Source organism: Podarcis melisellensis, assembly GCF_964234715.1.
Source record: "Podarcis melisellensis genome assembly, chromosome: 8".
In the NCBI taxonomy this organism is placed as follows: domain Eukaryota; kingdom Metazoa; phylum Chordata; class Lepidosauria; order Squamata; family Lacertidae; genus Podarcis; species Podarcis melisellensis.
Window position 1 is genome coordinate 85,827,131 of NC_138540.1, and position 65,874 is coordinate 85,893,004.

General features: G+C 42.8%; 2 protein-coding genes across 13 annotated transcripts in view; one reads left to right on the forward strand and one right to left on the reverse strand.

Annotated features, from left to right (window-relative positions):
* Positions 1 to 6,704: 6,704 nt before the first annotated feature.
* Positions 6,705 to 48,982, reverse strand: ZNF541 (zinc finger protein 541). Of its 7 annotated transcripts, none has more exons than XM_081921906.1 (18): positions 48,870 to 48,982; positions 46,775 to 46,928; positions 44,817 to 45,160; positions 33,323 to 33,566; positions 28,894 to 30,655; positions 27,252 to 27,310; positions 25,328 to 25,484; positions 23,293 to 23,460; positions 19,451 to 19,781; positions 19,204 to 19,267; positions 15,269 to 15,411; positions 15,016 to 15,119; positions 13,158 to 13,233; positions 11,951 to 12,039; positions 11,428 to 11,568; positions 8,687 to 8,868; positions 8,203 to 8,383; positions 6,705 to 6,900 (listed from the first exon to the last, which is right to left on the reverse strand). In XM_081921906.1, exons 3-17 carry the CDS (start codon positions 45,118 to 45,120, stop codon positions 8,224 to 8,226), a joined length of 3,984 nt encoding a protein of 1,327 aa, XP_081778032.1. In that variant the 5' UTR covers positions 45,121 to 45,160; positions 46,775 to 46,928; positions 48,870 to 48,982; the 3' UTR covers positions 6,705 to 6,900; positions 8,203 to 8,223. The 7 variants fall into 7 exon arrangements, with proteins under 7 accessions (XP_081778032.1, XP_081778035.1, XP_081778034.1 ...); XM_081921909.1 differs by having other exon boundaries at positions 25,328 to 25,481; positions 48,660 to 48,977; XM_081921908.1 differs by having other exon boundaries at positions 46,788 to 46,928; positions 48,660 to 48,976.
* Positions 48,983 to 55,531: 6,549 nt separating this feature from the next.
* The window catches only part of BICRA (BRD4 interacting chromatin remodeling complex associated protein), a 101,025-nt gene continuing 90,682 nt past the window's right edge, over positions 55,532 to 65,874 (forward strand). For 2 of the 6 annotated variants that reach the window (XM_081921888.1, XM_081921885.1), the window contains exons 1-2: positions 55,532 to 55,730; positions 59,607 to 59,735. The gene's annotated coding sequence lies outside the window, so the exon portion shown is untranslated. The remainder of the gene's footprint in view (positions 55,731 to 59,606; positions 59,736 to 65,874) is intronic. The other 4 variants (XM_081921882.1, XM_081921886.1, XM_081921884.1 and 1 more) reach the window with 2 other exon arrangements.

The following is a 65,874-nucleotide window of genomic DNA, read 5'->3' on the forward strand; positions in this document are numbered from 1 at the left end:
ACACATAGACAGATTTGTCTATTTACAGCTCTTTATTAAAACATTACAGCTTCAAAGACCAGGGCTTCTTTCAGCCATGTCTCTCTCACAGATACACAGAGAGAACATCTTTCTCCCCTCAGGAACACAGGGGAACTGAACAATACAGGGATTGTCTCTCCTTAGCTCCTCCCTAGCTTCGAAAGCTTCTGTCTCCGCCCAGCTGTAAGCTGACGTCAGCAGGTGACACACACCAGGGAATTTAACCAGATAAATTCTGAACCATCACACCCCCCTTGTGTCCCTGCGTGATACCTGTGCAACATCTTCAGTAACACCTTGTGAGATCGATCCCTTCCCCAATGCCTTGTGCCCTCCCTTGGCAAACCTGTTTGGCATTTGTGGAACCACCTCACAACTCTCAGAATCGCACTGTGCGAAACTTACCCACGCACCTGTGGCCTGATACCTCTCTGGTGGGATACCTTTTGTTGTGTGACTGGACCTCCTAGGCACAAACTCAGGTGTTCCCTCTGACTCACTTTGATCAGCAGGTGTGTCCTCTGCATCATGGAATTCTCCTTCTGACTTAAAGCGTCTTCGAATCCTCTCCATTACACTCACAGGAGAACTAGGCTCACTTTTGGGCAGTCTCTTAACAGCTTGTGGAGATGCCCTATCCTGCTCCTGACCCTGGTCAGTGACCTGGTCGTCATCAACAGCCTCAGCCTCTTCTTCCGCCTCATCAGAACTGTCTTCTAGATCAGAGAGACAATCTGAGAGAACATCACGCCTGACAGGAGTCTTTGACTTTACACCCTCCTCTAAGAACTCAGCGTGTTTACTGATCAGCACCTTACTCTGATCACCTGACGGGTAAGCAAACCGCCATGCACGGGCTTCTGGCTCATACCCACAGAAGATCATTTTCTGGACTTTGGCTCCATCTGGCCCTTGCAAAGCCTTAGGCAAAGCGACAAGCGCAGGAGTTCCAAAAGTGCGCAGAAAGTGAACCTGGGGTTTGCGGCCATTTAACAAAGAGAACGGTGTGTCACCTACCAGTGAGTTGTAGACACGATTCCAGGTAAATGACACAGCCCTCGTAGCCTCCACCCAAAACTCAGGAGGTAACCTGGCTTCTTTCAGCATCACCTGTGCAGCCTTAACCAGAGCTCCACTCCTCAGCTCTGCCACCCCCCCTTGCTGGGGTGAAATAACAGTGTGTCGTATCCCTCTCTTCTGAAAGAACTTCTGCAAAGCAGAACCAGTGTACTCAGCATTTCTGTCACTGATGATCGCTTGAACCCTGATGGAGAACCTCTGTTCCACCCCCTCAATCCAGCTCTTGATCAGCTGTGCTGCATCCTCCCTGGATTTGAGACCGTGAGCCCAGGAATTCTGCGAGAAATCATCCAGAAAAGTTAGCAGAAACCTGGCCCCCCCTAGACTTGGTTCCTTGACAGGACCGGCCAAATCTATGTGTACCAGCTCAAAAGGTTTAGTGGCCACACGTTCCACCTTTGGGTAACTGCACCCTCTCACCTTTGCCTGCTTGCAAGTGTCACAATTAATGGCACTTTGACAATTTCTAATTTTACAACCTGTAACAACCTCAGGTAACACCTGCAAATCCTCTAAAGGATTGTGAATCGTTCTCTGATGCCATATGCAAGCACATGTAACATTATGAGCGGGAATTGTAGCACGCTGGTTGGGAACTGTAGCACGCAACGCTTGTGCTTTCTCAACCTTCCCCTCACCTCCAAGAGACGTTTTAAGAATGAAAAGATCATTCTGTCCCTTCCGCACTTTGGCCAGTAACCTCCCCCCTTTGGAGATTGTGCAGACATCATTTTCAAAACAAACTTTGAACCCCTTATTTAACAAATAAGGCACAGATAGCAAACAGTGATGAACCTCTGGAAAAATACAAAAATCCACCGTCTCCTGTAAAACAGAAAGAAAGGCATTAGTACATTTGAGAACTCTAGTTTTCTGTCCATTCGCGAACTTAATAGTCTGTCCCTTCGGAACTGCCGTGCAATTCCACCTCTCGACTGCAGGGGTCTCTGGAACCATGTTGCGGTTAGCTGCAGAGTCTATTACAAAGGCCATCTCGGAATTTTCCACTCGGCCGTCTTCAAACACTGCCATACTCGCTGAGACTTGATAAGACTCTTCCTGTTGTTTACCACTACCACCTGGCTCAGTTCCACGCCTGCCTGTCTTCCCAGGCCTGTTGCCATGGAAACCCGCCTGATTCCCATGGGAAAAGTCTTTGCAAACATCCTGCATCGGCTCTCTGCTCCGGTGGGGGCAACTGCCACGCCGACGTTGAACTCCAGTGGAAAAACACTGCCCGGGGCTCCTCCCAGCTGGCCTGGCCTTCCTCCTTCCACCAGCCTGGCCCCCCCTGAAGCTCCTCTCTGCTTCAGCACAAAGCGAAAGTTCTTTAAACTTGCCTTTGGAACTCTTCGCCCCCCCCGATCCGCTCACTAGCGCTCCTAGAGGCTAAGACATCGGGACCAGGGCCTGCCAGTCCAGCTTCTCCAGGACTCAGTCCATCACACAGACGTGTAGAAGCATTACAACAGCTCCCCAACACTGTCCCAGCCCCCATTGGGCTTTCTGGGCATCCTTCTGCCTCTCCAGGGCTTCCTCCAGGACTCTGGCCTTTCGCCGACGCCTCACACAAGCCCTTCAGCAAATTCCAGGCAGCCCACGCTGTTGTTACGCCCTCCAAATGAGGCCTCAGTGATGCATCAACGCATGCTTTGAGCATCTCTAGCTCTTGATGCAGCCTCTGGCTATCTTCAGCCAACACAGCCCCACAGCTTGCATCGCCTGCTCCAGCTGCTGGCCGGCTAAGGGGTGATTTTGGCTCCCATTGGTTTGCTTCCCAAAGCCCTTCAACCAAGAACAATCCCCTTATTCTTCTGGACCACGTTGCCCAACTCTTTAGAGTGAGCTTTTCCAGAGGTATATTCTGGCTTTCAGCCATCTTCTCCCGTTCTCCCGTTCTCCCAAGGTGCCCCAAGCTGTACTTACTCAGTACCAGCTGACTCCGGCCTTCCTTTGCGTGGAGAAACGTCTTGAGTTGCGTCTCAGCTTCCAGCTCTTAGCTGCTTTTCAGCTCCAGCTCTCTGTGTATCAGAAGCTCTCACTGCCTCTCGGAAGCAGGCAATTAATCATTCTTGCTCTCCGGCACCCAGTCAGCTCCCGTTGGCCTCCGACGGCCCCTCAGCCGCAGAACGCTAACTTCAAAGCATTCCTGAGGCTCACACCGACTGCTTTACGAGCGTTGGCTGACCTTCCATAACCTGTGGCAATATATCGATCCTCCCTGATCGATAGAGCCGCGACTTCAGACAGCTTTACGATCCCAATCAATCACTTACAGCGGTCCGGCACGCTTCCTCCCAAGCTGCGCAATAACTCCTGCTGTCTCTTCTCAGTCACGGCTTTTAGCAGAGTAGAACACAGCGTGTAAAGCAGTCTTGCTTCTTGTAAGCACACATAGACAGATTTGTCTATTTACAGCTCTTTATTAAAACATTACAGCTTCAAAGACCAGGGCTTCTTTCAGCCATGTCTCTCTCACAGATACACAGAGAGAACGTCTTTCTCCCCTCAGGAACACAGGGGAACTGAACAATACAGGGATTGTCTTTCCTTAGCTCCTCCCTAGCTTCGAAAGCTTCTGTCTCCGCCCAGCTGTAAGCTGACGTCAGCAGGTGACACACACCAGGGAATTTAACCAGATAAATTCTGAACCATCACATCATCCACAAGCAAGTTTGATGTTGATTTGAAGCTGCTTCTGTTTTTGTTGTGTCCACTCGACAGCCGCCTCTTTCAAGTGCAATCCTGGCAGCCTGCACTTTCCCACCACTAAATTCAGATTTCTCTGAGCTGCAGATAATCCAATAAGGGAAGAAAATCCCATATAAAAAGGCACATTACCTGACTTGAGGATGCACTGAACATCATTGCATGGGTGTGGGGTTTTTTTGTTTTAGAACATGTGTGGTGAAACTTCACTGGCTGCTGTCTGTTGCACCACCCCTTCCTTCCATAAGCCCAAAGCAAAAGACGTAGGCTTGCCCTTTTCCACAGCTTACAAAAATGCAAACTCAACATGCTGGCTAATAACTGTTAGTAAATATATAATCGGTACGTCATTCAAAATATACGAATAAGCCATATTATCCAGTGAGCACTGATCCACTAGTATGTATATTTCATTGATAATGATTCGGTATGTACCTCTTTATATATTTTGTTCCACTGTATATCTTACATACAGGTTGCTCAGTTTTGTTGTCATTCATTGCTTGCAACTCCATTTCTAGCTGATGAAGACTTTATTCTGGAACAGTTGAACTATTCCAGATGCACTGTCCTTTTGAGACTTTTGTGAGGCGTCTTCCTTTGAGAGAAGGTTTGGCGTTCCTCGCTATTCATTGGTTGTTTGAACCTTTGTTTGACTCTTGATACATATAACAACTTGCAGTTACTTGCATATTTTGTGAGATGTGTTGTATGATATACGGTATATATTATTTTGAAGTGGCTTATTCGTATATTTTGAATGACATCATACTAATTATATATTTCCTAATAGTTATTAGCCAGCGTGTTGTGTTCGCATTTTTGTTGATTGTCACATTTTGCAACACGGGTGTTTGTTCTTTTCACAGGTTGGCATTGTACTTATTTTTCAAAACGACTCTTTTGCACAGAACTGCTATTCCACGAATTGGCTGCAGTAAAAATAAGTTTGCCCTTGCAGGTACAGAAGGTGGGAAAGGAAAATGAATGCATAAGCCTTTCAACTTTTTGAGATTCCTGCATTGCTCCAACTCCAAATCCTTAGAACAAGCACATATAAATATTGATTTATTTGAACTGCTCTTTGGTGCAAATCTGGTATCTCAGAAAACTTGTATTTCAAAAAATATCTCTTTTTTAAAGAATATCTATTTTTTTTAAGTGCATGTGCTACAGGTAAAAAATACATATACAAATGCCACAACGGACCTCAGATTTCCAAAACTTAGGGTGGGTGGGGAAGTCCTAACTGTGGGGAGGGGACAATGCACAGTGGAACTATTATCACAGGAAACATTTAGATTCAGAAGTATAAAATTGGAAAGTGCTCATGTGTAGATTCACGCCCACATATGCATGAATACACTAGTGTGGATATAGGCACACTAAACCGCTTTGTGGTTTCTTTCTACAATCAAGCGGTATATAAAATAAAGAAATCTCGAGTGTGGGGAACCTTTGACCCTCCAGATGCTGTTGAACTAAGGCTCATCTGTCCCAGAAAGCAGTCAATGGCCAGGCATGAAGGGAACTGTAGCGCCAACATCATTTGGAAGCAAAAGGTTTCCCACACCTGGTCCTAAGTGACTACAACTCTTGACTTAAGTTATCTTCTAGCTGCTAAGTTTTAACACAAGTATGTCAAGTACCTGATAACTGCAGCATCAAGTTAGTCTCTTCAGCTGCATATTTCTACCACTGCTGAAACCCTGTGGGTGAGTTTACAGCAGTTGATGCAAAACAACTCCTTGCATGTTTAACTATAACTTGTATTGAACGCAGATCTGGATTCACCTCTGCCCAGCTCGTTTCCTACCGCAGCACAGGATGTGTGTGAGGGGAACTAGCAAGGAAACAACCTGCCTTTCCTATAGTGGTTTGGATTTTTTGAGGGAATCTCCCATGAAGGAATTTGTTTTCTGCCGGACAGTACAGTGGTACCTCTGGTTACATATGCTTCAGGTTACAGACTCCGCTAACCCAGAAATAGTACCTCGGGTTAAGAACTTTGCTTCAGGATGAGAACAGAAATCGTGCTCCAGGAGCAGGAGGCCCCATTAACTAAAGTGGTGCTTCAGGTTAAGAATAGTTTCAGGTTAAGAACGGACCTCCGGAACGAATTATGGACTTAACCTGAGGTACCACTGTACACCCTCTCTCTTCCTCATTTGGACTGTGTAGCTGGGGGTCGGTGGTGGTGATGATGGATGTATTGCCTCACCGTGCAGTCTGAGGTTAAACTCGATGGCAATTTAGTCTCTTCAGACTCCATAAAAGGCAGGTTGCACCTTCTCTAGGGAAGAAGCAACATGGACGTTGGCCCTGTGTGGACCCCCATCGCAAGAAAGTGCTTTTCATGTAACACGAATCGGGCCCGATAGGCAGTGATTAGCTACACTGGTCATTGCCCAAACTGACTGCTGCTCACTGAAGGGGTACTGTGTCTTATTGCAGAGACTGGCTGAAGCATGAAACTTGCAAGGGCTGGGCAAAATGTTTCTGGACTACAACTCCCATTATCCCTAGCTAGCAGGACCAGTGGTCAGGGATGATGGGAATTGTAGTTCAAAAACGGCTGGAGACCCAAGCTAGATGCACAAATTCTTTCTTGAACACACTGTTACTTACTGACAAAAGGGAAATACACACAGAAACCCTAACCCAGCCAGTTTTCCTGCAGTTGAATAAGGGAAAGTGCTATTCTAATTACTGGGCCCAGGTAAATCTATGGTTTCCAAAGAGCTGGAGTGGCTCAGTATACCGCAGTCCAGCACAGCTCCTAGAAGGCCTGTAGTTTGAGTCCCACCTGCAACTGTGATGGCTGTTGCCCCCTTCACTCCACACATGTCTGGATGTTTATCCTCTGGTGTAAGAATCCAGGACGACTTTACAACTTCAGTTGTGGAACCCAATTTAATTAAGCAACACTGTGAGTGCATACAAAATAACAATAACGCAGATCAATGTGGTACTACAGCGTGAATCAAAAAGCAGTTGTGTGAACATCAATCACAAAAAAGATCCTAAATACAATGGTGATTTCTCATTGATTGGCCTACTCCGTCCGTCCTCCAAAAAAATAACAGAACCCTGGAAGAGAGGGAGCGGGAGAACGGGGGTTACTCATAACATTTCAGCAGAACCACGAGGGCTTTCATTCTGTAATTGAACAAAAGCACGAACAAGCATCCCTGTAATTGAGCAAAAGCTATTTTACAGTTATTGGCAGCTGTATAGGATCCTTACAACTGTGGATAATTGGAATTTAATGCAGACTCAATTAACTCACACACCTCCTTTTCTATGGTAAATTCAAGCATGAGCCAACTGAATGCCATAATCCTGCCTTTTATTTTCGTCAAACCCGACCCCAGCTGAAGTTTTAATGGTGCTTAAGTCAACACCTAGCACACCCTGCCTTTCACTAGATGTCCTGGCTGGCACAGGGCTGCTCCCGAAAATGGAATCGCGGGTGGTATCCTACGATCCCATCCTACACAAGGATTACCATTGCCGCAACAAGGCTTCCCCCGCGTGTTCTCCTCATCCTCTGCCCCATCTTGTGAAACGCATCACGTGATGTGATACCAACACTCAGGATTCCCCTGCTCCCTCTCTCGTCACTGGCTGCCTCCACGGGTGTTGAGACACAGTGCGATGTCCAATCACATGCTGAATTTCGCTACTAGACATTATGGAAGGTCAGAAAAGCAGATCGGCTGTTTTTGGATAGCAGCCCTGTGCCATCCATACCATCAAATTCTGCCCCGCAATAGCCACAAATGGATGCCCATTTGAAAGTGCAACGGAGCACTTATTTGCTGCTTCTAGTCCAGCCGAGTTCAAGCTAGAAGCTATTTATTTTTATTTATTTTTTTTAAAAATCAGTTCCTATGCTCCCAGTAGCATAAAGAGGCTATTCTGTAGAGCGCACGAACCTAATTTCAACCCGCTCAAGTGAATGAACAGGTAAAGGTAAAGGTACCCCTGCCTGTACGGGCCAGTCTTGACAGACTCTGGGGTTGTGCGCCCATCTCACTTAAGAGGCCAGGGGCCAGCGCTGTCCGGAGACACTTCCGGGTCACGTGGCCAGCGTGACATCGCTGCTCTGGCGAGCCAGAGGCGCACACGGAAACGCCGTTTACCTTCCCGCTGGTAAGCGGTCCCTATTTATCTACTTGCACCCGGAGGTGCTTTCGAACTGCTAGGTTGGCAGGCGCTGGGACCGAGCAGCGGGAGCGCACCCCGCCGCAGTCCTAGGCGCTGAGGCTTTAACCCACAGCGCCACCTGCGTCCCTGCGAATGAACAGGTGCTATAGGGTTAAGACACACACCAAAAACTCAAATCCTGGCTGGTTTCACTGGCACTTTCTAGTTGACCAGCAATCTCACCCTGAAACTGCGCCTTCCCAGTTACCACTGGAGGAAATCAACATCCGAGTTCCTTTCTTGCTTCTCTGGCTCATTTTTCAGATGCTTCATGGGCCACTTAATCTTTATCATCGGTTCCATCTGGTCCTGCAGCCGATGGCGCTTCATGTGAGCATTCCGGCTTTTTATCTTGTCAAACACTCTAGATGTAAACGGGAGATAAAGGCCAGGGTTTTTCAGTACTCAGGTGAGATGCTACAGCAATGCAAGAGTGACGCACGCATAATCCCAGTTTCGGTGCAACAGGAAGAATATGATCTCCCCCCTGACAAAGGGTGGGGTTTTCTTTCTCGCTTAGCGATGGGCACAAATTGTGAACCCTGCCCAAAGTGCCATAGTAAGCCAACTATAAAAAGGGAAGGGGGCTGGGGACAAATTTATGGCTAAGCACCAAGTGGACTTATTTTTTAAAATGGCACGAGAAACCAAAACGTTGAATTGTTACCTTGTACATTCTTTACACGGGAACACACCCTGACTGCCTGTGCTTCTGGGCCTATCTAAAGTTTCTTTCTGGCTGCTGGCTGGACTGAAAGTGCTCTGTGCTGATTTTTTGTAATTCCTGGGTTTTAGCTTATTCTCCTGTTTAGGCAGGTGGCAGTGCCGTTTCTTTGGGCTGCACGCTATCTGCAAGTCATGAAACATTGGTCTTTTACACAGAAGTAATTTTCCTTCCCACACTATTATTAAGCCTCTGGCAAAGCCCAATAAAGAATCCGAAGATAAATTCATTATCTTTCCAATGTGGCTGGCGATGCTTGGTGGCACCTTAGCATTTTGAGATGGTATCAAATCTGAACCACACTGAAAGGAATGTAAGTATTCAAGAGATGCGGAAGATTCAGAGGCAAGATGTGGACCAGAACTCCATTCACTCCCATAGCAAACTAGATGAAGGGTTAAAGGGAGGGGGCATGATGTTAATCACATAATGGCTGCAAAGTGCTTGTTTTTATTGGAACAAATAGCAGCAGCATGGGGATGGAGATCTTTAACTCTTTGCCCTGGGTTAAGGTCCTCATCTGAATCAGTTCCAGCTCCTCCCGCTCAGACACGGACCACAGCCAAGGGCAAAATATTAAAGGCCACACTCCCACAACACTGCTGATATTTACTAAAGAAAATGAATGATGTAAACAACATCATGTCTGCTTTGCCCCTTCATCCAGTTTATTTTGGGGCGAGGATTCAAATGTGCTTCATTTTTTATCAAAAGTTGTTAAGTATCGTTTTTTACATATCCAGTGGTACAATGAATTCTCACCAGGGCTTGGAGCAGGCACCTTTCATAATTTCGCTTGTACCCAATTCTATATGGAATGTGGAACTGGCGCAAGATTTGGATTCCTGAGAACCTCAGCTGCTGTTTTAAGGATAAAATCAAATACTCAGCCCTTCTGAGAAAATGCACAAGCTGCATCTACGAAGAGGCAGTTTAAACCAACAGAACAGTTCTTACACTCCTTCCGGAATGGATGGGTCAGCCTAGAGCGGCCTCCAGAGTGGGTGGCTCCTAGCGATATTCAATTGCTGCTTTTCCGATGAAAGCTACAAGTAGAATTGCAATGCACCTCCCACACTATTGGGGATACTACACCTTCTTCTGTATGTACATCCCATTTTGTTCTGTCCACAACAGGGGGCACGACATAAATGCAATGGGCAGGAAATGAGAAGGTGCAATTTAACCCAGCAGTCGCTTGAAGCTCAGTGCACCTTCACCATTAATTAACCTTTACAATAGGTGCCATTTTAATTAGTCTTTTCCAGCAATATTTTGAAATATATATATATTAGTGAAATACCACTTAAATGAAAGAGCGTTATTTATTTTCAGGTATTTCTAACTTGCCTTTCTTCACAAAGGGATCTCAGGGCGGGACACAAAAATAAGAAACTGAAATGAAAGGGGGGGGGATGAATTCTAACTCCCCTATAGGGCACTGGTATTTCCAAGTTAGAAGTAACCTGATTTAAACATCACAGAGAAGGAAACTATCAATATGGACTTCACAGTATTTGAAAAACTTAACGTCAAGGAAGTAATATTTCAAAATCAGTGTCAAAAATATCAGATATTGCTCTCTTAAGAAGGTAGCAAAGGTAATGAATTTAAAATGAAATGTCAAAGTGATCCTTCAAGTGGAGATTACAGACGTCCTAACTTATCTGTATCTCCATCAATAAGTATAAAGGAAAAATTATTGCAAGATTGTTTACTGATGATACCAAACTCCAAAGTGTTTAGCTAAAATATTGCCTAATCTGGCAGAGATGGTGTTAATTTTATTGATTTGTAAACCGCTCTGGGAGCTTTTCCATCTGAAGAGCAAAGTATAAATGTTTGAATGAATGCACAATGATGCATTTTATTTTAATGGGGAAAGAAAAAGAACCCTTTCTAGTCATTGCCATGTTAACAAGGTAGTTAAAGTTAGCTGGAAAAGTTTCCGTTTTCCATTTTGTTAAAGTGTTTTCTTTTAAAAAAGGTTATTTGTGCTGTAATGCAAAGCTGCTAATAAAATAGTGATTCAAAACAAAACACCTTTCTGGTCACTCCTGTGACAATGGCAGTGACCAGAAAAGAGATTTTGGTTTTTCAGCACTGTTTTAAACATAGCGTTATAATGCTAAAATGCTATTTCATTTAAGAGGCATTTCACTTCTTTTTTTTAATTAGAGCAAAAAGAGTGTGATTGTGCTGATCAAAAGACCGATTTTAAAAGAGACACAAGATGATCCAACGGCAGCCATTGCAAAGGGTGCAGCGATTCTGTGATAGGTTCACCTGCCCGATATATGTCACTGCCCCCATCAGAACCCCACCCCCACCATTTAAAAAAAAGGAAAGGGCACATGAATGATACGGAGGGCATCTACAGCTATGGTAACCGAGCTTCTCCTCCATGCCCTAAAAAAGAGCCAGACACTTTAGTCTTTCGTAGTAAAAACAACAGAGTCCCAGGACACCTTAAATACCAATACATTTATTGCCGCATGAGCTTTCGTAGACAAGCATCTATTTCAACAGATGCGTGAGGAAGCTGGTAAGGAAAAGCCGTTGTCCCCAGGAGAGTTTGCTGCGGTGAATGTTACCTTTCCTAAAGCAGGGAGGGAAAGGTAAAGGGCACAGCTTTAAATCAGTCAGTCAAACCTCTGCCAGATCCCCATCAATCTCTTATATACCTTTTCTTCATCCATTTCTACCTCATCCTGCTCTCTCTTGGGCCTCTTTTCTACTAACTGTGCTCGACTGGTGTCAAATTTTAGTATTTTTTTCCAGCTATAGTAGTATTCAACACACTGGGAAACACTCTTAGTTTGTATCTATTGAAAAGGATGGGGGGAAGGGGGGGGAAAGGGAGAAAAATTCAAAGTGAACAAAGGAGCAACTGATGCAATATTAAATGTACAGCATATATGTTGTTTTCATTTTCTCTTCATTCTGTTCCTGTGGATCTGGGATTAGATTCAGACTCAGGCAATTTGTGAGCAGGGAACCTCTTTGCGCAAAATAATCCCAAGATGCTATAATACACATGACCACATAATCAGGGGCTTTAAACGCCAACAAAAGATTCTAAAATAGGGTTTAAAAAACCCCAAACACTATTGGATAACCTTCAGATTAAATATTGGAGGGGAGACACTTTATTTTGTGAGATGAAGCAGCCCGAATGATGGCTCCACGGCCAACTGAAGGCCCTACCTTCTTCTGTATGAGGTAAAAATCCTTTTTGTGCAAGCCAAAAGCCTTCTTGAACAACTGCTTCTCTGCAGGAGTCCACAGATGTGAACCTGGAGGTGCAACAAGAAACAGGAGACAGGCAGTCTGCTTAATGGTCCATTGCTCTCACAAAACTAAAATCTTTATTGCCCCTCTTCTGCCTACTCTCCCTGAACTGGAAACCTGCATAATGAGTTTATCAATGTGTTTGGAAATTTCTTCAGGACCTCTGGTTTGTTTATAATTAGCATTTAAAATCCATTGCCAAGATTAATACAGCTCACATTATTTTCATAGTATTAAAAACCAAGGGTGAGAGCATGTTAACGATATTTCTCATCCAGCAATGGACAAATAATGCTCAATTCTCTAATTCCGATGTTAGCTTCAACATTTCTGCTATTTTTGAAACCTAAACGATGAAATCATAAAGCTTTGGAGGGGATGTATTTGGCTGTACTTAATTTTGCTGCATGCTTACAGTTAATCTTAAGGTCACAACCTTCAATTTCCCCCCTTCATTAAAAAAAAAAAATACTAGAAATTTTAGCAGTACAGAACCTCTGGTGTCCTTAATTAACATCTGTTTTCTACGAAGTTTCAATATGGGGCCCATCACCATCACACAAAAGCTATTTTAATAATGGGCTGACACAATGTGAACTGCTCAGAGAGAATGGTGCTCCAACACTGGGAGGCAGAATGCACACATTAGTGAGCATTATTTTCTTCCACATGCTAGAATGCTTCTCCCACTGCATGCCGCTATGTGGCCCCACATGCTAAGAGTCACTGTGAGGAGAGGTCAGCCAATAGCACTTGAACGATGTTCTGCACCATTTTGGGGGCAATGAACGTGCATTTGCATTTCATTAGACACTTATATTCTCCTTTCCCAAAGGACAATTGGAGCAGGACTCTGCTTGAGAACTACGAGGTTCAGAATTGCATTAAACGCAATCCAAGTGTTTTAAAATCCTCTGTGCAGAATTCTGAGGCAATGCTAAGCCAGGGATCGTGGTTTGTTTCCCACCAGCGCTGCTGGAGAGAAGCAAAGTTGGCGCGATCAACTCGTGCATGGTAAGCCACAAACCGTGCAGCGCGAATGTAGCCGCTATGGCAACTTGTTAATACTTATGGGTTTCATGGAAGCAATGGTTATATCCTAATGTAGGCAATTTGCTTTTACCTGAGTAATGATAGTTAGCAAGAGGGTGAAAGGGAGGCTTCTGTGGTCCTTGGAGTAACAGCATCTCCAGTGCGTCCTGTAATTGTTTTAGAGAAAGCTGTCATAACTCCCTCCAAGTAGAAACAAGTAAGGGAACTTGTCCACAAGGGAGAGAAAGAGACCGACTCCTATTAACTGCAATTAGTGAGTCCAGTCTCCCTATCAGTTGACATCTGGCAGCTGCCCAAGGCGGTACTGTTTCTGCACAAACACTTGGAAAATATTTCTTCTTAGTGTTGCCTTAGTGCATCTGTTTCCACTGCTACAAGGCTGCATAATACGTATGGGGCGAGCCATACTGCACTGACTTTCTCTGCCACCCCCCAATGTCAAAGAGACTACAGTATGGATTCTGCAGTTTGTGCAGCAATATACAGCGGATGTGTGTTGGCCAGTAGTATGCTGCGCATGGCATCAAGTGGCCGCGCACTGGCTCATCACCAATATGAAACCAACGGAGGCAAAGCAAACTAGGCCTGACAATGGACTATGCATATATGGTCCATATGCTTCAGGTTACAGACGCTTCAGGTTACACACTCCGCTAACCCAGAAATAGTACCTCGGGATAAGAACTTTGCTTCAGGATGAGAACAGAAATCGCGTGGCAGCGGCGCGGTGGCAGTGGGAAGCCCCATTAGCTAAAGTGGTGCTTCAGATTAGAACAGTTTCAGGATAAGTACAGACCTCTGGAACGAATGAAGTACTTAACCCGAGGTACCACTGTACTTTAGTCCATTAACAGATTACTCCACTGAAGTGTATTTGCATGCAACTGAGCCACTGCTCTCCCCGCACCCAAAAAAACCCAGATTTAATAAACTCTGTCAATATTCCTTAACATCGGAAGCTGCTTTTACCAGGTCCAGCTATTTGTTTATCCACCCAGGTTAGAGTCTTGCCTATGATGACTAGCACTGTCTCTCTGAGGTCTTTCATGACATTAGCTACTTGAAACTTTTAACTGGAGACACTAGGCATTGAGCATGGAACCTTCCGCACACAAAACATGCATCGTGCCATTCAGCTATGGGCACTCCCAAAATAAATTAAACCGATACTTTGGCTCAAGCCTAGGTAAAGGGACCCGTGACCATTAGGTCCAGTCGTGACAGACTCTGGGGTTGCGACACTCATCTCGCTTTATTGGCCGAGGGAGCCAGCGTACAGCTTCCGGGTCATGTGGCCAGCAGGACTAAGCCGCTTCTGGCGAACCAGAGCAGCGCATGGAAATGCCGTTTACCTTCCCGCCAGAGCGGTACCTATTTATCTACTTGCACTTGGACGTGCTTTTGAACTGCTAGGTGGGCAGGAGCAGGGACCGAGCTACGGGAGCTCACCCCGTTGCGGGGATTCGAACCGCCAACCTCCTGATCAGCAAGTCCTAGACTCTGTGGTTTAACCCACAGCGCCACCCGCCTACAACCCCGAAATTACGAAAGCCTTCAAAACAACGAACCTGAGATTCTCAACAGTCCAACAAAGCAGCTCTCACAAGATGTAGCGGCGGCCACATGCTTAGATTGCTTTAAAAAATTAGACCAAGTTATGGAGAATAAGGCTATCAATGGCCATGTTCTACCTCCGCTGCTGGAGGTAGTATGTTAATGATTTTATGAATGAACTGAACGTTGGCTGCTGGGAATCAGATGCGGGCAGTTGTGCTCAGGTCCTTCTTGTGGGCTTTCCATAGGGACACCTGGTTGGCCACTGTGAGAACAGGACTAGATGAGCCACTGGCCTAAACCAGCAGGGTAATTTATGCTTACGTTCTTAAGACCCAGTGCGTTTTGCCCAGTGTGAATTTATTGCATCTTACCAGAATGTTTCCTTGGGCTTCATGCAGGCAATGCACAGCTAGTTCTAGGTTGGTCCCTCCCCCTGGCATCGCACTGGAGCAGGCCAATTTTAACAGATCTGTTACTGCAAGTGAGATTTTTTTAAAAAGCATGAACAAATGTCTGCACAAGAGTAATTAAAATGCAACGGAACAGAAGAAAAGAAAAATGGAGTATGATTGGGGAGGGTTAGCCTCAGGTGGGAAAACTCCCCCCCCCCCCATTTCTGCACACCTCTTTTCTGTGTTTCTTTGTTGGTTGTGATATCTCCCCACGGCTTCCACACTAGTGAGGCTGGATGCTCACAATTTTCTAAGGAGGATCTGTCTTGAAGATCAGGTATCTCTGCCTGGAAACGACTTCCAATGTTGATGTGCCTGAAATGACGGATGAGGTAAAGAAAAAAAAAGGGGGGGGAGAAAGAGAATGTGAAGGCTTATGAGGGATGAGAAACAATAAACAAGCAAGAGATGGTAAAATTAAAATTAAGCCAAACATGGAAGATAAAGAGGGGAAGTTTCCAAGTTGCTATTTCCACACGAATAGATGGTCCATAAGGCTTGAAAGTACACAATCTCTCGGGAACAGAAACAGAAACAAAAGCACTTCTGCACTTACCCCAAGTTTGTTGGGACAATTTTATTCAACACTTTACAAGTGATGGACAGAAGGGACAAATGTCTTACAGTTTAGACCCTAGGGGAGGACAAGGCAAAGGTGAAGAGTGGGTGATTAAAAGAGTCAGAGGGATAGTGGAACCTTACCTGGACACATAAAAGAAATGAAGAAGAAGAAGAGTTTGGATTTGATATCCGGCTTTATCACTACCCGAAGGAGTCTCAAAGCGGCTAGCATTCTCCTTTCCCTTCCTCCCCCACAACAAACACTCTGTGAGGTGAGTGGGGCTGAGAGACTTCAGAGAAGTGTGACTGGCCCAAGGTCACCCAGCAGCTGCAGGTGGAGGAGCGAAGACGCGAACCCGGTTCCCCAGATAACGAATCCACCGCTCTTAGCCACTACACCACACTGTGTTAAGTTTGGCACATAAACAGTTTTGTAGGGAGGAGTGGGGTTGAATGGAGGGGAAAGAAGGGAAGGGAGGCAATAGGAATCTAGAACAGCTGGAACAAGGACTGGAAGGGAACTAAGGAGATGAATTTGCAGAAGTGAAAAGTGTAAGGGAAGAAATAACAAGAACCACAAATGATGAGGCAGAGCAGTTTCTTAAGGGTCCCCTCCCCCTGCTTTTCAAAAATGTAGTATGTTAAAAGGGAAGGTACCCCATTATCTACACAAGCATTCGTTGAGACAGCTGCCTCTGATGCCAGGCAGAGGGAACCTGCCATTTTCCATACTTGCTCCAGCAAGACCTACACAAAACTCACTTTGACTAATCAGAGGCTAATCCTGTTACGGATTTATCTTGTTACTGGGTACATTTAACCCACAGGCACGTTAACCCAATCTTGTTAACAGTACTCCAGCATGGCAAGCTACTTGGCATTCAGGCTCATCTACTGCTGAGCTTTCCTTTGCTCCCCTTCCTCCACGTTGCTTCTTGTGCCAGAAACGGCCTCCCTGTTCCCTCTACCACCCCATTCACCTCCTCCGCCTTTAATCCAAAAACCTGCTGCTATTTCTGACAAAGCCACTCTTGCTACATAAGCCTTACCTCTTCTGTGCTATCAGCTTACCAGTTAACCTCATCCAATCCCGCCCTAGGTTCTCTGAGAGGAATCCTGTCTCATGACCATATTCTATACAGCATTTTGCAAGGTGAATGTGGCAACCAAAACAAACATGAACCAGTAAACCTTGCTGTGCTGTAGTAAAACAACCCTGGGGTGTAATGAGAGTCAAGTGTTGTGGGGGGCCAGGGTGCAGCAGAAACGTACCACCTGGTGTGGGTGCTTTGAGACATGATTATTACGAAAAATACTGAACAACATATACGGTAATAAATAAAAGACTACATGCATCCAAACACCAAGTAAACCTGCTAAAGGACTGAAAGGAACATCAGGATGAAAGACAAAGGTAAATGGAAGAACTAATGATGAAAAGGCCAAAACCCATTTAAAAAAAACAACACAGAATTAATGATTAGGGCTTTGTTAACCTCAGTCTCTATATGCATGAAGAGGCAGGCGTATTAAAGTTTACCTTCCAGCAGAGACACTGTTGGAACAAAAACCTACATCCTTTCCACCCTGAGAAGTTACAAGCAGTTGTTTAAAGTATTTTTATTTGCTCAAGACCTTTGTTTGAGAAGCTTCTCTAGGTTCATAAAACTGAACCTTGGTCTTAGGGCACTAGCAAAACACGAACCATTGGATTACTTGGGGGGCAGGGGGGGGTTGGGTTTTGCTTTTTTTTTTTTGCTGCACGGCTGAAAGGTCATTCCAACCGACTTTACTCAGAAGATGCTCCATGTTCAAAAGTTATTCTACTTCAGTTCTATATTTAAACCACACTTCTCACCTCTCTCAGTTTATTGCAAAGCAACCAACTCAAGGGGAACCCTAGCCAATCTTAACAGAATTACCTCTTTGCCCTTGGACCTGCAATAAATTGTATGTCTCAATGGCTAAAGCCGCTGGTGGGTCCCCTTTCTAAAGCATTTCAAATAAAGGAGTGGTCTTTTTAAAAGTCTGCAGAACACACCTGTGCGGGACATCAAATGCACACATAGCTGGAGAGAGAGAAGGGTTGTTTACAAGTCTGGCCTTATACAGAACGAAGCCAGCAAAAGGGTACCTGCACTTTGGCCTACACCTGCCATTATCCGGCAAAATCATGATATGCATCCAAACAGTAGTGCAAAATGACTAAAATGCTTAATCTCCTAAAGGTTAAGCCTAAAAATACTAACAGAAAATAAACAATTATCATACTGGATTTCACCAAGGACCAAGCTAGATGAGTCATTAAGTATATGTATGCATGCATATTTACTTTACAAAAAAATACAGAGGTAGGGCCTGATCAGAATTGGGATCATAGCATACGGGTAGGGTTAAACCCATTTTTTCTGTGTCATGATCCTGGTAAAAATCTGTACCCCCACTTCCACCAAGTTGTTATCCCACCACCAGATACTTCCACTGAGCCCAATAGCCTCCTCCACAGGGCTATTTTAAAAGTAAAAACAAGACACTTGATATACAGACACAAATTTAACAATTGTCTAGTTTGGTCCTGAACAGAGAGGAGAGGTAAAGTTTAAAGAAAACAGTGAATATCCTGGTTTCAATCTGTTCTGATTCTAATTCTGTCGAAGACGTTGGCAGTGTTCTTCCCATCCTGTCTATTTAATTATAACTAAAGGATTTGGTTCATGTGAGCCTTATGAGACTTCAGCGGATGAAATATTTGTTTTGTCATACAGATGAAGTAGCACTGAACTACTACAGAAAAACCTGACAGCGCCACAATTTTAAAGGCCTGATTAACTTTTAAACAAAGTGGAAGTCTTCCTAAATTTAAAATGGATCTCAAGGATGTTCTCATGACTTTGTGCCTGTACTGCAAAACAACCTGGCCAGTATTTCATTACTCTGCTTTAAAGGTCAGTTCAAATCTTAAGGTTTTTAAGATTTGGAATGGCTTCTGTGAGGGATCCCTGCACTTGGGTTCTCCTGGAACTGCAGCTGTTTATAGATAGATTGCTTTTTTTTTTGGCAAATCTAACACTCCTCTTAATATCCATGTGTTTTACAGGCTGCAGTGACTTAATTCTGGACATTATCTGCTGGAGGTTTTTGTGGTTTTCCTCCCGAGGGTATTAATTGCTTGTTTGGAACAGGCCAAGAGATAACCAGAGTGCTGATTACTTTAATGACACAAGAATAGCCTCCTCCATCCTGTAAGGGAGTAATTGCTTTTCAGTGTCAAAATGTAAACAAAGCACAAGTAATGAAAGCAGATGGTAATCACCTAACAGCTGCACAAAAAGCAGTCTGGAACGCAGGGAGTGTTTGTTCTTAAATTAAAGCGAATGAGATCTGAAATGGCCAAGCAGCGATGATGTGGTTAGAAAACATAGGGTGTAAGAATCTTGGAATGACTCACAACATTCTTACATGTGCCCAGCTACAAATCTGTGAGAAAGAACATAGCACAAGATATTACTGGATTTGTTTACCATTGTCATTATTTCCCTTACTTACGGTTCTATGCTGATTTTGGTGGTATCTTTCACAAGAGAGAACAAAAGGGCTCCGTCCATTCCACCTAAAATTACAAAATAGTAATAATGATAATCATAATCATAATGATGTTAACAATAAACAGTGAAGATTGCAGGAAGCTGCTGCCAGTCAGATTAAATAGCATTAGGCCGTATGAATGAGCGGCCTCACTCAGTACAATACTCCTTTGTATATTCAGTCATAGAAAGATGGTTGTTTTAAATACCTAGAACAGAGGTGTACATCTTGGTAGAAGCAGCATTTGTAGAGGAAGAGCAGAGTGTGTTGAAATACAGCCCTGACCCCTCACGAATGGGAGAGAGCATCGGAGGTGGTGTATAAGGGGAGCACTGGACTAAGCCTTGGATGAGGTGGTCCATGAGGAAGACAGGCGAACGGAGGTTACTCTGAAAGCATCCCCCAGTGCCAGGCTGTATCTCAATGAGGACAGGTGGAGGAGGTGGGATGAAGAGAGATTTCGGACGAGATCGCCTCTTCCTCTTCTTTTGCATGCCTTCTTGGAAATCCTTATCATCCTGGCTTTCCTTCTCCTCAACCTAAGACGAAATATACAGCCCATGTGATTTGATATTACTACCTGGGGGGAAAACCTCATGACCTGCATGGCCCTGGATCCTTAAGTGTGCAGTACCGGGTGTTTCCCACAAGAACCCTGTCCTAATAAGCTGCCTATGGCTAACTAATTTGAGACCACCCGCTTGAGGTTATCCTACCAAGTAAAGTATCTACACTACAGACTCATATTAGCTTTTATAACATTGTTATGATGTCCCCCAGAGAATCCTGGGAATTGTAGTTTCTAGTGGGAATTTAAAATATCTGTAGCCCCCCCCCCAACCACCACACTGGGGATTTCCCCAAAATGTCACATATCTGCATGTATGTTATTTGGTCAATAGCTATACAGAAAAGAACCACTGCTGTAGCTGTTAATAGTTCCCATTACTTTTAAGTATTTTTAAGGCAGCTCAAAACTGCAATCCTGGAGCCTGAAAATGCAGCCTTGTTGGTGGATAATAAGGATTATGACATCACTGTTGCTCCTCCCGTTTCTGATTATGAGTCTTAGCTAGTGAGCTGGGTTTTCATTCTCATTCCAGGTGATAATGGCAAGTCCCAAAATCTTGTCAGGCCTAGGAAACTGCAGTCTTTACATGGATGGAAGATGAGGGGCTCATCCTTTTAAGTGTACCTATGTGGGAGAGGAAATATGAAACCACCTTCTTCCCCTACCTCCATTCATCAGGACTTCTTGGGTTGGAGGTGAACTGGACAGCAGGACTGCGGAATCTGAGTGACCATTTACTGTGTGCAGTCTGCTGTCTTTTGGGCCTTAATGGTCTCTTGTTGCAGCTGGAGAGGGGATCAGGAGTGTTGTTTCTGAACAGTGGGGTGGAGGGTGGTGGTAAGTGAACGGAACCTCCTTTTACTTGCTGGCTCAATCCCAACATAGATGGCAGCGGGCAATGCTCATCCTAGGGTGCTTCAGTTAGGCACAGAAGAGGCAAGAAACAGACTTGGGTGGTGCCTGAATTTTGGAGGAGGGCCATTTCTGTGTTGGGAGTATACATTAAAAGTCCCAAATTTCCAGGCATTTCCAGGTAGAGCTTGGAATGTTCTAGGTCTGAAACCCTGCCAGATGGACCAATGGCCTGAGTCTGTAGGAGGCGGACTCCCATGGTCGTAGATAATAATTTCTACCTCTCTCCAGCTTTTGTATAGGAGGCATCATCTGCCTTGGAATCCTTGAATGGTACAAGTTGCAGTTGTCTGGAGATGACCTCCCATCAGTGTGCAGCTAGCGAAGCTGCCTGACTTTCTCTTCCTTTCCCACCCCCACGCTTCTCCCTCCACCTTCTTCCTTTCCTTCCAGTTGGCCTGGAAGCAGAGGAAGAGGTAGACCATGCTCTAGTGGCACACGCAGTTGATAGTTCGCATCTGCCGGCCTCGGGAGACAATGGAGGAGCGCCTGACAAGTTTTTGGGGTCTGCCAGGATTCAAGACTTGAGAACCCAGCTCGGGATGAATAAGTAATCGTTGAGGGAACAGTGATGTCACAATCATGTTGGCCAAATGGCAGCATTTTCAGCCTCGACTGTTGCCAGGCAAACTTTCAAGTACATTTTCTTGAACAGCCACACCAACCTTTTCTTCCCCCTACCTATTGCTGCCAATTACAGGACTAATATTGAGAATGGAGCGTTAGGAGAGATCTCAGTTTTCAGAGTCCCGGTGTGGTACAGGTGCAGAAAGATTGAACTATGAATCAGCACGTTGCTGGCAACTCTGTTTTGGGCATGCCACACGCTTTCAGCCTCAGCCCCAACACACAAAATCTTCAAATACAGGGATGGTAATAATACTGACCTGCCTTGCAGGTGGCGTTAAGGGCTTGTGCCAAGGTACTTTCCAGTTACGCAATAGAAACAAACAAGTCTTGTGGCACCTTAAAGACTATTATTGCACACACTTTTGTGAACTACTGTCTACTTCACCAGATCCATGGAGTATTATCCCGAGTTCAAAACTGGGGCAAAGTATCTCTTTTTTTTAATTGCAACATGTTTTTTAATGCCAGGATGTATGCATTATCAACAACTTTTTTTGTGAATGGCCACTGTTCATCATGTAATATTCTCTGTACTTTTCTGCATTTCACTTCATTGTGGCCTCACTGTTTATAATTCTCCCCTCAAGCCATCTGTACATGAAACACTTTGTGTATCTGATGAAATGGACTATGATCCATGAAAGCATATGCCTTAATAAGTGAGTTAAGTCTTTATGGTGCCATAACTCTTTGTTGTCTTAACAAAGTAATTACCAAAGTAATGTTAGTAAATAGCTTTAAAAACTCTAAAAGCACTATATAAATGGTTCCAGGGCTATGGTCTGAAGGTGCATGGGTACCATGACCGAGTGAAGAAATGCCTAAAAACACTACTGGTGCTGTCTTGAGTTTCCTCATGGAAGAAATATGGAATATAAACAAAATAAGTATTAGAAGGAAATGGCTATTAAGATGGTTTAAGATATGCTCAAAGAAAGATGCCTGTGATGCCATCTAAAACATCAGCATATTCACCCAGTGCTTTTCAAGCTACACTGGCTCCCGGTGGAGTACAGGGTCAGATTTAAAGTGCTGCTTTTGACCTTTAAAGCCCTTCACAACCTAGGACCCTCATACCTACGGGACCGCCTCTCCTGGTATGCCCCACGGAGAGCCTCAAGGTCCATAAATAACAACACCCTAGTAGTCCCAGGCTCTAAGGAAGTTAGATTGGCTTCAACCAGAGCCAGGGCCTTTTCAACATTGGCTCCGGCCTGGTGGAATGCTCTGCCTCATGAGACCAGGGCCCTACAGGATCTGATTTCTTTCCGCAGGGCCTGTAAAACAGAGTTGTTCCGCCTGGCCTTTGGCTTGGAGCCAATTTGATTCCCTCCCTCCCTCTCTTTTTTCTTTTCCTTCTCCTCCTACGATGAGGCTACATTTTAATATTTTAATGTTGTATTTTATTTTTGTTTTTAAGTTGTAATCATTCATCTTGTTTTTATTATTGCTTGTAAGCCGCTCTGAGCCCGGCCTTGGCTGGGGAAGGCGGGGTATAAATAAAAAATTATTATTATTATTAAAACTATGGAGCTCTGCAGGGAACCTGGTGCCTTCAAGTTCTAGTGGACTCCCATGAGGCCCAGCCACCAACTGTCAAGGATGATGTGAGCTATAATCCAACAACATCTGGAGGGCAACAGATTCCCCATCCCTGCCCTGAAGAGTCATGGAAGTCCAAACGCCCATCGCAGACACTGGAAAATATTTAAAATGATTTTGGCTAGCTATGAAATAAAAAAAAATATTTTAAATTTCTTGTTCTAGGTTTCCAGCAGTGCAGATTCCTTTTCTGTCACCCTGCATAGGGTGGATCTTTGCACAAATTGCTGGGCTAAGTATGAAACCCCACCGGAACTCTCTATCAGTTAGATCCCAAACAGTTGGCACGTCTTCTCTGTATTGATCTGAAGTTAACACTGCAAATCACCACCCACTTTGCTCTCTTGCTGAAGGTTTGCAGCCGTTACAGGTACCGAAACAGGGATTACAAGAGGTGCTACTGCTACATCTTCCGAAGGCCTTTTGGTTTCAGGAGGAGTATCTCCATCCCCTGATGCCTTGAAGGACAGTTTCTGAGGTGGTAAATGCTCTGCCTCATATGCCTTAAGGGAAAGGAAATATAAAAAGAAATGTGCATTCTAGCAACAAGTATACAGAAGACAATACTGCGGCTAGCTTTTGGTTTAGTTTTATTTCAGTTTCTACCCTTTGGAAAGCACTTGCAGCATTTGAAAAATGATATACAGTGGTGCCTCGGATGACGAAATTAATTCGTTCCGCGAGTTGTGTCATCTTGCAATTTTTTCGTCTGGCGGGGCGCGGATTCGCTGAGTATTAGCGGCTTTAAGAAAAAGGAAGCAAACTCGCAAGATGAAGCAAGCCCATAGGGAAAATCGTCTTGCGAAGCAACTCAAAAAAGGACAAACCCTTGCGTCTTGCGCGTTTTTCGTCTAGTGAGGCATTCGTCTTGCGAGGCACCACTGTAGAAACGAGAGTACCTAATGAAATATATAATATGTATTTTTTTGCATTCCTTTTTTTAAGCTTCTAAAGCTGCAAACCTTTACCTATTACTAGGGTAGTGATATCCTATGAAAGTCAGGGAGACTTCTTTTCTGAGGAGACATGTACAGGATTGGACTAAAATGATACAATCCTATGCACGCTTTCCTGAGTAAACATGCACAGAATTGTGCTGTGTATTAACAAAGAATGGTTGCTAGCATTTATGTAGTGCTTTTCAGCATTCGAAACATTACACATACATTATTTTGGTAATCCTTATAACTGCCCTTTAAGGTAAGTCAGCATTATTATCACGACTAGCAAAATCCCCATCATTATTAATGTTATGGATTGCCGTTTTCATTTATATTGTTAAGCACCTTGGACACCCATAGGTGGAACAGTGGGGTGTACATTTTCTAAATAAATGCAAAATTATGATGGGTAGACAATGCAAGACCTATATATTCCAGGGATCAGGGGCGCAGATGTTTATGCAGAGACACTTTGCATCCCTTCGGTACATCTGTCGAGACACACAAACTCCAAAGTGGAGCTGAGAATTATCTTATTACCGAATGGAAAAAGGAAAACCAGAAACCAAATAACATCAGAAGACCACTGCATATATATATACAGCTGGTTTAATGAACAAAAAGCACGTATTTGGAGATGGGAAAGGAATTCAAATGCACCTAGATGCTGCCAGCTGGACCATCTATTATATCACAACAACCTCTGTGGTTGTGGGAACGTTCTCATTCATCAGCCCAGACCTACATTAAACCATGATTTCTAATCCTAATGAAACAAAAACCTTATTCGTTATCACAGTTAAAGTTGGTGCCAATGGCCATTAAATCTAAATTTGGTAAGTCAGCATATGAACAGTCTCTGTGCACCAACACATAACCTGTTAGTTTCCAATTCACACCTCGTTAGGAAGCTATGGATAGCTGCAGCTTCGTTGTTTGCTTTCCCAGTCACAAAAAATGGGTGTGTGTGCATGAGCACACATAAAGATCATGAATGTTCTGGCTTATTAAGTCAACATTTCAACATGGCAAGTGGTCCACTATGTCCCTTAACTGCAGTAAAGCCAGGGGGCACAATATTTATTAACTTGAAACCCCTGTTATTGTTTTGTAATTTTTGAAAAAATAAAAGCCTTTAAAAATTGGGAGGGGTGTGTGAAGATGCAATGTGCAACCATTTCCCAGTCATACAACTATGCTATTCCTTCCCGCACAGCTACTAGTAAGCTAGGATTACATTTACAATGGCCCCTTGTAAAATGGGTTAGGCTTAAAGATGAGAAATTGCCCAAGGCCACCTCATGAGCTTTATGGCTACTGCCAAAAATTCAAACAATTCATCCACAGTATTAAACTTTTGCTTGTTTTTTAAGTGACTAATATTAATAGTGACAAATATTCATTCACCAGAGTTCAATTTCTCTTTTACCTGTTGTTTTTCCTTCCCTGGAGACTGCCATTGTTCACTATAGAAACACATATGGCTGTTCAGGCCCCTCTCAGTATAAAACAGCTGATTGCAGGTTGTACAAACAAAGCCATTTCCATGCTCACTCCTGTCTCCAGGAGCTCCCCCAGTTTTACTACTGATGGCAGAAATTGAAGCAAAAAGGGATGGGAAAAAAAAGTAATATTATGAAGCCTGAATTTCCAGATTGTAATTTACCCCCATAACTGTATTACATTCCCATTTACATTTCCTGCTTCAGAACCTGTTTTATGTCTTTCTGGGGAAAGTGTTTCTACAGTTCATTTAGCAGCAAACTGTGCTAACTAGCGAAGTAAACTCCACTGGGATATCATACATAAGTAACAATTTCTAGTGCCACCGCAGAGATAATGGCTGGGATCCAGAGAGCTGCTTAGGGACTTACGGCAGCCCAGCCAAATTTTGCACTTACTTTCTTTGAACCACCAGAGCCTTGGGACACTACCACAAGTTCATTTTGAAACATCCCTCCCAGGAACTGTTTGGTTAATGTGGAATTTGCCAACCTGGTGCCCTCCATATGTTTTGGACAACCTCCAAAACTTCCAGAGGTAACCAGGTTGGCAAAGGCTGATTTAATGACTTTCAGCTCGCCTCTAGGTCAAGGGGGGTGGGGATTTTTCACCCTGAAGGCCATGTTCCCTCGTGAACAACCAATCAAAAGGCCAGTCCTGTGGTAAGCAGGTGCAGAGGGGAAAGCATGTAATTTTTACCTTTATACAGTTTCCAAGCACCCTCATACACCTCCTTTTCCTCCATGGAGGCAAACAAATAGCATTATCCAAAGGCACATTCAAGCCAGGCAAAAACACTGAATGAGGGTGCAGAGCAGGGTCAGTGAGACTTGTGTCACAATTCGCTTTCCCAAAATCAAACCCATTTCTGGATACTCCTCCATGTCAAGTTTATTTTTTCCGTTTTTCACTCACCTTTCCTCAAAGAAGCTCAAGGTGACGTATAGAGTTCTCCACCTCCTCATTTTATCCTCAAAACCCTATGATGTAGGTCAGGCTGAGAAACTGCAACTCACCCCATGAGCTTCATGACTAAGGGCTCGTCCAAACGTCTGCTTGTACCGCTGCTTACCCCCAGAGCAACCCATTCTTTATTGCTGAACAGGAGCAAACGTCAATCGGGTTTCTGCGGATTGATGATTGTTCTGATTCAGCAGTAAAGAGCGGGTTTTCCTGGGGAAAGCTGAGGGCCAAATGGAAAATGTCCTGGACCATTCTTCCTAGGCATGAGACAAGTGGAAATGTGGAAAAGCCCTGAGTGGGGATTTGAACTCTGGTCTCTCGTACTGTATGTAGCAAACGTTTGTTTCAGAACACTGAAAAGAATAAACTGTTAGAATGCATGGCCGCCATTGCATGCATTAAAAGAGAATTAGCTAGGCATGGCAACTGTGATTAATATTGAATCGTTTTGTAGATAGATGAAAGAGGATCTTGGGATACATTTAATGAATAGGAAAAGCAGTTAAAGTCTTGATAAAGAAAGACATGATTACATGTAAAATGATTAAATGTAACCAACATGATACTCTGATGAGGGCCGATCTGACAAGCTAAAAGATTTTGATTGGTTCAGGATGACATTGGGTTGCAACTACTAAGATTGCTGTGATCCTTTTAATAGTGAATAGAAATCATGTGTGCAATCTGGAAGTGTATAAGAAACATTACTTTGGATGTGGTTCTTTGCAGTCTCCTTATTTTTGAGGCTGTCCCTATGCGCATTAGAACTTCAATAAAGGTCTCTTTTTACTTTTAGCCTGTATACCCTTCTTTTGGGTTTCTGGGAGGGATACTGCCTATCTAGGAACCCCTTTGAAATTTCTCCAACATCACCATGCCCTACTTACCAACCAAAGGGAAATTGTTCTTCCCTCACTGCATTTGTAAAGCTGTAGATATTTCCACCCTGTGTTAAAAAAAGTTAAGCACATTTATATTTTTTTAAACATAAAACATCTCCAGATCATAGAGAGCTCTACATTACTCAGATTGCCCTCAGGCTTTTGGAATCATAAAACCTTTCTTGTCTACTTTTTCTCTCCTCTTCTTTACTAAGGGCCTAACTACATGTTGCACAAAATACACCACTGCCGATTGCATCAGGGTTTTAAAATTTGTTAGCATCCCCCACCCCTCATTTTGATCCGAACCACAGTAGGTGGGGAGGTTTTACCCCTCTCTTTGGAGCCAGGATCTCTTTGAAAATAGCCCCACTGCACTACAATTAACAGTGAGGGAGGGGGGATGATCACACCAGGCTCAATGAGAACTTCTTCCTCTTGCTAACATGTCATGCAGGGAGAGTGGGCAATTTTTAGAGATCACAGCTGGGGAGGAAGGGGGTGACACAGACATGGGGAGCTAGCAGTCTGAAAGCCCAACAGTGCCCAGAGTCATCAGTTTTTCCTAAATTTTAGAACCATCCCTCACCCCCATGCACATTTTCATTATGCACCTCAGCCATTTCCTCCCAAACTGGGCATAGGACAAGGGCTGTTTAACCCACTTCTTGCCAGGAAGAACAGCAGCTTTGGCAGAATTTTCCCCTTATGTACTCACCAACTCATTCCCATGCACACATCAACTCAAGGCCAGTGGGAATGAGCAGATGAGACATATACAGGGACACGTCTGCTTCTGCTTGTCACTCTTGCTGGAGGAAGGGGATCAAAGGCCTCTTTGCTAGTGCCTTGGCACTTATACAGGGTTCACTCTGTGAGCAAAGCCAAAGATAATCACCTATTAGGTAAAGGTAAAGGTACCCCTGCCCGTACGGGCCAGTCGTGTCTGACTCTGGGGTTGCGCGCCCATCTCGCTTAAGAGGCCGGGGGCCAGCGCTGTCCGAAGACACTTCCGGGTCACGTGGCCAGCGTGACAAGCTGCATCTGGCGAGCCAGCGCAGCACACGGAAACGCCGTTTACCTTCCCGCTAGTAAGCGGTCCCTATTTATCTACTTGCACCCGGGGGTGCTTTCGAACTGCTAGGTTGGCAGGCGCTGGGACCGAGGAATGGGAGCGCACCCCACCGCGGGGATTCGAACCGCCGACCTGACGATCGGCAAGTCCTAGGCGCTGAGGTTTTACCCACAGCGCCACCTGCCTCCCGCATAATCACCTATTAGACCTTGCTTAATTCCAACAATGGTTTCTGCTAAAATAAATAAAATCAGTTACAGGCTAACAGCTCACACTATCTGACTAATTTTGTTAAGTTCCCTCCAAGTTCCCAGAAGCTAGAGACTAGTATTTCCCAAACTTGGGTCTGCAGCTGTTTTTTTGGACTACAATTCCCATCATCCCTGTCCTGCTAGCTAAGGATGATGGGAGTTGTATTCCAAAAACAGATGGAGTCCCAAGTTTGGGAAACACGGCTATAGGCACACTAACAGCTGCCTTGACATAAACTTTAGAGAAAGGTGCTATCTGACCCCACCAATACTGTAAACACTTCAAGAAATAAAACATGAACATGTTACGGTTTGAACATGCCTGAATCCTGTTGAAAATGGTCAGCTTTGGTTTTGCTCTGGCCCCGCTATCAAATGAGGTGCTAGGCAAAGAAAAGGAAGCCATGGCCACTTGACTGGGAGAAGCCATGGGAGCAGAGTCGAACTTCAGCTTCTCCTTCCGGCGAGGTCTGCCAGTACGAGAATGCCCTTTGCAGCCTGGTTCTTTGACGCAAGCCTTACTCTTCTCTTTCTTCCTCAGTACAGGAGAGCCATTCTCCAGCTGCCTCGGCTTCCCGTATGTGTGGTTTCCCGGGGTGTTTTCATACGTTACAGACTGGCTAGGGCTAGAGAAGTCTTTGAGCTCCAGGCATCTTTTCAAGGTCCTGGTGTGCTTGGGATGAGAGATGCTGCCTGTGCTTGCAGAAGGCACGGCAAGTAGCTGAAAGGACTGCGGAGGAGAAGCTGGCTGTTGCCCTTCTTTCTCACTGCCCAATGAGAAGTCCTTCTGAAATTGGGACAAGGCCTTTTTTACGCGCAAGGGGGACCCTTCGCTTTCAGCGGGCTCAGGAGCCAAACCTGCTTGCTGCGGAAACACACTCTGAAGTGGTTTCGCTGCTACCTGCTCAGTCTCTGCAGCTGCCAGTTGCAACGGAGCCAACAGCTGTGTGTGGGACACAATGTGCTGAGATTTGGTGATCCTTTGGAACAGGCGACCCTGGACTTGAAGCTGATCCTGATTCACAGAGGATTCCTGGGATTTCATTAAGAGCTGCCTGAACAGCGGTGTGGCCTCACTCTTCTGCAGCACACCATGCTTCATAGGATCTGGAAGCCTTGTTGCTGGCCTGAAAGACTCTTCAAAGCCACTGAGATTTGGCTCTCCAGGGATCTCCCCCTGTGACTTTAAGAGGGCAGGAGTGAACGATAAAACATCTGGGCGCTCAAAGTTCTGCGACAGAGAGTCAAAAGCATGGGAGGGTCCCACGAGGCCTTGGGAAGCATCCTGACCTGCAGCAGGTGGCATCTGAGCAAGATAAACACCATTTCCTTTACTTTGGGTGTAGGTTGGTGGCACATTTCTGACCCACTGGAAGTTGCCACTTGACTGGTGAGAGGTGGCAGGAATTTTCTGGCCTCTGAATAATGGAAAACGAGGCACACCACTGTTCGACCAATACTCCAGGGCTGTGCTTTCTAATGGAAACTGAGGTTCTGAATGTGGCTGCCTGTCTGGCAAGTTTGCAATGTTTTCTGCTGGTCCAAGTACAGATAAACCCCCAGGGTTTATGATGGTGTACACACTGGAAGAGGTGGCGTTCTTTTGACAAGGGTAAAGCTCCTTCGTCACTTTATCACTGGTGGCTTCTGTGAGCACTGCAGTACTTGTTGGCACGCAAGAAATCTGACCGCAGACAGAAGAGCAAGGCTGCTGGGATCCCCTAGAATCAGACTCGGGCTGTCCCACAGAGGTTGAAGAAGCAGGCGGGAGCTTCTGGCTGACTAAGCTACTTACAAGACACCTCAATAGGTCTCTGTGGGGCAGGAGGGAATTATTAGGGGCCTGGGATTCAGGGTGAACAGCCAGCCTCTCTGCAGTTCTCATGCCACTAGATCCCACCTGGACACGTGAATCGTGGAGGGGTGGGGAGGCCTCACAAGCTTCTTCGTCCTTTAACAACCTCAAACCGTGGTGCATTTCATAATGCCGGCGCAGCGACCGATGGTCTGAGTAACTCTTATTGCAACCTTGTTCTATGCAAATAAACGGCTTCGTTTTTTGGTGTGTCAGCATGTGGCCACTCCTGAGATGAAAGGTTAAACATTTTTTTAACAAAATTAGAATATAGAAGAGTAAGCTAATCTTATTATCACAATCAACCACTAAAATCACTTCCCATCTTGGCAAATTAAACATTTCCCCCTCAGCTTTTGTCAAGGGCAGATATTTAAACATCCCCAGAAACAATAGACATTGTGGATGTTTTTTGAATGTGCCAGACACAGAACATATTCTTTTCTACTGTCCATTGTACAACCAGCTATGCAAACGCGTTCTATCTCCTTTTCTGGGTAGTCTAACAGTGCAGCACAATGAAAATATCTGACATTAACCCGGAAGTAACTGCAAGGGTGGCTGAGTTTTTATCACAAGTATCTCTTAGAATGGTGAATGGCACTATTTAGTGGGAAGAAACTCCAATGAAAATTCTCGTTACTACATTTTTTTACATGTCTGTTTATTTGTATATATGCTAAAATTTTATATATGGATGTTTTATGATGGCCTATATTTGTAACGTCTAATAAAGGTTTGGCGGAGTAAGGCAAATTAAATCCTCACTTTTATCAACTATATTGTTATATTAGGGTAAAGCAGGGGTTCACAAACTGTGGTTATTGGACTACCAGTGGTGCACGAGCTTCATTCAGGTGGTCAGTGGCATACCCGCAATAAATATCCAGATTCAATTTTAACTGTACATTTGTTAGTAATTTTGTTTTTTATATTGTGTTTTTTGTCTTAAAATCTGAATTCTATGAAATGCAAATTACAATACAGGCAACTCCCATTTTGCGTGCGTTCGAGGCACATGTGACCGCTGATGCACACGACATTTTCGGCCCTGGAAGGGGGCGGGACAGGGCAGGCTTACATGCATCCTGTCGATATTTTTGATGACCCAAAACGCACCACCTGCACAAATGGGGAGTTGCCTGTACTATAAAATACAATATAGGAAATAACACAAGCAATAAAAATACAGTTAAAAATCACACAGTATCTAACACAGTTCATTACAATTTTTTTACAACAGCCAGAAAAATCATTAAATGGGTCCACCAACACAACCAGTTATTTCCAAATGATCTGTCAAGGAAAAAATGGGAACCACTACACTGAATGATTTTCTGTGGTGGTGCTGGTAAAGCCTCTGCTAGTAATTACTTCAGCTGCCTTTCCTATCAGAGATGGACTGGGCAGTTAGGAGTGCCTCTCTGGCCACCAGTGGCTGAGCTGCTCTGCTCCTTGAGAAGGACAGAGCAGGCAGCATATCAAGGAAACAAGAGTTTGAAGAAGCACTGACCTAGGTATGCAGTTAGGAAAGAGAGGGGTACAAAAGAAAGCAGGTGAGAGAAAGAGAGTGAGCGAACAGAGGTGTATATGGCCAAGAGCTGCAGAAGCAAGGGAGGCTGAACCTCACATACGGATTGGAAACCTAGAATAGTTAAAGAGGCGATAAACCTTTATTTGGGCTGTGCATCAGGAGCTGCCATGGCTACCCATGACTCTGTATACCAGGCATAGGCAAACTCGGCCCTCCAGATGTTTTTTGGGACTACAACTCCCATAATCCTTAGCTAACAGGACCAGTGGTCAGGGATGATGGGAGTTGTAGTCCCAAAACACTGAAGGGCCGGGTTTGCCTATGCCTGCTGTACAGTGTTACCCTGGATGGTGTCACCAGAGCTGTAAGTTATAGCATTTCCCTAAGCAGTAAAGGCTCCTATGTACTACAGGGACTCCACCCACCCAGGTGGTCCATTTAGCTGTCTTTACTAGGAAAGACTGTAAGGACATCCGAGTCACACTAGAACTTTGCCCGGAAGTAATAATCTTTAACTAGTTTTGATTCCTACAGCTGAACTCCCAATACTATCACTTCAGACTGCAGATGGGGGCTCACATGACAGTGTTCCTCCACACACACACACACACACAAACAAACAAACAAACAAAACTTTGCATATATAAAACTAGATGCCAGAGGAAAAGATTCTAGCCTAGCCTTTTCCTTGACATTCTATATTTCTAACTGCCATTTTCTGGTGCTGTACTGAGAAATATTCCATCATAAAAGCTTCCATGTCCAGTCTGAAATGATAAGAGTCCAGGTGCATGTTTACCATAGTAGTGAGAAATAGCCACAGATCTCTGGCTACAGGTCTCTAGTTTTCACACAAATTTCTATTACAATTTCTCTGCTCCGGAGCATAGGACTGTGGTTAATGTAAAGGGAGGCATACTTTTGTCCTGTGCTCAAAGGAAAAGGGGACTCAAATGTCTCTCAGAATTCCACTTCTTTTTGCTTAAGATACTTTTCTTGTGGTATCGCTGCAACCACATCTCACCAAGTAAGTGCTCTGATTTTCTGAAGGCCAAATTATTTCATGCATCACAGAGTAAATACTAGGAGCCTCTTCCACCACCAGAATCCTGCCTGAATGATGGAACTTGAAAACTTCACTGTATTACAGTGCTGCCTGCTCTCACAGTAGTTCCAAAGCAACTCCCTGGGTAGTGTCACCATTTTCTTAAGTGGAGGCAGATTATGTCTTGCATTACTAAGGAATACTAGGTCTATGTGCATTTGTACCAGGCCCTAGCCAAACTAGATCAAGCCAAATTTCTACAGTGGCAGAAACTGTCTATACATTTAAATCAGTTTTACTGGCAAACAGATACATACAGGTGGTCCTGGCGCTTAAATGCTTTGCTGCAGATCTTACAGACATGTTTCCGTTCCTGGCTGTGAGTCACGTAGTGTTTGCTGAGAGAGCTGGTGCTACTGAAAACCTTTCCACAGAGGCTGCAATCCAGGAAAGGGGCTTGAGGGGAGTTTTGCTGGTGCTTTCCTCTCCTTCCACTGCCAGAACTGGATCTGCCTCCTTGCTCCACTTCTTTCGGTGCTGAAGGGGCAGGAAGTCCCAATTCTATGTAAGTAAAGACAACTTTTAGTTCATAGCATCTGGCTTTGTACAGTCAATGAGAGTGTGAGCAATTAAGTATCTGGTTCAAATCTCAATGTCACAAACCCATTAGGCAGCATTTGGCAAGCCACTTACTTCTCCATCTCCACATCTTATCCCATCTGCACTATGGGATAATAAAATTGACCTACCTTGTAAGGTTGCTTTTTAAAAAAAAGTGATATAATGAACATGACACTCACGAAAAATACCATATAAATGCCAAGTATGACTCCTTGCATTTTCAAGGTGAGAACAACATCAATGGAACATTGAGGGGCTTAATTAACAGAGGTTCAGAATTCAGGTAGGTAGCCATGTTGGTCTGATGCAGTCAAGAGAATATATATATATATATATATATATATATATATATATATATATATATATATATATGCTTTCGTAGATTTTCACGGGTACAGGAATGCAGGTTTTGGTGTCCTCGGGTGTCTTCCCGTGTAAAAGTTGGGGTGTCTAGGCGACGTTTCGACGAGGTCTCACTCGTCATCTTCAGGCTGGTGCTTTCGGCTTCTTGTTACTGGAACAGAGCAGGATCTCAGTGTTTGAGTTCCTATAAATACTGTTGAGGGGGTGTGGATGACGAGTGAGACCTCGTCGAAACGTCGCCTAGACACCCCAACTTTTACACGGGAAGACACCCGAGGACACCAAAACCTGCATATATATATATATATATATATATATATATGCTTTCGTAGATTTTCACGGGTACAGGAATGCAGGTTTTGGTGTCCTCGGGTGTCTTCCCGTGTAAAAGTTGGGGTGTCTAGGCGACGTTTCGACGAGGTCTCACTCGTCATCTTCAGGCTGGTGCTTTCGGCTTCTTGTTACTGGAACAGAGCAGGATCTCAGTGTTTGAGTTCCTATAAATACTGTTGAGGGGGTGTGGTGTATAGCCTCCAATGTTCTGGGCAGAGAGGAAGTTCCCAGGCTAGTGTGCCTTTTCTTCTTTTGTTCCTTAATTACTTGAGGGATATCTTGAGTGATTTCTTGAGTGATATCCTGAGTACCACTTAGGTGGGTCATTAGGTGTGGATTAGTTGCTAAAGTCTTTGTGTCTTGACCTCTTGAACTTTGTGAAGAGTTTTTCTGAGAAGATGGCTGTACTGCACTTAGTTGTGCTCTGGCTTGGCTTCGTGTATAGGGGCGAGCTGTGGTTTTGTGGCCTGTGTCAGCCAGATCTGTGTAGGGATTGCAGGGGGGTGCAGCATCCGGAGGTGCCACCATGGTTTGGCTACTGGATGGTGTCTGTAATTTATCTGTGGAGAGGGTCTGGGTTTGGGTCTGGTGTGGTTGATTGGTGATGGCGTTCTGTGTGCCTCTGGATCTGGTGTCAGTTTTTGTGGGGAGGGCTAATTTCCAGATGTCTGGCAAGCGGGATGTGTCGTCACGCTTGTTCATGTTGTGAGGGTGTTTCTCTATCTCGATGGCTTCCATGATTATTCTCTTGTGGTGATGTTCCATGTTAAAGAGCAATTTGGAATCTGCAAAATTAATTTCGTGTCCTGTTTCTTTCATGTGTTGGAAAAGAGAGGAAGTTTTTTCTTCTTTTTTGACGGCATTCTTGTGTTCTGCGATACGTGCATTTATTCGTCTGTTTGTTTGTCCAATGTACGTGGCTGGGCAGACTTTGCAAAAAGAAACACCCCCCAAAAAGAAACACCCCCCAAAAACCAAGACACAGAAGAAAACAATGGCATGGCCCTCCTTCCTTATATCAAGGGCACTACAGATAAAATTAGCAAAATCCTCCATAAACACAATATCAAAACAGCCTTTTGCACCAACCAAAAAATAGCCAATATCCTCAGAAACCCCAAGGATAAAATCCAGTTGGAAAACCAAGGGGTCTATGAAATACCCTGCAAAGTCTGCCCAGCCACGTACATTGGACAAACAAACAGACGAATAAATGCACGTATCGCAGAACACAAGAATGCCGTCAAAAAAGAAGAAAAAACTTCCTCTCTTTTCCTCTCTTTTTTTTTTTTTATAAAATTTTTTATTCATTTTAAACAGTATAGAAAACAAAATAGACAATAAAATAGAAAAAGAAAAAGAAAAACATACAAACAAACATACATGACTTCCCCAAACCTTCCCATCACTGCACCCTTATTTTTTAAATTAGCTTTAAGCAATCCTTCTTTCAATTTTAAAAGAACAACTTTCTTTAAATTTTCTTAAGTTTAGATTTTAACAGCTATAAATTCTCTAATTTCATAGCCCTTGACATCTTCTCATTCCAAAATTTTACAAAAATTCTTAAGATACACTTTAAATTTTTTCCAGTCCTCTTCCACCGTCTCTCTCCTCTGGTCGCGGATTCTGCCGGTCATCTCTGCTAGTCCCATATATTCAATCACCTTGATCTGCCATTCTTCCAGAGTAGGTAGCTCTTGAGTCTTCCAATACTTTGCTAGAAGAATTCTTGCTGCCGTGGTTGCGTACATGAAAAAAGTTCTATCTTTCTTTGGAATCGTTTGATCGACCATGCCCAGGAGAAAGGCCTCCGGCTTCTTTGCAAATGTCCACTTTAGGACCTTCTTAATTTCATTATAGATCATTTCCCAGTAGGCCTTAATTCTTGGACAGGTCCACCAAAGATGATAAAAGGTTCCTTCACATTCATTACACTTCCAGCACTTGTTATTGGGCAGATGATATATCTTTGCAAGCTTGACTGGGGTCATGTACCACCTATAGATCATTTTCATTATGTTCTCTTTTAAGGCACTACATGCCGTAAATTTGATGCCTGTGGTCCATAACTGTTCCCAGTCTGCAAACATAATATCATGTCCGATATCCTGTGCCCACTTAATCATTGCTGACTTTACTGTTTCATCTTGAGTGTTCCATTTCAGCAACAAATTATACATTTTAGACAAATTCTTAGTATTGGATTCCAATAGCTCTGTTTCTAACTTTGACCTCTCCTTCTGAAATCCTAGTCTCCTGTCTTGCTTAAATGTCTCATTAATTTGATGATAATGTAACCAGTCTCGAACTTTAGATTTTAATTTCTCAAAGCTCTGTAATTTAGGCTTTTCACCATCGTATTCTATAATTTCATAATATTTTGGCCAATCTGATTCCATATTAAGTTTTTTTACCGCCTTGGCTTCCATGGGTGACAACCACCTGGGGGTTTTATTTTCCAACAAATCCTTATAACGAATCCATACATTATATAATGCTTTTCTGACAATGTGGTTTTTAAAGCCTCTATGAACCTTTACCTTGTCATACCACAAGTATGCATGCCAGCCGAAGTTATTATCATATCCCTCCAAATCCAAGACATCTGTATTCTCAAGAAGTAGCCATTGTTTCAGCCAGCAAAATGCTGCTGCCTCATAGTAAAGTCTTAAGTCCGGCAGAGCAAAGCCCCCTCTATCCTTTGAGTCAGTTAAAATCTTAAATTTTATTCTGGGTTTTTTGCCCTGCCAGACAAATTTAGATATATCTTTCTGCCACTTCTTGAAACAGTCCATCTTGTCCAAAATTTGTAGTGTCTGGAACAGAAACAACACTCTCGGCAATACGTTCATCTTAATAACAGCAATTCGGCCTAACAAGGAGAGTCTTAGTCTAGACCAAATATTCACCCCCAGATATTTCACTTTTTTTGTTATTTCCAAACCCGTTTCCCTTTGGAAGCTATCTTTTTCCTCCATTGTTAAATTTTTTCCCAACACCTTTGTCTTCTGTTTGTTTAATTTAAAACCTGCCACTTGACCAAATTTTTCAATAAGTTCCAATACCCTTTTTGTACTGGCTTCTGGTTTTTGCAAAGTCAAAACTAAGTCATCTGCAAATGCTCTTAACTTATAATGTTTAGCTCCGAGCTGTATCCCTTCCACCAGCTGGTCTCTTCTAATCATGTTTAACAGTACCTCCAGGACCGATATAAACAATAGGGGGGATATTGGGCATCCCTGTCGTGTCCCTTTTTCTATCGGGATCTCATCCATCACCATACCATTCACAATTAATTTAGCCTTTTGCTCAGAGTATATTGCACCTATACCATTTTCAAATTTTTGGCCTACCCCCATCCCTTGCAGATTCTTCTTCATAAAACTCCAACTAACGTTGTCAAAGGCTTTCTCCGCGTCCACAAAGATCAAAACTGCTTTTCTGTTTATGTTCGTCTCTAAAAGCTCCAAAATGTCTATAATGTTCCTCACATTGTCTGACATATATCTCCCTGGGAGAAAGCCTGTTTGGTCTTTATGAATCTCATCCAATAACACTTTTTTCAATCTTTTTGCTAAAATGTCTGCAAAGATTTTATAATCCACATTTAATAGTGAGATAGGGCGGTAGTTCTTAACTTGGTGCTTCTCAGTTTCTGTTTTCGGTATGAGTGAGATAAATGCTTGCTTCCACGATTCAGGAGCCTTTTTCCCCTCCATGATTTGATTACACACTTCTTTCAACGGTTGTATTAGCCATTCCTTAAGTGCTTTGTAGTACCTCGCGGTCAATCCATCTGGTCCTGGTGATTTCCCCAATTGCATACCCTGAATGGCACCCTCTATTTCTTGGTCTGTAATTTTCTCATTCAAAATCCTTTTATTATTTTCACTAATCTTTGAAAGTCCATATTTTTTAATAAAATCTTCTATCTCTTGTTCATTCTTTGGCCCTTGTGCATATAATTTCTTAAAAAAAACTTTGAAAACAATTACTGATCTCATTTGGTTTACTGATAAGTTTCCCCTCTACCTCGAGGGATGTTACCGTGTTCAGCTTTTGCCTCTTTTTCAATTGCCATGACAGCAGTTTCCCACATTTATCTGCTGACTCAAAAGTCTTTTGCCTCATTTGTTTTATTTTCCATTCTATTTCTTGATTTATCAGTTCCATATACTGGGTTTGTTGGTACTTTATTTCTCTTAAAATCTCTTGAGACTTGGGTTTAGATCTCAATTTCTTTTCTCCTTCTTTCATCTGTTCCCAAATTTTTTCTTTTCTCTCATTCTGTTTTTTCCTTTTTATAGAATTTTGTTGGATTAGGAAACCACGCATCACGGCCTTGCTAGCATCCCACACTATTCTTCTTTCCACATCTGATCTTAAATTCACCTCGAAGTAGTCTTTCAATGTCTTTTGGGCCTTTTTGTAAATAGCATCATCTCCAAATAGGGTGTCATTCATTCTCCATCTGAAGTTTCCAGCTGTTGTCAGTTTCATGTCCATCCTTATTGCGTTATGATCGGAGCAGGTTTTTGGGCAGATTTCTGTCTTTTTAACCCTTGGTGCCAGATTGCTAGAGATCCAAATTTGGTCAATCCTGGTCCAGGTCATCTTTGCTTCAGAGAAGAAGGTCCCCTCTCTTTCCAGGGGATTCCTTGTTCTCCAAATATCAATCAAGTCCATGGTATCAGTCAGCTCGAAAAAGGTCTTTGGTAATCTCCCATCTTTAGAAATTATTTGTCTTTGCGCTTTGTCCATGTTTGTGGAGACGACTCCGTTCATATCGCCCATCATTATGATTTTAAAGTCCATATAGTCCATTAAAGTCTCATGCAACTTCTTAAAGAACTCTGCCTTCCCCTCGTTAGGTGCATAAACTCCTACAATCAAGATCTTTTCTCCATGTATTTGAATTTCCACTGCCAGATATCTTCCTTGTTCATCCTTAAAGATCATTTTTGGTTCTAATCTTTCTTTAACATACATCACTACCCCTCTTTTCTTAACTTTGTCTGACGAAATGAATTCCAATCCTAATCTCTTGTTTATCAGTAATTTTCTATGTATCCTGGCAATGTGGGTTTCTTGCAGACATATTACATCTAGATGTTCTTTCTTTAATATGTAAAATACTTGACCTCTTTTTCGGGGGTGGTTCAGACCATTACAATTCCAACTAAGAAGTTGCAGAGACATTTTGTTACTGGGCTTCTTTTCCACCGACTGCTCCAAGTGCTTGCTCCTCGTCTGTCGGTGCTGGGGTCAGGCCAAATGATAAGTTTGTTATATCCAATACCTCCCTCTCAGTCACGGTTCCTTTTTGGAAATCCTCAGCGTTTCTTTCGAGGAATTGATCTTTCTCATGGATTGTTTTGATTTTAATTTTCTTCCCTTTGAAGTTAAAGGACAACCCCTGTGGGAACTCCCACCTGAATCGGATGTTATTTGCTTTCAGTAGGTCCACTAGGTCTTTAAATTGGGCCCTAACTTCCAAAAAGTGTTTAGGGATATCTTTGAAGATCTGTATTTGGGAATTTTTGATGATCAAAGCCTTCTGGAAGTGAAGGTTCAATAATTTATCCCTTTCTTCTTTGGATCTCAACGTGATTAAACAGTCCCTTGGTTTCTTGCCTTGTTTCCTGCCAATCCGGAAGGCTGTGGTTATTGCAAATTCATCTTCCTCTCCTTCCAACTCATCCGTCCAGAATTCTTGGAATTTGTCTGTGAGAAATTCCCCAAGGTTGTCCTCTTCCTCCTCTGGTACCAATCTTAATTTCAGATTCTTGCTTTTTCTCTCCAATTCCAAAAGTGCCAAAGTAGCATCGTGTTCATGTACTTTCTTTGCAATAGGTGCAAATTTTCCCCTGGTTTCCTCGGCAGTGCTCCTAGCGGTCTCAGCTATTCTCCTTGTCTCAGTACTTTCCTGAATTAAACGGTTAATAGAGTCAGTATTTGAAGATATTGCCGTTGTGTTCAGGTCAAGTCTTGTTGTCAGCTCCGTCAGTTTCTTAGAGTTCTCTGTTGATTGCTTGGTAAGTGCTTCTAAGGATTGATTTATTCTGAGCAGAGCCTGTGTCATAGAATCCATTGATGCCGATGTGCCTTTTTCCTGCGCAGCTGTAGCTCCTGTTAAAGAGCCTCTTTTTTGAGCTTGCTTTTGAGCTTGTTTTGTTTTGCTTCTTGTTGATATCTCTTCCAGTGGAGTGCTCATCTCAAGGTCATTCACACAGGAAAGTTGTAAATGGAAAGTCCCACTTTCCTGCCTTGATTTTCTGTTTTAGTCCTCTAGAGGGAGAAGTTGTATCCAAATAACTGTAACAAAGAGACAGGGGAGCCAAAAGCCATGCAAAGTCCCAAAAGAAAAAGTTTATCCAACAGTCTTACTTTGTTGCTACTGAAAAGTTACAAATTTTGCCCTCTAAAGTCCCTATACTTTTGTTTCAAAAGAGATCTTACTTTGTAGCGCCGCTTTCTTTTGACAGTTCTCTCCAGGCGCTCACCTCTCAGGCAGCCCGGCCAGGGGTATCGACAGCGGAGAGTTTTCCTTTCTAAACTCTCTTCAGTTAGCAGGTTAAATTCAGTCAATCTTCTTCCCCCTCTCTCCCGCTCAAAAAAAAAGGGGGGGAGATCACCTCAGATGTCAGGCTTAACAGTTTTCAAAATAAGGGTTCCTTTTAAATATAGCTAGTTCCTTTCATTGCTACTTAAGTCGTGCAGTTCCGGGAGGCTGACTTCCTTACTTTTTCGCCTTCCCGTTTTCAGCCAAATCTTCTTAATTTACTGAGTCCGTTAACTTTATATTTGCCGTTCTTACTCACGGGTTGTTGTTGCCAATTAGTCGTTTCAGGAAGGAATCGGCGCTCTCCGTTAATGGCGACGCGGCTTCGCTCCGCAAGCTGGGTTACGATCCTCAGCACCGCGCTCACACCCGGTGCCGTTCCGGAGCCTTTAAAAAGGCTCTTTCACGATACCGGGGGGCGCAAAGGTGCCCACCGAATCTCCTTGTCCACAGGCTTCAGCGCCTGTGATTTTAGGGGTCCCCCGCTCGCCGTAGCGGGACAGACCCGAACTTACGGAGCAGTCCTGCTTCAGAGCTTGAAGCAAGGACCGCCATTAACGCTGGCGCCGACCGGAAGTCCCGCCCCTCTCTTTTCCTCTCTGGCTTGCCAGAGCAGCTTCGTCACGCTGGCCACGTGACCCGGAGGTGTCTCCGGACAGCGCTGGCCCCCAGCCTCTTAAGTGAGATGGGCGCACAACCCTAGAGTCGGACACGACTGGCCCGTACGGGCAGGGGTACCTTTACCTTTAAGTTCCTTCCAAAGTTTAATTATACCTAAGGATACTGGTTATCCCACAATATTTTATGAAGCTTTGTATCCTGATCCACCCAGCAGTCTCAGAGCATGTTAAGAGTGTATAGCAAAGCAAATACAGGTATAAAAACAGGCTTAAAGCAAGCCCAGGTTACATGATTCCATCCCATACCATTTTTAACAGTAACTGTACTACCAGCAGCAAACGTCTTAGAGCCCAACACACAAACACTTAATTCTATACGTGTGCGCATGAGTGTATGTCAAATATCCTAAACACTCCAATGCATTCAGAGCGTTGGAAAATTACCCAGAATACCCAGATCTCTAGTATAAACACACAGGGTTTACATTTTTGCTGCAGGGTGGAATGAAGAACAAAAACTACACATAAATGAAGTACATATACAACTCAAGAGAGCATGGGTAGACCCTGCTGAATTTTAAAGTATTATTTTGCCTCTTATACAAGCACCCTTTCTGCACTGCTAAAGTGGTCATATCACTAACAAACAGGTGTGGGAACTTCTGGCCTTCTAGAAACATGCACCTTCCTCCTCTCTAGTAACTATTTAAACCAATACTGAACTTTTTAATAAGAGTTAACCTCTTATTGCCAAACTGCTTGCTCATGAAGAAGACCCACTGATTTCACAACTAATTAGTTTTGAGGTTCTATTTTATCTGCTTTTAAGATTTTGGCACTAAGCTGAGTGCCTAGTTTAAAAATTCATTCAGGTAATTAAGTTAAATTCATGAAGGTAGCATAGCATTCCCTTCCTCTAAAACGGAGGCCTTGCATTTGTTCAGCATTACTGCACCTGATCAACAAAGCTCATTCCTGACGACCAAAATTATTTCATTGTTCTTACTGGAGCACTACTGCACTGTCAATTTTGTTCCATTTTAAATTTATCTAAGCTACTCTCCATTCACATATCCCCATTACTGCCGATCTCTTTTAAGAACTGATTCCCACTTCATATATTACCAAAAACAACCAGAACCCAATGGTATGATATGTGCATATTTCATTGCATATAAGATGGAGCTGAAATAAAAGCATTTCAACCCAAGCCTAGCAGCATGTAACGTTCAGCCAACTTCATCTAATGCAGGTATAATTTCAAGGAGATATAATCTTCTGAAGTGCTGTGTTGTCAACTAAATGCTTCAAATAATAGAAGCACCTGATCCCAACAATGATAACAGTGGACTGTTGTTTTGCCCAGCAAACTTAAGACCTGAAAATTTCATGTCTTAACTTTTCACTGCAGCTTTTAGAGTCAACCATTTCAACTGAAAACTTAATTGTGGAGAAAACATCAAGAGCTACAAAGGTTCAACACGAAATTAAGTATTTGATTTAAAAGGCAGCTAAGGTGTTCATTCCTAACAGTTAGATTTGCCATGTTTCTTCAGTGTAGCTTTTTTCCCAGCTGCAGCTGGAGCGTGCGCTGCAAAGACTCCACAGAGAGCATTTCCTTTATCCTGGATGCAATTGAAAAGAAACTAGACAGAAGGGGAACATATTCTTATCATTTTGTAGTGTAGTCATCTTTATCTATTATTTTTTCCAAGGAGCAATAAATGTCTCATGGCACTTTACAGAAAAATTAAGTCGATGACATTATCCCAAGAAAGTGTTCCAAGAGATGAGTTTTGTTTCTCGGTTGCTCCACTGAAAAATTAGGCTGGTATTTGTATTTGCTTTTGGCAATTTTGTACATTTTTACCTTGCCAAAAATGCTATTTTCCCCTACCCTTAAGAAAAATACCCTCATTTCAAAATCTCAAAGTCTACACACACTGTGATTATGCAATAACGCCACATCGCCATACTGACAGAAACAGGCAATACTTATGAAGACAACATCGCGTAGTATCAAATCTGAATGGCTAATACAGCATATGTGATTTTCCAGTGCAAATTACTCTAACATATTAATATATTCATTTATACCTCCACATCATAAAACATCAGGGCAGTGTAGAGCAGTGTTTTTCAACCACTGTTCCATGGCACACTAGTGTGCCGCGAGATGTTGCCTGGTGTGCCGTGGGAAAAATTGAAAAATTCGAAAGATTTAAAAATAAAGTATTTTATAATTTTTCATATTTCTGTTTACTTACTATTTCATAATAAAGTAATTATAAAATACTTTCTTTGTGTTTATTTGATTCCTATTCAAGAGAATTACTTTATATATAGTCAATATAGGCACAGAGTTAAATTTTTTAACATTTTCTAATGGTGGTGTGCCTCGTGATGTTTTTCATGAAACAAGTGTGCCTTTGCCCAAAAAAGGTTTAAAAACACTGGTATAGAGCAATATAAAATGATTAAAAAATATTAAAAGCAATACAGAATAGTAATTAAAATGACAGGCTATTCAACAAAACTTTAAACAACCACGTGGACCTGTTGGCATTAAAATGTCAAGAGATGCCTTAACAGTCACGTGAGGATGCGTAAGATTCCCCTCCCCAGAAAAAGGGGACAATAAACGCAAATTTCTCCTTACAAACCTGCACACCTATGATCTTTATCAAAATTTTGTAGAACTTAATTATTTCTTACAAAATGCTTCGGTATCCGTACCTTCCACAAAACAAGCCATGGTCTGCAGGTCCCTAGCAGATGCCCATTGTACATCCAAAGACATGCATTTCCCATTCGTACTTCATAATCCTTGTTGTGCAGAAACACCAGTGTGCACATGGCACTGAAGTGTGAAATGGAACAATTACTACGTAGTCCCATTTCGGAGAGGAGTGCCTTGACCAGAAAAGGAACCCATAGCTGAATAGAAAAAATAAAGCTTTCCAGATTCTATTTAGGCAGGCTTCCTCAGACTCGGCCCTCCAGCTGTTTTTGGCCTACAACTCCCATGATCCCTAGCTAGCAGGACCAGTGGTCAGGGATGGTGGGAACTGTAGTCTCAAAACAGCTGGAGGGCAGAGTTTGAGGAAGCCTGTATTTAGGCAAAGATGGGGAACCTGGGACTCTCCAGATGCGGTTGGATAACTGTTCTCATAACCTCCGACCACTGGCCATCCTGGCTGAGTCTGACAGGAGTTGTAGTCCAACAACATCTGGAAAGCCAGTTTTCGCATTCCTGTCTTACACATTTTGCCACATGGGTTATTTACCACTGTAACCAGGGTTACTCACCGTGCAAGAGTGGCCGTGAGTCTGCGTCACAATCATCAAGGAGTTTAGTAGAATCACAGTCCTTCACCGAGTACAAAGATAAGGTGTCAAGATTGTCCTCCAAGGAGTCATTATTCATATTTGTGGCTGAAAGGCTGGGGTCCACATCCAAGTTGCTCAATCCTGAATAAATCATGTCTCTCATATCTGGACACAGATCGTGGCCGAAATTATCACTGCAGTCCAAAGCCTGATTCCCTGAAAACTCATGAAGCTGCATCTCAGAGTGGAGCGAACTTTCATCACTGAGGTGGTACTGGTCCATATTCAACCACCTTCTGTTTCTGTAATTTGGGTCAAGGTTTCTAAACAAAAGATCGAAATGGAAATGGGAAAGAGCAAAGGGGCTTTGAGTCAGAGTCACAAGTGTTGAACAGTTTTGAAGAATCATAGGTATGCACAAGACAGAGCAATACCAGGACTCACGCCAATTTTACGTCTAAAGAAATATTCTGTATAGATTCTAAAGCAATTTGCCATTGTTTAGGTTGTATAGTACACTCTTAATTCCCTATTCCATTCTTCTCTAACCTGCTGATTGTCTACTTTATGAGCTTCCAATAATAGTAATAATATTTTATTATTTCTACGTTGCCCATCTGACTGGGTTGTTCTAGCCACACTGGAGCTCAAACAAATGATAAAACCATAGTAGAACATCAAGCATAAAAAACTTCCATATATGCATTTATAAAAACTAGTAACTGGTTTTATATTTTGCAACCAACCAATTATTTCCATCCAGCAGTTCAGACGATGATAAAGCACTCAAAGTTGATGGACCATAAACAGACACTGAAGTGTGCTGTTACTGAAAATATTATTTAATATTATAAATTTACGGTACAGTATTTCCTAAAAAGTATACATTGCTTGACTGTGAAAAAAACTCAAAAATGGTTTACAAAAAGCTAAGACAATAATATCAAGAAAAATTTACAACCCTATTTTAAAACATACAAAAGTTAAAATACTGAAACAGATTAAAATTACCATTTAATGTTCATTGGTAATCTAACCCTCAATGAAGAGTCATTGTAAAAATTCCTCATCTATTCTTATCAACTAATCTACTGTATTAATCCCACACTTTACCCACTCCAAAAAAAGGGTTGCCTCCATATCTTCAAATGAGGGTTACCCCATGATTAAATTAAGCATGATCATACAGATCAAACCGACTTCTGAGGTCTTATTACAATCAAGCGGTATACAAATATTGTGAAATAAATAACATATCTAGGGATTTTGGTTCCTACTGTTATTTCTCAAATGATCAAATTTAATTTGCCAGTAAATAGCTTAATAACAAAAATCTTCACTGAAATTTAGTGTTTGGGATGAGTTTCACATTTAAGATGAATGTACTGCCACAAATAATAGATGTACTGCAATATAGGTAGGTCTACAGATTCCCCATGAGCATTTTCAAAAGATTAATGTATTATTTTGGCTTAGTGTTACATGTGAAGCTGTCCATATTAACTTACTGCCCCAAGAGATTAGATTGTGTACCTCATTATTTATGTTCCACTTACCACCACTACCAGAAAAACGGTTATTTTATGTGGCTCTCTGGATTCTTTTTGCAGTTTTGCTGTTTGAATATACAACTGTTTATTATTCTAGGTTTCTACAGGATTTTCATTCTTTTTAATGTATGATGTTGTCTTGCTGCATTGCAAGCCTAGGCCTTAAAAGGTGGGCCATAAACATCCCCATATATAAATAAAAGGTGGCAAATTCTTTTTTAAAAATGTACATACATGTTTAGAACACTACAATATATGACTACTATCTCTAGGCTTAACAAAAATGTAAACATGATAAATTTTACAAAAAGGGGCAAGAGTTTACATATACAAAACTATGCATGGTGACTCCTATTTTGCAAATGCTTCTATTTAAAAGTAGTTTACAGGTATTATTCACCAAGGATTAAGCAAAGTTCATCAGCACTTCTTTCTGTCTTCACAATTATAACTGGATATTAGCAGCTGCCATTCAAAATTCTACAAGTCCAGTAATATTAGGCCATAGCAGATTTTGGGAAAACTCTTGGAAAGATGTGCTCTAAGGATAGAATGAGTAGAGAATTGTTTAAATTCATATCCATTAAGCAGAATGATATTGCGTATTTAAGGCTCCTCCTTATTATCAACAGAATCAACTCAACCTCTCTTCGTAAGACAGGGTGCGTATACAAATATACTTAAATTCTTCCCACTGGATAGAACAGACAAGGGTACACAATTTTTAACTGCACGTTGGGAGGAAATATTTGTTGCTGTAATGCTGAGAGGCACACCATCTCTTAATTTGGGATGGAGAGAGGAAAAAGGAAATATTCTTTGCTGGTTGTGGGCATATTATTAAATGGAATTTTATGAATATATAATGCTCTGTATCCAGGCACTGTAGACATAATGCCACTTACAACCTATGCATATCATAGCACCCAACATTCCAGAGCAAAGGACCAAGGTACACAAACCACTGATGCTTGTAGTGCAGGCTTATAAAAGCAAAAAGGTGTTAGGGAGATATCTTAATTTCACAGGATAAAAATAAGGAACTTTTTTTAAAGCCTGCTCATAGCAGTGGGGAATAGAAACTTGACATACAAATATGACCATCAGAATTTTATCATGCAGATATTTTGAGGTCATGCTTTCAAATGATAAGGTGTGATTACTGATAAAAAGATTATTTCCTAGCTACACTTAAGCGGGTTGGGATTCCTTATCCCATTCATGTACCAAGAGCAAACACCAAACAAATTTACTTCTCTTTTTAGCTGTTGCACAATTATGAAGTGCTCCCCTCAAAAAAATCCAAAGCTTCAGCATCTTTTGGAAGTTTTACAGTATTTTTGTTTCGGTTTCCTTTGAGAACGAGAGAAAGCCAGGAAAGCTAATTTTTAACTCAGTAATGGAATAGGCTGAAAATATTACAAATGGATTACCCCCCGCCATAGCAGCTTTTCTTGAAGTATACATTATTTTGCACTTCCTTCAGTATATAAAGTGGTGTATATAAACCTATGTTTAAGTTTTAGCATAGGCAAACTTATTTGCTAGCTTGCTTAAGTGGCAGCTTAACTGAAACCTTTCCACCGGTTGACACCCGTGGTTTTTAAGCTGTTCTCTTGCATTTCACTGCTTTTCTCTCCTATCACAAAATTCCACTGAAAAGCAATGAAACGTAACACAGGGCTTCCCTTCCTAAGAGTGCAATCCTTTGCACGACTACTCCAAAGCAAGCCCTGTTGAATCGAATGGGGCTATATAAAAATGGGGCTATATAAAAGCATTGCAGCCTTAGCCTCTCCATCCCATCTTGAGCCTTAAAAAAAAAACAGGTGCAGAGAAAACCCTAAAAACCTGCTGCAGCACTTGAAACGCTGTTAGGTGTTTTTAACCCTGGCGACGGGGCAGGATCCGAATTAAGATTCTCTTTCCCAACGGTGCCAGGGCTCCATATTCTTCTCTACATGGGGGGGAGAAACACAGCAACGGGAAACTTTCCCAGGAAGCCCTAGAAGTGGCTGCCCCCCCCCCAGTTCTGAGCAGTTAAAAGTGGGGTGGGGAGCCCCCTTCGCCAGCAGCCCCCTAACCAAACGGAGGGTTGCAGCGACCCCCATAGAAGTATGTGCAACCGACCCCACCCCGCTTTCCAGAGACCTCGCTTGGGCCTCGCTTGCCCCCACAGGGGAGCAACTGCCACGGGGCGCGAATGGGGGGTTGGGGGGGGCGCATTTGCACAAGTCCTCCTTGGCTGAGGTGAGGCGGGAGAGCCCCTTACCACAGGTGGGAAAGCTCTCTTGGTCGCTCCTGACACAAATGGGGACCTGGGGTGGGGAGAAGGACCTGAAGTGGGGCGAGGAGCTCCTTCCTGCCCCCTACTTTGCAGAGGGGAGCGGGTCTCCCTCCTGAGGTGGTGGGCGGGGGGCCTTGCTCCTCAATGGTGGTGGTGGAGCGGCCTTGGGGGGCGAGGGACGGTTGCAAGCTGCACCTGAGGGGGCGAGGGAGAGAAGAAAGGCGCCTTCCCTGAGGAAGGGGAGCGAGAGAGAGCGAGGAGGACGACGCGGGCGCGCGCGCGCACAGGGAGAAACAGGCCGCTGCTTTACCCGTCGTCGCGCGCCCCGCTCTCCTCCTCCCCCTCCCTCCCTCCCTCTCTATTTATTTATTTAGTCCCCCCTCCCCCTCCTCCTCTTCTTCTGCACGCGCCGGCCACGCCCAGACGCCGACTGGGTCCCGCCCACGCGCGCCTGGCGTCCGAACGGGCTCGAGGCTGGAAGGGGAGGGCGGGGGAGGACGACGACAATAAAGCGTATGCGGGGAGGCTGTAAGCGGGGGGGGGGGGAGCGAGGGTACGTGCGTGCGTTTTGGCGGGAAGGGGAAGGGAGTCGCCGGTGGCCCGGCGCCGCCATTTTGTGAGGAGGTTGGCAAGGCGCGAATAACCTTCCCCCGACTTACCTAAGTACAGCTACGTGAGGGGAGGATAAGGAGGGGATGGAGTCGTGGAGGGGAAGCTGTGAGGGAATGAGGTACAGGGGGGGAGGAAACGCCGCCGGAGGTTTCCGTGAGGGGATATTTTACGTTTTGGGGGGGTTTTGCCCGCCACATTTGTATACCGCCCTGTACGCGCCACAGGTGTCGGGGCGGTTACCACATATGACAAGATGAAAAAAACACGTAATAAAATAATGAAAACCCCCCATTTATTTATATGGGCGGTTACCACATATGACAAGATGAAAAAACACGTAATGAAATAATGAAAAAAACCCATTTATTTATATGGGCGGTTACCACATAAAATGACAAGATCAAAATACATAATAAAAACAAAAAACCCGGTTATTTATGTGGGTGGTTACCACATAAAATCACAAGATCCAAATACAAAACCCAATTTTATATATATTTCTATTCCATCCTTCCTCTGAGGATCACAGGGATGTGTGTGTGTGTGGTATTTACACATGCATAGTGCATAACTGCAGTGATAGCAAGTGTCAGTCCTTTATTGCAATTAATTTGTCCGGCGGATTTGTACCCTGCTCTTCAGCCAAAAAAGGCTCCCGGTGCGCCTTACATGAAATCAAAACAAGACACTCCTTGCAGGCTTACCTATAAATGAATTAAAGATACAGCACACAAGGGGAAAGGGCCAAGGAGGGAAGAGGAAAATTAAACTCCAAACTCAGGCACCAATTTCTAGATCAATTCTATAAAATAGTCGGTGCTGGCATCCGCCTGCCTTGAGACGGTGGTGTGTATAAATGAACAAAGGTGGTGGGATAGGAAGAAATAGGCCCTGATAATCTAGATTAAAATCTATATATTTGTGTAATGATAAACATCATGTAGCTATATAGGCATTTTCTGGCCTACTTATAAAGTAAAAATAAATACTAAAAGTGTGAAACAAAAAATTGGGGCGGGGGGAACTTGAGGCAAAACACAAAGTAAGCGACAGGAGGGCAAGGGAGACTCTTAAGAGTTTAATGTCAATTGAGATGAAGGTGAGGTGAAGAAGTGAGATTTTATTCAGATATTTACATATGCCAGTATCGGGAATGAAATCGATGTCAGGAAGTAAAGCATTCCATTAGTAGAGAGCAAGGGAAAAAACGTTGCTAAAATACTGTTTTAAAATGGTCCCACGCACTTAAGTCTCAAATTACTGCTTCAATCCAAATTGGTTTTGTTGTATGTATCAAGTTTCATTTCAGTCATCAGAGCAAGTAACTTCCCAGTCCTTTAAATGCATCTAATTCCAGTGGCGTCAGTAGATTTAGAGCCCTACTACGCATAGGATCAGGCTCTAATTCTACAGGATAATACACACTGAACCTAGAAATAAACCCCAGGGTTTATAACAGGGCTTACTACCGGTATTTGGAATATATGTATGGGATTGCACAGTCAATTACAACTAAATTAAGCCCATTGATTTCAATGGCACTTTAGCACAACTGGCTTTATCTGGACTGTATATGGTTTGCCAACTCCTTTTTTTGGTAACGCTTCTGAATGGCAAATAGAAACTCAGAAAGCTGCTTTTGCTGGAATAGAGATGCAGCGATGGGGAAAGCTTTAAATTCTGGATATCTGCTTATCAAGAAACAATTAAGAGAAATTGCCAGAAAAGGAAGCTAGCAGCTGCAATATACGGTATCCTCAGTGAAGCTGTAGGTAGTGATAGGAATTAAAACAAGGGTCTGTCCTCATCGCATACACAGCAGGGAATGAGGATCCAGTTTTTAGTGCAAAAGGTGTGCATGGATGTGGAAAATATACTCTGCCCCAAGGGTGAAACTAAGCTTTATTTGACCCAGGTCAAAGACCCAGTTTGGCACCCCTACACGCATGCAGCCTGTCCAGTGTATACAGGCAAAGTAGTGCTATTGAATCTTTTCAGGGCTTTTGTACCTTTAATTGAAAGCTTCCTGGTTGCAGGTTTTAGCCATTTTAGTTGTTCATGTTAATTGTGCCTGGTGCATTAGTGATGAAAATCCAATTAATTCCTCCAGTGTAAATTTTTGTTTTCATTGAAATCAATTTAATTCCTGACTTTTCTCTCATGTTTTTGATGTGAAATACTGGTATTTTACTCTATTTATATATTTCCTTACTTTCTTTAAGAAATAGTATTATTGATAACAATTATATTCTGATTTCAAGTCCTGCTTTATTATTATCATTATTATACCTTCCTACAATTTAGTAAATTACGGTAATATGATGACCCTATAAACAGCTGACCTAATTTTAATTCAGAAGAAATATTGTTCAGTTTCAGAATATTTATTTATTGTTAGACATCTCATAAAGCGAGTTCTCTGGCGTTGTTATTGTTGTTTAGTCGTGTCCGACTCTTCGTGACCCCATGGACTAGAGAAGCCAGGCACTCCTGTCTTCCACTGCCTCCCGCAGTTTGGTCAAACTCATGCTGGTAGCTTCGAGAACACTGTCCAGCCATCTTGTCCTCTGTCGTCCCCTTCTCCTTGTGCCCTCCATCTTTCCCAACATCAGGGTCTTTTCCAGGGAGTCTTCTCTTCTTATGAGGTGGCCAAAGTCTTGGAGCCTCAGTTTCAGGATCTGTCCTTCCAGTGAGCACTCAGGGCTGATTTCCTTAAGAATGGAGAGGTTTGATCTTCTTGCAGTCCATGGGACTCTCAAGAGTCTCCTCCAGCACCAGAATTCAAAAGCATCAATTCTTCAGTGATCAGCCTTCTTTCTGGTCCAGCTCTCACTTCCATACATCGCTACTGGGAAAACATAGCTTTAACTATACGGACATTGTATAACGGACATTGTATAAAACCAATTAAAAACATCACACTGAAGCCCCATGATAAATTTTAAAAATCTCATCCGCTGTAAAAATTCCAGTACAAAAAGTCCAAAACAATAAAATACAATGCAGGTCACAGGTTCTAAAAAGAGCCAGCAACATGGGATCTAAAACCACCATCCCTACCACAGGGACTAAAATAGCAAGAACTTAAGCAGTCTGGGAGAATAAAATGTCTTAAAAAGATAAAGGGACCCCTGACTGTTAAGTCCAGTTGTGGATGACTCTGGGGTTGCAGCGCTCATCTTGCTTTACTGGCCAAGGGAGCCGGCGTTTGTCCGCAGATAGCTTCCGGGTCATGTGGCCAGCATGATTAAGCCGCTTCTGGCAAACCAGAGCAGCGCACGGAAACGCCGTTTACCTTCCTGCCGGAGTGGTACCTATTTATCTACTTGATGTGCTTTCAAACTGCTAGGTTGGCAGGAGCAGGGACATGAGCAACGGGAGCTCACCCCGTCGCAGGGGATTCAAACCGCTGACCTTCTGATTGGCAAGCCCTAGGCTCTGTGGTTTAGACCACAGCACCACCCGCGTCCCTTAAAATGTCTTAGTCTGGCCTTAAAGGATAATAGGGGTGTTGGGTGAGTTTCTTTACAAAGAGTGTTTCATAGCACCGCCAACAAGGCCCTTTCACTTCAAATTGCAGGGACACATTATATATGTTCTAATGCAAATGGCAATTGCTCCCCTGCCAATAATAATGGTCATTCTAACCCATACCAATGGGGAAAGGGCGGGCAGGATTGCATTACAGTGCTGTTACTCTATTCCTGCTGGGAAAACAAAAATCTGGAGTTAGCTATATCATCTTTTTAAAAAAGAGAGCGAGAAAGGAAGAGGGGAAAAAAGGGATCACCAATACAACAAAGTTAAGTGTCCAAATCTAGTTGTAAATTTGTTATCTTCTGCCTATCTGCTCCTTTTTACTGTATAATAGTGGTTAGAGGACTATAGCCATTCCTGGACAAGGCATAGCCCGACCTCTGCAGTCCAAGCATTGGTCATCTTGAGGCTGGATTACTGCAATGTGCTCTATGTGGGGCTGCCCTTAGGTTGAGTTCGGAAGCTCCAGCTGATGCAGACTGCTGATGGGAGCTTCTGGCCAAGGTCACGTGGCACTTTTGTTAAAGCAGCTACACTGGCTGCTCATCTACTTCTGAGCCAAGTTCCTTGCATAAATTTACAAAGCCCCAAACAACTTAGGTCGAGGGTACCCCCACAATTGCCTATATTCCAGCTTGATTACTGGAATCATCGTTAGGAACATCGTTAATCATTCCCCAAATTGGTACTCTGCCAACAGAAATTCAGTGAGTTCCTTTTGTCCCAACTTTTAAATGCATGCCGAAAAACATTTTATTTCACTAGGCCTGCATAGGCAATTCAGAATACATATGCCACAATGGTTTATTAATGCTTGCTTTAGACTTTTGCTTTTTAATTGCTTTTAATTTTTATGATTTTAATCTTTTTAATGTTGTAAACTGTTTTGACATGTTTTGTGATTTAGCAGTAAATGAATACGTCTATAAATAAAAATAAGAAGTAAACAAGTATGCAATGGGACTATTGCCAGTTTAGTGTTTTTCAAATTTTGAAGCACCAAATTCTTGAGTAAATTGGACAGACTTCCCCAGCTGATATTATCTGGAAGAGAACATTAATAATAATAATAATAATAATAATAATAATAATAATAATAATAATAATTTATTATTTATACCCCGCCCATCTGGCTGGGCCTCCCCAGCCACTCTGGGCGGCTTCCATAAAAACCAAAAATACAGTAAAATCACACGTTAAAAACTTCCCTGAACAGGGCTGCCTTAAGATGTCTTCTGAATGTCAGGTAGTTGTTTATTGCTTTGACATCTGCTGGAAGGGCGTTCCACAGGGTGGGCGCCACTACCGAGAAGGCCCTCTGCCTGGTTCCCTGTAGCTTTGCTTCTCGCAATGAGGGAACCGCCAGAAGGCCCTTGGCGCTGGACCTCAGCGTCCGGGCAGAATGATGGGGGTGGAGACGCTCCTTCAGGTATACTGGACCGAGGCCGTTTAGGGCTTTAAAGGTCAGCACCAACACTTTGAATTGTGCTCGGAAACATACTGGGAGCCAATGTAGGTCTTTCAAGACCGGTGTTATATGGTCTCGGCGTATAACCTTTATTGCACAACCAGCAGACAAAAAGAATCCTCTCTGAAGGCAGAAGTACTTCCTACAAGCTTAGCTGCTGCATAGAAAATGCAGTCTCTCAGGTACACTTGTCCCAGATTGCTTAGGACTTTATAACTCAAAACCAGCTTTAAGTTATAATTTTGACTGTGTCCAGAAACTGGGATCCAATCAAGATTACATGTTGGGTTCATAATTTGCCCGGGGAAGCAAGGATGTGGCAACTGAAACTAGAGCAATCTCAACAAACTCTTTTCATAAGAGATGTCAGTATAGGTGTAATAAGCTTGTTATGCTGTGTCCCAGCATCTTATAAAGTAGAGACATCACCTTGCAGACAAAGGTCCGTATAGTAAAAGCTATGGTTTTCCCAGTAGTGATGTATGGAAGTGAGAGCTGGACCATAAAGAAGGCAGATCGCTGAAGAATGGATGCTTTTGAATTATGGTGCTAGAGGAGACTCTTGAGAGTCCCATGGACTGCAAGAAGATCAGACGTATCCATTCTTAAGGAAATCAGCCCTGAGTGCTCACTGGAAGGACAGATCCTGAAGCTGAGGCTCCAATACTTTGGCCACCTCATGAGAAGAGAAGACTCCCTGGAAGACCCTGATGCTGGGAAAGATGGAGGGCACAAGGAGAAGGGGACGACAGAGGATTGAGATGGTTGGACAGTGTTCTCAAAGCTACCAGCATGAGTTTGATCAAACTGCGGGAGGCAGTGGAGGACAGAAGTGCCTGGCGTGTTCTGGTCCAGGGGGTCACGAAGAGTCGGACACGACTAAACAACAACAACAACAACATGCTGTGTCCCGGAAGAATCTAGCCTCCTTGTTGTAAACTGAAGTTTTCAAAGGCTTGAAAAACTGCCCCACGTATAAATACATTGTACTAGTCTAGCCTGGATATTACTTGCAGCATAACGATTGCAGTACTGCAAATGTACAGCTGTTGCTCATGTGTTGTATAGAATCCAGATGTCTTTCAAGGTAGTGCCTCTGTTGAGAATAGATCTCATCCAAATCACTTGTGTCTATGGGATGTGATTTTCCTTGTTTTCCCTATCAGTAAGTGTGGTGTGGAACAAGGCTTGACAAGCATATGCATACGGCATATCTAGAGATAAGCAGCCCTACTCCCCTCCCCGCCTACCCAGCATGCCCTGGGAGTGTAGGAAGTTGCTTTACACCAAGTCAAGCCATTGACCTCCCTGGCACAACGTTTTTTGCACTACTGTATTGGCAACAACTCTCGTTTCAGATAAGGGGAATTTGGAGATAAGAGGACTGAAACTGGAACCTTCTGCATGCAATGCACATATGCTCCACCAGTGAGTTTCAGGTACTCCCCGATCCATACAAATTCGTTGTTTTTACAAGTTTAGTTTTCGAAACGTGTTCAGAATGTCTTCCCACTGTCTTGCTCAGGCGCGAGTGTATCTGTGCACATTTGTAAAAAAAAAAAATGCTTAAAAACTAACATTAGCAAAATAACTCCCACTGTAAAACCCTGCCATATTGTGAACTGCATAGGAGTAGACTGTACGGCTGCAATGGCTCTTGCTTCCGAGATGCATCCCCAGGCGCAATCGGAGTGTTATCCCAAGCTACAATCCGCGATCGAGTCCAAAGTTAAACGATTTCTGATTCGTTATTAATGTATTGCATTTAAGTTCGCCGACAGTAGTGGAACGGCACGTTTGTTTTGTTTTATGAAACTGCAAATGGCCATGTAGAGCAGAAAACCCTCTTCAATCTCTTCCTTTCTCAGCTTTATTATTTATTTGTTTTTAAACTCCCAATCGGATATGTTACAAAAACGCTGAGGAAAACGTGGTTTTTCTGCTCCATTGAAATGATCCGGGAGAGCAAAGCTGCTAAAATCCTGCCTTCTTTAAAAACTCGCCGTGCTCGTTTGCCTCCACGCTCGCAGCTCTGCCTTTTATAGAGCACCAAAGCGAGTCCCACCCAAGTTTAAACAGAATGTAAGAGATAATTCAAATCCAGCCAATCGCAGGGTATAAACATAGCAGAAAGCCCTACCCCCTTATTAATTACCCACGCTAGTCAATCATATTTAACCTGTCTAATCAGGGTGACGGGTGCTGCCTTTAGCCCATCCCATTACTTTCTGATCTGCTCCACTTTTGACCAATCAGGAGAACTCTCTCTCCGGCAAAACCAGTTTTTAATTAGTACGCCGAGGACCCTTTCCTGAGCTGTGCTTTCAGCTGCCTGATCTCACAGCCCGTTTAAGACGGTGCCTGTCTGGCTGTTAGCTTGGAATTGGGAACATCTGCATATAGTACTGTACTCTCAGAAAGCCTTGGCTTCTTTCAATGTGTGTGTTGGCCGTGTGTCTTGCTGGATAAAGCATGCAAAACAGTAATTAAGAGTTGTCCCGATTACATTTACTTATGTGACTGACTTTAGAAACGTAATACTGAGGGAGTGAAGCACTGCACAGTAATGTCTTGGGTTTGCTTTTGTTTTGCTTTGGTACTAACGAAATCTAGCAGGAAACTGCTTGATAGAGGATCTAGAAGTGCATGAGTTGTGAACTATGTGAATGTATTTATGTATAGTCCAATTATTGTCTGCTATATGTTTACTTCGCTACAAACTGCACCAGATTCAGCCTCCTGTCTCTTTTGGTACTATTTTGTAGCTGCACTGAATGTAGGGCATTAACAAAAAAAATTCTATAACAGGCTCAATTAGTATTTATGTATTTATGAGATAAAGAACATTTATTTTGATTAGTAAACCATAACCAGAAAGTATGCATGGAATACTCCGTTCTAGAGCAGCTAAGCAAAATCTCCATAAGTAATTATAAACATGGTTATCTTTAAGTTCTACTGAACTAAACTTTATTATTATTCAGTTTCTTAGCTGGAATCCTGTGCACACTTACCGTACTAAAGAATAAATCCTCGTAGATACAGTAGGATACATACAAAGATAGCCCATATGATGCTATTCAGATGTCGAATTACAGCTCCCACAATCCCCAAGTACTGTTCATACTGGCTGAGGCTTATAGGAATTGTAGTCCAACAACACCTGGAGGGCACCACATTGGCTTTCCTGCTATCAGTTTTATACTATAATTATTTTTCTGTCTGCAAAAGGTATTAGAAGTGGTTTATTTGAATATCTCTTGTTTAATATGAAACTTACCCCTCTGTGTTTTATGCATTATAGGTAGAACGTTGCACATTAAAAATTGCTTTATTGTTATTAACACATACTTATTTCGTTATTAGTTGTTTTGTTTCTGTGGTGTTTTGACGGTGCAGTCCAGTCTTGTGTCTTCTGGGAAGCAAGCCTCATGGAGTTCAAAAGGCTTATTCATGTGTACAGAATTGCACCTTAAATTCCCTGATACCAAAAAGAAAGGCTGGGTGTAGCTAGTAGATCAAATACGGGGTAGGTAACGCCCATTACAAGTACTCATACAAACAAATGAACACATGTGCCCATTCAAACAAAGTAAGATGGGTAGAACTTCAGAAGTTGCAGGGTTTCTTCCAGTCCTCAAGATGCATGCATTAGTTGTAGTCTGGCAGGAATGGAGAACCTGTGCCCTCCCCCACTCGCATTGTGCCTGATGAAGCAGTGGTACCAATATGGTTTGCTCTACATTCTACAAAAAATATCCATGAGCGCCTGCCATTCTAATCTGGTCCCACCAAGTCCCATACGTGCCTGCATGGAGCAGTTTTACATGTTCCCAAAACGCTGCACTTAGCATTTGACAGATAATTGCATTAGTTCTTGTGGCTTCATCTCAAGAAGTGTGCATGCACACGAAAGCTCATACCAATAACAAAGTTAGTTGGTCTCTAAGGTGCTACTGGAAGGAATTTTTTTATTTTGTTTTGAGGAGCAGGCTAGGTTAAGAGTAGTGAAATGAGGAATAAGGGAGAATGAATAGCCAGTAGGGTTAACTCAGCCTGCCACGGATGGCAGGGTAGGTGATGTGATGTGATTTTGAAGAGACGTGCAGATGAAAGGGATTTGATGATGGCCTTTTCAGGCAGGGAAGCTTTTACAAGAGTTGAGAGTAGTAGTAGAAGGCAGAATAATTGGGGACACACACACACAAAACTACATTTGCACAGGATTGCACCCATAGAATCCAATATGGTCTGGTATAAGCAGGAAATATAATTTAATTAGTACACCCCAAGTCCTGTAATTTAGGGGTGAAGAGAAGACAGATCATACTCCAACTGTGCCCAACTACAACTCCCATCAGGCATGTCCATGACCAGGGATGATAGGAGTTGTAGTTCAGAAACATCCGGAGAACCAAAAGTTTCCCACACCTGGAGTAGTGTTCTGGCTTCTGTAAAGTGTGCGTTACAATTACCTTTGCAGGAAGTATGACTCAAACACTTGGCCTTTTCTAATAGACTTGGCTCCCTTGCCTAGTTTTGTGATATGCTCAGTGACCTTAAGTGTGCTTATTGAGATGCAAGTCCTACAGAGTTCAGCAGGGCTTACTCCCTTGTATGCTTGCTGGAATTAGTACACTTGGGGCTGTAGTTGCTTAAACGACTGGATGGCTCTCATATAAAAGTGTCATTTTAAACCTCTGGTGGGGATGTTAGCAGTTTCAGCCAAAAGCCCTCTGATGCCAGTCTGCCAATCATTCACATTTCATAGAAATGACAAGTGCTCCTTCTCTCTTTGTTCAATACGAGTTGAGCTTTTTTCTTCTTAAGTTGAAATTGGTTGTTACTAAGAAGCTCGCTTCGAATTAAGATCCCACCCATGCTTTCCACCCGCGTAAGGTCTGAAAACGCTCCCACCCCCACCCCCACCCCCTCCGTCTGCTTGCGCCGAGCTCTTCCCTCCTGAGGATGCGAAGCTTAGCTTGAAACGCACGTCAATCATGAAGGTCGCTTAGTGTGCCTGTGCCTTTAATTCACCCCGCGCTTGACAGCCCCGTGGTAATAATGTCTTCGTCGGAGGCTCTCCTTTGAGCGTGCGCGCGCGTGTGGCTATTTTGAAAGAGAGAGGGGGGTGGGGCAACACAAATGCAAATTAAGTGAAAGGGGTGGAGGGAAGTGGCTTTCTTTTTTTTCATCGTTTCTCTTAAAACGTAATATAAAAATTTAGCTGTATGTTACCTTCCCCCCTCCCTAAACCCTCGCCTTCCGTCCTTTTATTTTATTTTAATCTTTTGCCTACCCCTCCTTTTTTTTAGACGCCTTGCTCCATTGCAATCAGGCATTTGGCTGACCCTCTATGAGTCTGTGCCTGCTGGGGTCCTGCCTCCGGAGCCCGTGCGGGGATGTCTCGGAGACCCCGCGCTGACTGCTGCTCAAACATCACGGTGAGTTTGTTACAATGTAGCAATTTCTCTTTAAATCTCTTAACTCTCTCTACCTGCAACTCAGGGCTGTGACAGGGCGAAAAAAACCTGGGGGGAAAGGGAACCGTGTCCCCCCCTCCTTGGGTAGCAGCCCTGATCTCTTTCCATTGCTCCCCCAATCCAGTTCTCCCCCCAAACAGCCTCATATTACTGCGTCTGCAGGGCACGTCTACAGAATACAATGTAGCTTTATAAAATGATACACAACGTTCTAATCGTTGTGGCCGAAGAGGGGGCGCTGGGAGGTTCTCTCCCCACCCCCATCTCTTATTTCGCATATCCCCACAGCCTTCTAGAATAGGTTTTCCTTCTCCACCAGATTTGGGGGGGGGGCGCGCTTTGGGAAAAAGGGGAAAAAGAGAAGAGATGATAATTCGCAGCGTCGGATGGTTATGTGTCGGGTTTTGATTTCCCGGTTGCAAAGGCATCGTCTATTTCGCTTTCCCCACCCCCACTCCACCTCCAAAATAAAAGCAAAGGATGCCCCTAGCAGATGGGTCTTTTCGCTTGGTTTTTGATTGCTTGGATGGTGGGATATAAAGCACAAAAAAATGACTATTTTCCTTGGTGTCGAATTTGAAAAGGGAAATCCAGGGTTATAGGTATTTGCTTTTTAAGACATATCCAAACACTATAGTAAAAATTAATTCTTGAGCTCTGTAAAACAAGGAAGACCTGCCAAATACGGGTTATCCTCTATTAACCTTCTCTCCACCTCTTTATGAAATCTCAAACTTGAGCCTCTGGCCTTGTCTTGTAAACCGCTGCTTGTTTGTTTTGTGCTGATTTGGTTCAAAAAAAGCAACAATACAACTCAGTGATAATACATTGGATAGAAATTTTCAATGTTTGGTGTGTTTTTTTGGTAGTCAAATGGGATGTTGTACGCCTGCGATCCATTCTTGTGTTGTCCTGAGCATATATATTTCCAGGAAATAAAAACATATTTTTTTGCTTTTCAGATGTGCATTTTGTGTGTGAATCATGGCTGCCCCCCCCTTAGCACAGTTATGTTTGGGTTTTGCTTCTTTTTATATGCTTGTGTACACATTTGCAATACATTACAAACTTTGGTTCTCTGTCCTGTCCTGTCCTGTTGTTCTATATGTCCCAGTTAGTTGTCCAATCTCTTCTGGAGTTTATCCAAAGAATTGCATACCTCTCAGTTCAGAATAATAAACAAACCGCAAAGCATAAGAGGTGATTTTGTATATGTTTGGTAAATCCAGTGTTTTTCAAAAGTGCTTCTAAAACAGCTCTTCTTCACCATGATCAGATTCATATTCTATGGACATCCCTGTAGTGACTATATCAGGAGTATTGATACTATATATATCAAAACATTATACAGTAAAGCTGAGTGTTCACTAAAAGGAGTTGAAGTATTGTAGTGGATTTGCCCATAATCATATACTTGATTGTTTGGGGTATCTGAATATATTCAATATAAGGAGAGGTTTTCCTTTTTATTTGGTTGTTTATAAAAGTAACTACACTGATCTAAAATTAAAAGTCAAGGTGATATGAGTTGGGGTTTATTTTGCTTGTAATTCAGGTTCACTTACTTGCTATATTCCTGAGTTTTTACTTAAGTGCTCAACCAGTCAACTGTTTTACTGAAATTACCTGGCTAAAAAATGTGTACAGATGACATTACTCACACTATGATCCTAAGCACATTTGTTTTAAAGAATGTCCCATAGAAATCACCCAGATAGCCAAGTAAATGTGGGTAAGATCAAAGTCTTAGAATCAGAATTCTAGGACAAGATTTGAAGTCTATATTGTTAGTGCTTGCTGGAAAAAAAATCCAATTATTGCCATGTCTTTTTTAAAAAGATCAACTGGAACAATTCTGAATAACTTCCCACCTCTGCTTTTCAAAAAGGAGAACTAAGTGTTGTTGTTGTTTTGTTTGCTTGTTTTTAAAGAACATATGGTATGTTTTCCACAACTGTGACTTAGAAGTTGTTCTGCCTTTTTGTTGTGCCAAATTACCATGTATCCGTTGATGCTGATATTAAATCCAGTATGAGTTGAACTTTTATTATTTATATTTCTCTCCCACCAAATAGTAAATGTATTTCTAATACTTGACAAGTAGAAAATAATGGTAGCCGCGTGGGCCCATAAGAAAATTCCAAAATCCTTATTATGACAATACCTGTATTAGGCCAACCAAAATATCAGAAAATAGTGTGCAAGCTTTCAAGTTCTCTAGAACTGTTCATCACTTGAAAGCACTAATAGGTTCAATCCTTGCTGTTTTGTTTGGAACACTGTTATTATAGTGTCCCTTTAATGCCAAATATTTCAGGATATTAATACAGTACATGAACTGAATTTCTTAATCACAAAACGCAAGAAAACCTGGAATGCATCTTTTATTTGTATGGCAGGATGCTTGAGAGGTTTAAGAATGTTATTGACACCCTCTCCCTCCAAGTTTTTTTTTAAAAAAACTATCTGATCTTCCACTAGGAGCTCCCCCACCCCGTTATATGCATAAAGAGATCATCAAGAGAAGGTTTTTAGATAATGCTCATTTGTAACGGCAGTTTTGGTGATGATCTGAAAAAGAAGTTCAAAATTGGAGAGTACTCTTAGACCCGGCTTTGCCCCTAGATGCAAGGGTAGCAGCTGGGGTTTGGAGTGATTTGCCTAGTTTAGGCTGGTGTTTTAGATGCATCCATCCATGGGAAGTTCTATCCTGGCTATGGTGACACATGCTTTAGTTACTTCCAGACTTGATGACTGCAGTGCACTCTACACGGGGCTGCCTTTGAAGAATCTTCACTTGGTCCAGAATGTAACCACAAGTGTCTTGATGGGCACTCAGCCTTTGGAGCACATTATACCGATTTACTGCACTGGCTTCCAGTTTGTTTCTCGGCACAGTTCAAAGTCCTGGTTATGACCTTTAAAGCCCTCAGTGATTTAAGTCTAGAGATCTTTCTCTTCTCATACAACTTTTCCTGTTCGTTTAAGATCTGCAAGGGAGGCTCTTCTCAATATCCCAATGATATTAGAGCAGGCATAGGCAAACTCAGCCCTCCAGATGTTTTGGGAATACAATTCCCATCATCCCTGACCACTGGTCCTGTTAGCTAGGGATCATGGGAGTTGTAGTCCCAAAACATCTGGAGGGCCGAGTTTGCCCGTGCCTGTGTTAGAGATATGGTTGGTTGAGGGTTAGGAGAGAAACATTTCTGTGGCTATGCCCAACTGTGAAACTTGCTGTCTTGAGGTTTGGTCCACTCTCTTTTGATCTCTCTTGGTGCATATTGAAGGCATTTTTATTCTATTGGGTGTCAGCCTACTGAGTTGAGATAATTCAGTGGTGTTTTAGTGGACATGCATTGGTTTTTAATGCTGTTTTACTGATTGGTTACTTAATGTTTGTAAACCACCTTGATTGCAATAGGAGGAAGGAGTATAACCTTAATAAACAAAATTGGGGGGACGACGACTTTATACCATAATCTAGAAACTAGCTCTGTACTAGCTACAGAGATAGAGGTTTGTTGAGCATGCAGGAGATTCATATATCTGCAGTAAGGATACCACCCTGCTTGGGTTTGCAGAACTGCTGTATCTCAGCATCATTTTCTCTATCAGAAAACATACTGTTTTCAAAATAATTTCTTAGACCAGGACCCAGGATTAGGAGGGGCTTGAAAAGACAGACACAACAGCAACTTCCTTTAAGGAGAATTCACAGGATGCTTGTCCATGTACTATCAGACAAGTTTGGGTAGAGGCGTGGTTATGCTGTTGCTCCAAGAGTCCAGCTTGGAGCACAAGCCTGTGCAGGGGATGCCAGCTACTTAATCACCAGAAGTTTGTGCGCATGTTCTGTGCACCTTGGGAGCTACCATGCGTGCTTTGTTAATAAAGAATTAAACCATTTGTCCTCTTTGGTCTGGGTGAGCTCAGGACAATAGCACCAATAGAAATTAATTTCACATTTTCCCCCTACCTCCTTTCTTATTTTTTTATTTATTAATTGCTATACTGCTTGCTTGCCCAGACAGCTTCTGAGTGGCTTGGCATATATAATTTTGTTAGTTCAAAGGCTGTTTTGGCTTGGAAAGGGTTTTGAATTATGCTTCTGGGTAGCATAAAGGCTTTATTTACTTCCGACCCAACACATTTTAATAGTTACAGCAATCAGCTGGTATATACTCTTGTTCTGGAGATACATGAATTTGAAATTGGAAATGATGTAAATCACCAAGAACAGAGGATTTTAAATCATACTAATCTACAAAAAAACAGTTGTTGAATTTTCTTGGTAGAACCTCATATTTAAAGCATGTAGATCTGTGATGTAATACCATGTTCCTTCAGGGTCTTGCCAGGTTTTTGAGTGGCCCACAGCTTAGACAGATAGTATAAGGGGTATATGTTTAAGTGAAATGAGGCTTTTACTGATAAAATTGCTAAAGGTTTATACATGTTGAGTTTTGTTTATTAAGTCATCTGCTTTAAATGGTTAATTGATTTTAGCTTTAGTTTGCATGTGATCCAAATCTCAATAGAAGTCTTTTTGAGATACTAAAGAACAAATCTGCTTGCAATTAAATAAATATTAGCAGAAAAAGAGCATTCATCATGTTTTATTTCTACCCTATGACAATAACATACCAGAGCCAAAATAGCTCCAACACATGAACAAGTGTGCTTTTGACTTTTAACCCTACCAAATATATACTTTTTATCCCAAACTCACAGCCTTAGTTTTAAAGACTAAGCTATTGTTTTTTAAAGAAATTACATGAGGGGAAATACGGTGAAAGAAAAACAAGGCTTGTTAAACTGTCACGTGACTATTTAGGGTCTCTTAGTGAAACTTCCTGATTGCAAGTGTATGTGTGTAAATATTCAGGCACAAATATGTATGCATTGTATTATCTCAAGGGTATCCAGAAAAATGGAGTATCCCTGACTGAAATAAAAAGCAAAACAAAAAAACAAAAATATAGCAGATTTGCTCATGGCCACAAACTATTGGCAACTGGATTTGCAAAATGTATTTATTTATTTTTTTAAAACTGTCGCACTTTTCTTCCTGCAGTGTAGTCGAAAGAAACTAACAACATAGAAATGGGGGGGGGGGTGAATCCAGCCAATATTAAAGCATAAAGAAACACTTTGGTAATCACTCTACAGAGAGCATTCCATTGTGTCAGTGCTACAACTGAATAAGTCGAGGGAGCAAATCCACTTTAGCTCTTCTGCATTCATTACAGTGGAGGTAGCAAAAAGGTAACCAAAATAGGATTGTCACGAGGAGTGAAACATGTATGCTCTTTGTATCACTCAGACTGAGAAGGGTCAGGTGGAGTGCAACTCCATTTTTTGTTTACCTTGTCAAATAAACACTTTGGTTGGGAAAGAGATTTAGTCTTCCAAGGAGGTCTTGCTTCACACTTTGAGAATGTTGACTTAGTTGAAATCATAGGTAGTGTACTTTTTTGTGAATGAAACTCTAAATGATGGTCAACAGTCAGCAGCCACTGGGCCAAATCTGGCCTCCTCTGCTATTAAGCTCTCAGTAACTAATTCAGAAACAAAGACAGATGTGAAGGGAGCAGAAAATGTGGCAATGGGACTTCATGGCATACCTATGGGAAATGAGTTCTTCAATTAGTATTTAGGTTTTTATATTTACATACAATATCCTATATACAAGCATATTTTCATACATAACACCTGCAGAGTCACCAGTTCATCTGTTCTATACTGATTTAAATTTACAAAATAGTGGCCAGTTTTGTTGAAAAGTGTAAGTTAGACTGAATGGGGAAAGTTTTATTCAGGATCTTTGAAAGACATTGATTCAGGTCACATTTAACACTGAGCCAAACCATGGCTTAGCACAAATGTGGGCTCTTAGAAAGGAGATTCTGGCCACTTTGCTCCTCCAGTCCTGCTGTTGTGAGCTAAGCCATGGTTTGACTTAGTGTGTTGTCTCCTCAGGGATCATGATTTGTCTCTTTTAGATAAACCACAAACCATAAGCCCAAGAAGAAATTTGCTTATAGTTTGTGGCGTTTGTTTGGAGCAGGACAAACTATGAGCCCAGGTTCAGATGATG

Bases quoted from the DNA above. Each gene is read 5' to 3' on its own strand.
- ZNF541 (XM_081921906.1), bottom strand. From the start codon at position 45,120: ATGGACCAGTACCACCTCAGTGATGAAAGTTCGCTCCACTCTGAGATG. The intron at 19,268-19,450 runs GTATTTAAAACA...TTGTAATTTTAG, and splicing joins GATGTACACCTCTGTTCTAG to GTGGAATGGACGGAGCCCTT. The intron at 15,412-19,203 runs GTAAGTAAGGGA...CCGTCATTTCAG, and splicing joins ACCAAAATCAGCATAGAACC to GCACATCAACATTGGAAGTC.